Below are 72,089 nucleotides of genomic sequence, written 5' to 3' on the forward strand. Positions count from 1 at the left end.
ATATGGTGAATTCCTGCAACATATACACTTTCTCATTCCTTATGTAAATCTTTGGAATGTTTCTTCAACTGACAATTGCTCTTGATGAGAAAAAATAGATAAACTTCAATTAAAGTGAGAACATGACAAGATATTGGGGAGAAAGCCACTTAAGATGAGTGTATGCTGGGTTAGAAGCCTTATACTAAATATGCCCCAAAAAGAGGTCTTAAAATTTTGAAGTTGGTTTCCTAAAGCTATTAGTTTACATTTAGTATTTTGGAAATTACTAGAAGCAAAAATAGAAATAGAATTCTACCTGTTATAAAACCATGTTATATCTCTACTTAGAATGTTGCACTTCAAATAAGGCTACAGTGATCATGAAAAGGATTAAAAAAAAGAAAAAAGGAACCCAAACTAGACAGGAAATAAAGACAGATTTAAAAATAATAATTCTTACTTGTTCTAGAGAAAGAAAGTCTTTAAGAATAGGCTTTTAGGAAGATATAGTTGAGTACAAATATTGAATAAATTCTGAATACTAACATTAGGCTGCATCTTTTAAAGTAAAAAGAGGTGAATTTTTAGGATAATTGACTACTCCATAGAATTTGTAAATGTGGCTATCTATTGCCTTAAAGCGATGTTTTAAATCTCAACTGTGTGTTATTTTACGTGTCTTTAGTGCCCTGCCCAGGTGTCTGTTCTTCTGACTGTACCTCTACGGAGATGCACAGAGTTTGATCATCATAGGCCTAATAAACATCGTTGAATGACCAATACAAAATGAAATCAAATATAATTTCTTTATGTTAAAACAACAAAAAAAGATGATTACATTCTCATGATAAAGATTAAGTGAATATTATTTTTAAAAATAACAAATTCATTTATTGACATACATTGGCAAAATGAATAAGTCAACAAATAGTTATTAAACTATGTAAAATGTATAAAAATGTGGTGTGTTATGATAAAGTACTATTCATATGACTTAAAGGTAAATAGAAAGGGCCATGTATGTATGTTTATTATCGCTATTTTATTTTATTTTTTTTACAAATAGTTTATTGTCAAATTATTTTCCACATAACATTCAGTGCTCATCCCCAAAGTGTCCTCCTCCATGCCCATCCCCCCCTCCCCCCCACATCCATCAGTCCTCAGTTTTTGTCAACATTCAAGAGTCTCTCATGGTTTGCCTCTCTCCCTTTCCCCCACCAATTTCCCCCTTCTTCTCCCCCTTGTTCCTCCGTCAAGTTCCTCCTAATCCTCCTATACGTGCAAACATATGATATTTGTCCTTCTCTGTCTGACTTATTTCGCTCTATCGCTATTTTTTTTAAAGCAATCTCTACACCCATGGGGCTCAAACTTACGACCCCAAGATCAAGAGTCTCATGCTCCACTGACTGAGCTAGCCAGGCTCACTGAAAGGGCAATGTTTTTAATTTTGGCCAATTTAGGCTCCTGAAACTTGTTTCAAAGTTTGCTTCTATGTTTTATAGCTAAGGCCATCCCAGTTGATTCCAGGAGTGAGGCAATGTCGCCACCTACTGTGCAGAGCCTGGTCATGCTAATGATAAAGGGAAAATGAATAATTTTCCAGTTTCTAATAAATTATGAGGTAAATATTAAGCTAATTTTTGGTGTGATTACATTATATCACTTTTCAATTATATTGTCAGTAAACTGGATTACTTAAAATCAAAAATGTATTCTAGTTTTGTCAAGCTAGGCCTTTGCAGCTGTGTGCTTTTAAGGTAAACCTCCTCTCAGTGTTTTTGTTTTTGTTTTTTGACATACAATGTTACATTAGTTTCAGGTATTCAACTTCCTGATTTGACAGGTTTATACATTATGCTATGTTCATCACAAGTGTAGCTACCAACTGGCCTGTTACATCACCATTATATCATTGACTCTGTCCCTTTTATTTTCATAACTTCCACTATTATTTTATTACTATCAATTTCTCTCTTTATGTCTGTTAATATTTTCTTTATGTATTCAGGCGTTCCAGTGTTGGGCGCGTAGATACTTACAATTGTTATATTCTCTCACTGGATCAATTCCCTTATCTTTATGTAATGACTTTGTCTCTTGTTAGTTCTGTTTTAAAGTCTGTTTTGCCTGGTACACGTATTGCTATCCCAGGCTTCTTTTTTTTCCTTCCATGTGCCTGGTGAGTATTTTTCTACCCTTTTACTTTGAGTCTGTCTGTACCCTTAGGTCTGAGGTGAGTCTCTGTAGGCAGCATATAGATAGGTCTTGCTTTTTTATACAGACATAGAGTATTTAGGCATTCAGTAATTACTTATAGGTATGTACTTATTGCCATTTTAAATTTATTTTCTAGTTACTTGTGTAGTTCTTTGTTCCATTCTTGCTCTCTTTGTAACTAATGAGTTTCTATAGTGTTACGTTTGGCTTTCTTTCTCTTTATTTTTTGTATATCTATCAAAGGTTTTGGGTTTGTGATTACTGTGAAGTTGATATATAACATCTAAAGTAAATACCAGTATATATTGATTTGATGGTCATTTAAGTGCAAAAATGTGCCAAAAACAAACACATAGAAAAAGAGGGAAAAAACCCTTTCTTTTTCTTTACCCTCTTCCCTTCTCTTTTAACTCCCTTCTCTACATTTTACGTATATGTTGTCATATTTTACATCTTTTTATTAATAACTTCCTTATGTTTAGTTATGACTATTTCTTTTCCATTTAAAGAAGTCCCTTTAACATTTCTTGGAAAGCTGGTTTAATGGTGATGAACTCCTTTAACTTTTGTTTGTCTGGGAACCTCTTTACCTCACTTTCCAAATTGAATAAGCTTGCCTGGTTGAGTTTTCTTGGTTGTAGGTTGTTTTTCCTTTCAGCACTTTGAATATACCATGCCATGTCATTCTGGCTTGCCAAGTTTCTGCTGAAAAATTCGCTGACAGCCTTTTAAGCTTTTCCTTGTAGGTAACTTTTCCTTTCTCTCTTGCTGTCTTTAAGATTTTTTTCTTAATTTTTAATCTTTGACAGTTTAATTATTATATGCTGTGGTGTGGAAATCCTTGGGTTCATCTTATTCTCTGTGCTTCTTGGACTTGGGTATCAATTTCCTTCCCTAGGTTAGGGAAGTTTTCAGTTATTATTTCTTCAAACATGTTTTCTACACCTTTCTCTCTTCTTCTGTAACCTCTATAGTGTTCATTTTTCTTGATTTTTTTTTAAATGTTTTATTTATTTCTAGGAGAGAGAGAGAGAGACAGCGTGAGCAGGGGAGGGTCAGAGAGAGAGGGAGTCACAGACTGAAACAGGCTCCAGGCTCTGAGCTGGCAGTCAGCACAGAGCCCAATGCGGGGCTCGAACCCACGAACCGCGAGATCATGACCCGAGCGAAAGTCGGACGCTTAACCAACTACGCCACCCGGGCGCCCCTTCTTGATGTTGTTTAAGAGATCTCTTAATCTATCCTTATTTTTTTAAGTTATTTATATATTTATTTTGAGAGAGAGAGAGAGAGAGAGAGAATCCCAAGCGTGTTTCCTGCTGTCAGCATGGAGCCTGATGCAGGGCTCGAACCCACAAACCATAAGATCATGACCTGAGCCTAGACGAAGATTCGAAGGCTTAACCAACTGACACACCCAGATGACCCAATCTATCCTTTTTTAAAAAAAAATTTAAATTATCTTAAATTTAAAATTATTTTAATTATTTAACACTATTCAGCTTGTGTGCTTTCCATTGCCCTATCTTCCAGATTGTTGATGTGTTCTGCATCCTGTAATCTACTGTTGATTTCCTCTAGTGTGTTTCTTATTTCAGTTATTGTATTATCCAACTCTGATGGTTTTTTTTTTTTAATATCTTCTCTTTATTGAAGATCTTACTGAGCTCTTTCACTCTTTGCTCTAGCCTGGTGAGTAGCTTTATGATTATTACTTTAAACTGTTTATCAGGCATATTGTTTATATCTGTTTCATTTAATTCTCTTACCAGGTTTTCTCTTTTTTTTCCAAATTTTTTAATGTTTATTTTTGAGAGGGAGGGAGGGAGAGAGAGAGAGAGAGAGAGAGAGAGAGAGAAAGTGTGAGTTGGGGAGGGGCAGAGAGAGGGGGACACAGAATCTGAAGTAGGCTCCAGGCTTCAAGCTGTCAGTACAGAGCCCAACCCACTCAAACTCACCAACCCAGATCTTGACTGAGCTGAAGTCAGACACTCAAGCAACTGAGCCACCCTGGCACCGAGCTGAGGCTTTTTCTCGTTCTTTCTTTTGTACATTTTCTTCACTCTCCCCATTTTGCTTGACTTTCTCTGCTTATTTCTATCATCAAAATACCAATAGCATTTTTCACAGAACTAGATCAAGCTAGAATGTATTATGCTAAGCAAAATAAGTAAATTAGAGAAAGACAAATACCATATGATTTCACTCATATGTGGAATTTAAGAAACAAAACAGATGAACATATGGGAAGGAGGGTAAAAAGAGAAGAAAGGGAAACAAAACACAATCTTTATCTTAATAATAAAAAACAAACTATGGGTTAATGGAGGGATGTGGGTGGGACATGGGCTAGATGGGTGATAGGTACTAAGTAGGGCACTTGTGATGAGCACTGAGTGGTGTATGTAAGCGATGAATCACTGAATTCTATTCCCAAAATCAATATTGCACTGTATGTTAACTAACTAAAATTTAAACTTGAATGCTGGGAACAAACTCAGGTGGGGAAAGGGGAAGGGAGGGGTCATGGGCATGGAGGAGGGCACTTGTTGGGATGAGCACTGGGTGTTATATGGAAACCAACTTGACAATAAACTATTTAAGAAAAAAACTAAATTTTAAAAGAAGAGGAAAAAAGAAAAATAAATAAATAAAAATTAAAATAAAAGATTACACTAAAAAGAGGAAAAGGGATAGATAGTTGTAGGGGGCAGGCAAAATAGGTGAAAGGAATTAAGAGGTATAAATTCAAGTTACAAAATAGGTATGTCATGGGGATATAATATACAGCATGATGACTATAATCAGTAATACTGTACTGTAAATTTGAAAATTGCAAAAGCAGTTTTTTCATCACAAGAAAAAATATGTAACTTTGTATGCTGATAGATGTTAACTAGATTTATTGTGGTGATTATTTTGTAATCATTATGGAATCATTATGTTGTATACCTAAACCCAATATAAGGTATGTCAGTTATACTTAAATAAATAAACAAATAAATAAATGCTTTATAAAAGTCTCTCAGGAACCCAAAGACAACAGGGGAAACAAAAACAAGGGCATCAGAAGAAATTTAGTCTCTCACACCTACAGTTACAGCAAACACAGTAAACACAGCCTAACCCCTAACCAGATACACAGGCATCAGAACTAAACTCAGGGGTGCCTGGGTGGCCCAGTCGGTTAAGTGTCCAATTCTTGATTTAGGCTCAGGTCACCATCTCACAGTTTATGAGACTGAGCCCTGCATCAGGCTCTGCATAACAGTGTGGAGACTGCTTGGTATTTTCTCTCTCCTCTCTCTGCCTCTCCCTACCTCAAGATAAATAAATTTTTTTTTAAAAAAAGAACTAAACTCAGATATAGCAGGGATATTAGAATTATCATACCAGGATTTAAATTAACTATAGTAATATGCTAAAGGTGCTAATGGAGCAGGTACCAGGTTCTGAGGTGTCATGCAAGAACAAATGGGTAAATCAGATGGTAACTACACTTACCGTGGTGAGCATCTTGTAATGGAAATATAGTTGACCCTTGAACAACATGGGTTGAACTGCATGGGTCCACTTAGACGCAGATTTTTTTACATTACAGAAGTGTAAAGATATTTTCTTTTCCTTATGATTTTGTTAATAGCATTTTCTTTTCTCTAATTTTACTGTAAGACTACAATACGTAATATATATAAAATACCAAATATGTGTTATCAAGTATTCATGTTATTGGTAAGGCTTTAGTCGACAGAAGGCTATTAGTTAAGTTTTTAGGGAGTCAAATGTTATATGTGGATTTTTTACTCTGCAAAGGGCCAGTACCCCTAAGCCCCATGTTATTCAAAGGTCAACTGTAACTGTCAAATCACTGTGTTGTACACCTAAAACCAATATATTATATGTCAACTATAATTAAAAAAAACAGAACAGATGAGTAATGTAGCAAAGAAACAGTAACCCTAAAAAAGAATCAAAAGCAAACACTAATATCGAAAATACTGTAAAGAAAATAAAGAATTTTTTTAATGGGCTCATCAATCACCTGGACATGGCCGAAGACTCTGTGAGTTTAAGAAATGTCTAACATCCCTGCCATATCTGAGTCTGGTTCTGATGCTTGCTCTCTCTACTTTTTGTGTTGGTTTTGTCTTTTAGTATACCTTGTAATTATTGGCTAAAAGCCAGCATGATATGCTAAAGTAAAAGAAACTGAAGAAAATAGGTCTGTAGAGGGAGGGTTTTATATTTGTCTGCTTAGGTGTTAGGTTGTGCTCCACAAAAGACTTACTAAATCAGAAACCATGATGTAGGATCCAGTAATTTGTGTTTTTAACAACCCCTCCCACTGGTTCTGATGGATGCCAAATTTGAGAACTATCTCTGTACCATCACAATTACTAAAACAATGGTAAATTGGAGTTAAGTATAGGTGGAAGGGTATGCACTGGCTTTTATAATAGTTCTATCTAGCATTTGAGAAAGGTGAAGACAATTATAAGTACTGTAGAGTTGGTTGGCTATTATTAATTGCTATTAATGTGCTGCAGGAAATGACAAGCTCAGGTTAGCCAGCTATCTACTCAAGACATATTATAAAAGCTAGAAATAATCTGTGGCAGCCTTTAAAGAGACTTTAAGAACCTAGGTTCCTTTGAGAAATGGTTGAATCTAAAACTGAGACAGAGAAAATACAAGATGGGCCTGAAGCACTGTAGTACCAGAAAGTAAAAAAATGCTAAAAAAAAAAAAAAAAAAAGAATAGGGACATATCAAAGGGACTTAAGAGTCAATTAGAAGAGCCCCTAGTGACCAAGCCGGAACAATTTGAGCAAAAACAAACAAGACAACAACAATAATACCAAAACATATTATTAGATTACAACCCAAACAATAAAATACATGAATTCATACTGGACATAATTAAACAATTTAATAAATACGTACAAAGGAGAAAAGAGACAAATTTTCCTTAACAGGAGAATTCTAATAATATATTTAGATACTAACCTTTACAGAGTAAAGCTTAATTCCCTCTCTTCTCTTTAAGGATGGGCTAGACTCAGTAACCTGCTTCCTTTAAATTTAAGTTTAAAACTATTTTTAATAATTATTTATTTTGAGAGAGACAGAGCATGAGTGGGGAAGGCGCAGAGAGAGAGGGAGACACAGAATCTAAGCAGGCTCCAGGCTCTGAGCTATCAGCACAGAGCCCTACGTAGGGCTTGGATGTGGGATTTGAACTCATGAACCGCATGATCATGACATGAGCCGAAGTCAAATGCTTAACCGACTGAGCCACCCAGCACCCCATCAGTAACCTGCTTCCTAAAAATAGAGTACGGAAAGGGAAAAATATTAACTGTAAAGTGGAAGAACTTGGCAACTGGTGCATTTACCAAGTGCTGAACAGTTACCATCCCCAGAAATCATGTGGATCTCAGGTACCCCTTACAGTAATGTGATGAGGACACCTCATCTCAGAGGTATTCTTTTGAAAACCTGTAACACTCATTTAAGCATTAAAAAGATATGAGACAGACTTCAATTTGGGGTTACTCTACAGGATATCTGATCAGCACTCCTCAAGGCTATCAAGGTCATGAAAAACAAGACTAATTAATAAATTTCCACAAACCAGAGGAGCTTAGGGAGGCATGGCCACTAAATGAAATGTGGTACCCTGGTATGCAGAAAAGAGGTAACATTGTAGTCTTGAGATTGCTATCTTTAGAAAGTCCTGCTTGCAAGGTTGGCCCTTGACTAGTGTCTGGGAACTTGGATTTTTGGGAGAACTACCACAATTCCCTTATAAGAATGGCTCATGGTGCCTAAACTGTTTGTACAAACAATATAGTTTATACAGAACACCTGCTTTCCTTCTGAGAGTCTAGAAATTTGGGTGCATGTTAGCTAGAGGGTGCCAGTGTGACTAACCCTTAATAAAAATCCTAGGCATTGAGTCTGCAATGAGCTTCACCCCGTGTACCATTTCTCTTTGCTGATTTTGTTTTATATCCTTTCACTGTAATAAATCATAGTCATGAGGATGACTATATGTTGTCTTGCTTCCTGCAAGTCATTGAAATTGGGGTTGTCTTGGGGAACACTGACACATCTGGATTGCCTCCTGGGGGAAAAATAGGACATTAATGTAAACATTGGTAAAGTCCAAATAAAGTTTGGAGTTTGGTTAATGGTAAGGAGTCAATGTTGGTTTCTTAGTTTTGACAAACGTTATCACGGAACTGTAAGATCTTAACAATGGGAGAAACAGAGTGAGGAGTAAATGAGAACTGTCTATACTGTCTTTGTAACTTTTTTATAAAATTAATTTAAAATTATTCCAAAATTTAAAAAATTGTTAAAAAAAACACAAAATGCTTTGGAAATTCGTGAAAAAGAATATGCCATTCATCAGAGAGAGAGGGAGAGAGAGATTATTCAAACTGAAACACAGAAAAAAATGAGGAGTAGAGATGAGAGTGCTTTATTTACTGTAGCCAGAGGGACAGATGATAATTAAAAAAAAAAATCAAATTCAAGACCTGTGAGAGCAGCAGAATTTAGAAGAAGGTTGAATTCAGAACCTACTGCATATCTCCTAAATTAAAGCCAGGGCTCTGAAGGGCCCTAACATCCTAAGACCTAGGATGGAGATACCTGGGTGGATACTCTTGGGAATTTTTACCTGATAGATTTACCTCAATCCTCCCGACTAGGGACACTTGCCCTTGCTACAGAATAGTGACTTCCTTCTGAAGACCATGCAGAAGTCTCACCTTATGAAGATGCCTTCCAAGATGCTAGACTCCCTTTTCAAGATTTGCCACAACCGTCTCCAGTGTTTCTAGATCAATAACGAGGGTCAATTCTCATTATGGTCTTATTGAGGAAGCACTGTCCCTGTTTTGAAACAAAAAGGATTCTTCACCAAACATTTACTGGCAGAACTGGAAGAACACAAGTAGCTGGCGATGGGTCTTGGCATATGTTCAGAGAAAGCAGTCTGTGGTCAGAATATCATGGAATGGTTGAATGTAAACCCCAAATAACCAAGAAAACCCTAAAGAACTGAACTGAACCGAAATTGATAAGATTATTTTCTGTTATCAGGGAACCCCTGTTAGGGGGCTCACAAGATATTACATTATAGAAAAACGAGAAAGTTGCATTTCTTTCCACACCAGAATTTGTGAGCAGCCACTAGTATCTTTTAATTGTTCAATAACTTCATTAGGTAAAGTAGTAATGAAAGATCTTTGTATCCTCTTCTTTCTAAGAGTCTGGCTCTTAGAGACCATTAGGAAATTTGTTAATTAGAGGAACTCATGAAAAGGCTGAGTACACCCAGAGAAAGATAAATACCTATAGATTCTTGGGTATGCTTCCCATTAAAGATGAGGAGGACCATCTTTAAAATATTAATGCTCTCCATGGCTAATCCTCAGCCCCTTGCTCTTATCTCAATACGAGCTCCTCTACAGTGCCACTTCTAGCACTTCCATAGCCTCAACTGTTCTGCCAGGACCTGCTTCTTCAAACACATCATACACACTCATGTCAGATCCAGGAACTCTTTTTATATGTTACTCTGCTGCTCAAAATCTTTAAATGAGTATTTTGTGTCTTAAATGCTAAAATTAAAATATCTTAGCTTCTTTAAGGCTCTTCTGAATCTATTTAGTTTTCCGTTCCAACACTAAGTCTTAGTCCTAGACAAATCCATCTAGAGAGCCTCCAAACATATCTTTATCATCCTAAGTTCAGTTTTTGAAAACCAGCTCCCTTCACTTGCAAATGTTTGTTTGTGCACCTATCTTTATAGTTGCATATAAATATAAATATATATATATATAGCACCTATATATGCAACCACTGAAGTATTCCATGTGTAAGGGTTCTCTTTTCTATACATCCCCTTTATACTAAAGGTTGTAAAAATGGTTTTGACTCATTGTTAAAATGTGGAAGTAATTCTAAACGTCTTAAAATCATTTAAGTTCTAGTGGGGCCCACACTTAAACAAATGGCTAAAGTTTACTAGCAGCTGCCATCTTTAGATCTGAGCTGTTCAGTTGGATAGTCACAACTACATTCGGAAAGTAATGATTGACCACCCATTACTTGCCAGACACTGTTTTGGACGCTGGGAATAAAGCAGTGAACCAAACTGGCCATAGAGTTTATGGTCTAAAGAGGAGAGACGGTAAACACAATCATTAAGTAAATTGTTAGGAAGTGATAAATGCTACAGAAAGAAAGAAGGGGTACGAGGGATAGGAGTGTGTGGTTGGGAGGCATGCTTGCACTTCTACATTCATTTAAGTATCTCGCTGCCTCCTACGGAAATTTGAGTTAGTGACCCCTTTATTAGAACCGTAACATACGGTCTTGTATAAGCTATATACACTGGCCCTATAAAACTGTCTACAACTTGAAAACAGGGAGTGTGTGCCTCATTCGTCTTGGGATTCCCAGCGTCGACCAGCGTTTTCATGTGCTCAGAGAATACGATGGAAAGTTAAAAGTTAGGGAGTTCCGACAGAGCTCTAGTTCGACCAACGCTTTCCAGGAGTGCTGTTCCCACAGGGGTGGGGCTCGGAGGCTCCATCCGTTTCCATGGCAACGGGACTGTGACGTGAACGGAGCCACGGGCTCGCCCTCGAGGGACTAGGCTGCAGTTTAGGAACCAATTAAATAAGCGAGGACTAGAGCCTCTAAACGCAGAAAATCCTCTAAACACGGAAAATACGGCACCACGGCGACTCCGGGGGCGCAGCGGCTTCCGGGCCTCTAGGGTTACCCAGTTCTAGGCGCGACAACTTCCGGCCTCGAAGGTCCTCTGCTCCGTGGCCTGCCGGGGTCCTAGCGATGGAAAGGTGGCCGCGGCGGCCGCCTGACCCCATACGAAAAACTGGGACAACGGCTGTTGACTTTTTCTGGGAGGCAGAGGCGACAGGTGCGCCTAAAGAACCCCCGTCTCGGCGGGACCTCGTTCCGGGAGGAGAGTTAGGCCGGAGTGGAGTGCGAACCGGGAGCTAGCCTGTCAGGCGGGAGCCGGGCAGATGCGGTGGCGGAAGTGCGAGGACGCGATCGGAGCGGAGCCGTCTAGGAAGCGGCAGCCGCGGGTCACCCAGCTTGCGAGCAGCTGCCGAGCCTCGGCCAGACCTCAGCGTTTAGGCCTCGGGCGCCGGCAAGATGTCTCTGTTCAGTGGAAACCCCTTCGCGCAAGACGTGGGTAAGTGCTGGTTCGGCGCCCAGGCGGTTTGTTGTGCTTGAAAGTGGGCGGCGGCGACTCCGGGGACGGGAAAGCCAAGCAAAGGGAGAGAAGGGGGCGGCGCCGCTGGCTAGCCGCGGTTATTTTTCAGGGTGGGCTACTGTGGCGCGTCGCAGCCTTGGGGGGTGCCCCTTACCTACCTGAGGTTGGAGACCCTGAAAGAAGGTAATTTTTCTCGCTAGTGTCAAGAATAGGGAAGAGCCTGTGGCTCGCAGGAGACTGGACTAACAAATGATACAAACTTCCTGCTTCCTCTGTAGTTGGTTCATCACCGTTCTCCACCGCTCTACCTTTGGATTGGAGATGATATAGCGGTGGAAAGACCCTGCTGTCTGAGGCATCACAACACTAGAGACCTCGACTTGCCTTCATTCGATAGGAGAAACCCATTTCACGTCACTCACACAAGCGCGTCCAAGCTCTGATAGCACAGCTTCAGGATTTATTTACAATGCTGGGAAGTGTTACTCTCTATCCTTGGATGGCGCGAGTGCTACGAGATGTTCTGTCTTAGGATATGAAAAGGAAAACCCTAGGATGTCAAAACAGATCAGAACAACTACTGTTTTATTTGTTGGAGTTGTAAGAGTGCTGCTGCTGCCTTTAGTGATTGCGGAATGAGAAAAAAGATGGATAGGATTGGGCATTAGAAGAACAGTAAAATAAACTGGCTACGTGCACATTTCTGTAGCAGAACCCTAGATAGACCCTAGATAGAGTTTTCAGATTTAGTGGAATGGAAAAACCCATGGCTGAAAATTGCCAGCCACAGAGGATACTGCATATCATAGCAGTGAGCCCACCTTTTCAATTATAATTTTCTAAGGACGAGGAGACTTAATAGAAAATGCCCTATTTTGGTGTATTAGGTGATCCCAAAAACATGTTCAGAAGTCAAATAGGAAATATGTTAGAACCTCCTTCTGTTTCTAGAGACCTAAAATATTTATAATGATCTTTTGACCCTTACATAGTCTTCAAATATTTATTTCCATAATTTCTTTCACCTTTTTCTTGGTGGAGTAATGCCGGTGACTGGCATAAATCTAGGAGGCTTCAGGTCGAGAAGCGTCAGGTCTGCTTTTAGGAACACCTAGAGACATCTTCTGTTCTTCCAGGGAGACCTCTACTTTTTATTGCTGATGTGAAGACTTTTCATTTGTCAGAGTGAAATAAAACAGGTCACTATAGAGTAAGACAGATTATTTTCTGACTTAAAAACTGTGAAACTCTTTCATCCAGGGAAATCTTTTCCCGGGAGCCTCTTGTTTTCTGTTTGAATACTCGGGTGGAAGTGGGTGGAGCTGCTCTGCCTGTTTTGCTTTTCTAACCCTTCTCCTCAGTGACTCTTGATGTGCCTGTTGGCTTAGTGGATCACAGTTTAATGCCACGGTAGTAAAAGAGGCACTGCTGTTCAAACAGAAAACACTGCTGTGTATATATAGATCATTTCACGGGCAGTGCCACCAGCCAAAGCTTCAAGTACTTGTTAGTTTAAGTATGATTGAAGTCACTGCCCGAAAGTCAGGTTAAGAGTAAAAGCAAGTTTGATCAAGGCCCACCAGTAACTTCTGTTAGACAAGTAAATGGAATTAGTAGAAAAAGTGGAATGAAATACAAAGGAGTTTAAATTGCCCTTAAATCCGTATCACAGAAGAAAAGTTACATGTCGCATTTTTCAGAAGTTAGATCTCTTTTAAATTGGAAATAAGTAATAGAAGAAAGTTATTTAATTTAGAATGTCTACAGGAATATGGTCCTTTGCCTTTTCACGTACCCTTTTTGGTTCAGTCAGATTTTTTTTTTTTTTTTTGGTCATTCTTTTGTTCATATTTATTTTCTTGGTCATTCTTATGTTCACTTTTCATTCAGCACACATGCATGGAATGATTGCTGTGTGTCAGATATGTGTTAAGTTCTGGGGACACAGAAATTCCTGCCCTCAAGGAACCCTCAGTCTAACAGAGGATACATACATATATAAAAAGATAATTATAATATAGTGTGAGAAATATAGTACAGATGATGCTTTGCGTTCTTTTTTTCTTTAAAAGTCATCTTCCCTAAAGAGACACATGCTTTCTCTGTAAAGGTGTTGACATTATTCTCTCTCTCCCCCATTCCTTTCCTGACAGCAATTCTGCCTGAAGAATTTTATATGGTCATTTTATAATTAAGAGCTTTTAAAGATGAAACTACATTCCTTTTGTAGGTGCAGTTTCACTGGAGGTTGAGAATTCTTTCTGACGTTATTCATGTGGGGAAGAAATTCCTTCCTCAGACTTTGAGAAAAAGCTGTAGTTGGTCACAATGTCTACGAAGATATTCATAAGTTGATGATGATATATGGCTTGTCAGGTGGAAGCAGGCCAAAGGCTAGGAAGTAAGGATCTCTGGCCAGTTCCTATTTTTTCGTGGAGTCAGGTCCTACAAACCCTGAAGGGTATGTTAGCTGTCGTAGCATTCGAGCTCATTAAATGTTGTATTGGATTTTTTCAATTCTGCGTTTAATTTTTGTTCTGTGAAATTTTCTTTGAAGACGGGCTGAAGAAAAAAAAAACACCATCGCTGGTCACCCCTGAGGAGTGTTAGCGTTCTTGAGGTGGAACCTGGTTGAGGTAGCCATTGTGAAGGAATTCCAAAGGGAGAGTGAAGCATGGGAGACAGAGCCACAGCAGGAGGGTTGAGTGGTTAGTGTTAAAACGGAAGATGTCATTTCCTTGTATTTTGTACCAGTTTTCTCAGTTTCCCTACATTGCTTCCCAAGTCATGACATCTGTTCTACCCCTACCTCTGGTTTTTACTTGGACATCCTTTTTCTTGATACTCAAGCCAGGCAACTTTTTTATTTTATTTTATTTTATTTTGTTTTACTTTTGCCATTTTCAGCCTTTGTGTCATTTACTATTCACTGATAGCCTTTTTCTTTTTCAATAACCTTGGTATTGCCTTCCTTACAGATATAGTAACTTGTGTCCCACAAAGCTGAGCTCAAATTCTACCTCTAGAAAACTCTTCTGACACAGTGCATTGAAGTGTGAACTTTGGTTTTAAAAGTAGACTTTTTTTTTTTTTTTTTTTTACAAATAGTTTATTGTCAAATTAGTTTCCACATAACACTCAGTGCTCATCCCCAAAGTGCCCTCCTCCATGCCCATCCCCCCCTCCCCCCCACATCCCTCAGTCCTCAGTTTTTGTCAGCATTCAAGAGTCTCTCATGGTTTGCCTCTCTCCCTTTCCCCCACCATTTCCGCCCTTCTTCTCCCCCTTGGTCCTCTGTCAAGTTCCTAAAAGTAGACTTTTTAAAGTGAAATTTGAATGTATATATTGCTGTGTCTTTGGTTTGTGTTAGAAGAGCTTGACCATGAGGGAACTTGGATTTTTAGTCATGGAATCTTTTTCTCCAGTGAAGTTTCATGAGAAATGCTTTAGTTGGGGAGAGGGAGCGAGGCAAACCATGAGAGACTCTTGAATACTGAGAACAAACTGAGGGCTGATGGGGTGGGGAAGAGGGGAAGGGGGGTGATGGGCATGGAGGAGGGCTCTTGTTGGGATGAGCACTGGGTGTTATATGGAAACCAGCTTGACAGTAAACTATGAAAGAAAAATAAATAAAAAGGACATTTCTAAAAAAAAAAAAAAAAAAAAATGCTTATAGAGGCACCTGGCTGGCTCCGTGGTTGGAGCATCTGACTCTTCATCTGGGGGGTCCTGAGTTCAAGCCCTAGGTTGGGTGTAGCACTTACTTAAAAAAAAAAAAAAGAGAGAGAGACACACACCTGGTTGGTTCAATCTGTTAAGAGTCTGACTTCTGCTCAGGTCATGATCTTACCCTCTGTGAGTTCGAGCCCCGCGTTGGACTCTGTGCCAACAGCTTAGAGCCTACAGTCTGCTTCAGATTCTGTGTCTTTCTCTCTCCTCTGCTCACGCTCTGTCTCTCTCTCAAAAATAAACAAACATTAAAAAATTAAAAAGAAATGTTTACATAAAAAATGGATAGTATTCCTGTAATACAGTTTACTTAATATGTTCAAATTTATAACATTTACATACTTACTAAGGCAATTCTTGAACACAGTGAGGTTGCTGTAACCTTTGTAAAAAACTACAATTAAAATTTTTTTTGGTTCTGGATGAGAATGAGAGCTTTAACAACCAATTTCTTTCTATATTTTGCTTACAGCTTTAAGCCTTCAGATAGTTACAAATTTTACTTAATGTATTTTAACATAAAGTATAGGATATGATATAAAGTCCTTTTCCTATCAGCCAACTCTGTCTAGCTGAATCGTTTATACACTTTTTTTTTTTTTTTAAAGAAAATATTCAAGATAGAGTTGAATTTCTCTGGTATATTTAGCAGCTACCTGATCCAATTCTTTTTCCTCCCTTCTCAGAGTTAAACACTCCAAAAAGATACAACTCTGTTTTATAAAATACATAATACACACATATATATATACTGTATGTATTGTTTTGTTTATAAACTTTATAAAAATAGTGTCATTTTTGTTATTTACATCTCATGAATACACCTCAGCATTTTTGTGAATTATTTCTGTTGATATTTATCGCTCTACTTCCATTAATTTTAACAGTTGTATGGTATTTCACTGTACAAATATACCACATTTGTTCATTCTCCTATTAATGGACATGAAGTTTTTTCCATTTTTGTAATAGACAGCAGTGCAGTAAAGGTTCTTCCTCATGTTTTCTTGTTTACATGAGTGAGAGATTCTCTAGGGATTGTGTCTTGAAGGGGAATGCCTTTAAATGCCTTATTTAAAGCTTAGATAGTGCAAACTTGCAAAATATTAGTGTAGAACTGCGTTTCCAAGTGCTTGTGGGAGATTTTACTCCCACCAGCAGTCATAGTGAAGTTCATTCTTATTCCACATCATTAAGAACACTGGGTATTGTCATATTTTTAAAATTTATGCCCATTTCATGGGTGTGAAATAGGGCAGGCAGTGTTTTCATTTCATTCAACTTCATTGCTAGTAATTTGAGCATCTTTTCATCTATTTTGTGGTTATTCTGTTTTCTATAAATTATCTGCTTATTACTTTTACTTATTTTGTTGGATTATTTTTTCTTACTGAGTTTAGAGTTCTTGTACATTCTCTTCTAATCTTTTGTTGATTATGTCAGTTGCAGGTATATATCTCAATGTGTTGCTTTTTATTTTCTGATGTCTTTATTAAGAAAATCTAAGTTTTAATTTAGTGATATTGTCTTTGTTGATTTCATTTTTCTTGTTTTTTTAGTTTATTTTTATTTATTTAAAAAAATTCTAATGTTTATTTTTGAGAGAGACAGATTGCAAGCAAGGGAGGAGAGACAGAGAGAGAGAGCGAGACACAGAATCTAAAACAGACTCCAAACTGACATGATCTTTGTGTAGGACCTGAGGAGGAATTTGGTTGGATAATCAGTCTGTAGTAGACAATAATCAGTTGTCTAATCACTACTTTTTGAATTGCTTGTCCTTTCCCCATGATTTTGGATCACTCTCTCCTTCTTAGAGTACATTTCTTTTATGTAGCCTCTGTCTCTGCTTTCGGTCCTTCTACACTATTCTCTATCTTTTTGTACCAATACCACATTTAAATGTCAGTGGCCTGGGGCAAGTTCCTCTGTCTTAGCTGTTTTTGGCCTTTGTTCTTTCATATGGGTTTACCATCAGAGCGGTAAAATCCTAAAAGAAAACTTTTTTTATGCTCTTTTAGAATTTAAGAGAAAAGGTATTGTAATTTTTGTTTCACGTGAACTGATGATGTTGATAATTAAAAATAGATATTGTTATTCCATGTGTCTCTACACCGCCGCTTTGTTTGTTTGTTTAAATGAAAGAAACTTAAAGGCGTTTTGAGTGTTAAAAGAGTAGAGCTTGTGTATAGTGTGTAGTATAGAATATCAAAGTCTGGTTATTTGACAACTGATAATTCTAACCATCTGTCCCTTACATATCAAAATAAAACTTAAGAATATGTAATTTTTAAAAATCTCCTATTACTTTTTCCTTCCTTGGTTGCCTTGTATCCCCAGATTTAGCCATTTCCCTCCCCATTCCTTTTGGTTTTTCACTTTGTCTTTTACAAAGTTTTAAAAAATATTTTTACCTATAGTTTTCTTTCCTGTTTCAGGTATCTATCAATCAGCAACATTTGTCAAACTCCGGTCGTGAGAATATTTCTAGAAATCTGAGAACATTTTGGGATTATTCCTCTTTTTCCCTTATCCTTTCCTTTTTTTTTAGGGCTGAGTTTCACATTGGTTTATTGGCATCTTCAGTTTTCTTTGGGAGTAATACATTTTGTTCCCATCTTTTAGACTACCCTTAACATTATTTTTTTAATGGCCCTGTATTTGCTGGTGTATGAAGGATAGCACTTCTCCCATGACACCCAGTGGAACACTTGTATTTCTTTACTGTTGAGACTTGCTCGTGATAGCCGTCACTGTTCCATTCAAAGAGGGTTTTCCTTAGATTTCTCTGGTGTACAGAATGTTGAAAAATGAAGATCTCTTGAAGTACTTACAGTTCTGACTGATTGTCAGTGCATCCGCAGAAGTTGTATTTAATAGGTCTTTTCTAAAAGTATGAAGAGAAATGAAGTATTGAACATTTATATTATGTACAATACCCCTATTTAATAGAATTTTTCAATGATAGTAACGATACAGGATGAAAACACTCATTTGCCAGTGCAATTTTTATTGTATCTAAAAACTCTCAGACTCTTTGGTCAGTAAATATTCTTTTATGAAGTATTTATTAATTTTCACATGCAACATAAGAATTGAAGTGGCTCGGAATTTAGTTCATTTGAACAGCTACACTGTTATGTATAGCAGCTTTTTTTGCTTTCATGTGTCATGGGATGAATTATCTTAACATTCTTTTCTAAAAACTACTTAAGTCTAGCATATACACATTTGGTTTCCCTAGTAGTGTTATGCCCTTGAGGATTGAAGGGGAAGAACTTTTTTTTTTTTTTAACATTATTTCCTTATTAGGCTCTGCTGCTTTACTTGAGAGTGAATAAATATTTATTTGTATTTCGTTTATGGATTGAACCTAAGAAGGTCAGTGTGACACAGACCAGACACTGTTCTCTGAAAATCTCTTTATTTTTGAGGGAGCACAAGCTAGGGAAGGGTGGCGGGTGGGGGACAGAGGATCCAAAGCAGGCTCTAGTGCTGACAGCAGTGAGCCCGATGTGGGGCCCGAACTCACAAACTGCGAGATCATGATCTGAGCCAAAGTTAGACACTCAGCCAACTGAGCCAACCAGGCGCCCCACATCATCAGTGTTCTGGAGTATGCCACTTACTTATTTTACCTCATATGACTTCAGTTTCATGTCAGAAATTTGTTAGTACCCTTCTAAAGCAGTATACTTCTAAGAATTTTAGCCATTCTAGTGTTATCTCCCTCTAGTATTAATATGCATTTATCTGATGACTATTGATGTTGGACACCCTTGAATATATTTATTTGAGGGGCACCTGGCTGGCTCAGTTGATGAAGCAAAGGACTGCTGATCTTTGTCGTGAGTTCAAGCCCCATGGTGGGTGTAGAGCTTACTTATTAAAAAAAAAAAAAAAAAAGAATGAATAGCCTGTTTTTGAAGTATCTGTTTAAGTGTTTCATCCATTTTTCTTTTCACTTAATTTTCACAACTCCTCTTTTAAGTATGGCAGCCGTCTTAATCTCCATTTTACAAATAAGAACATGGATTCAGGTTTGAGTCTGAGCTGAGGTGAACCACCCAGAGACCTTAGGCTAGTAAGGTAGTTTCAGAGCTGGGTGTATAGAAGGCAGGTTTTCAGTGTTTAATGGGTGATATGTGTACTTCACAGGTGCATACAGAGGATGCATGATGGTTTCCTCAGTTTGCAGCGGTCATGTGATCCCCTGTCCAGTCTAACTACTTCTGATTCTCCTCTACCTATGACATTTTGGCTACTTTGGAGACTCATTTATCCTTTTTTCCAGCCATCTTACACATGAGGTTTCCTGATGGGTCAGTTACAATAGATATTATGCTTACTACACTTCTGTTTTCTTCCCGTGTGCCTAATGTGTGTTTGTAGAAATGAGCATGCCCATTTTGTGGAGTTGGGAGGTGGCATGGGTCTCACCTGACAGGTCAACGAGGGCGTCTTGGAAGTGATAGCTGGCCAGAAAGTGAACTTGCAGGAGTATAAGGTTGGTCTTAGACCTTTTGCCTTTTTAAAAAAAAATTTTTGGGGGGGGCGCCTGGGTGGCTTACTCGATTGAGTGTCCGACTTCAGCTCAGGTTATGATCTCGTGGTTCGTGGGTTCAAGCCTCACATCGGGCTCTGTGCTGACAGCAATTAAAAAAAATTTTTTTTAATGTTTGTTTATTTTGAGGGAGAGACAGAGTGTTAGCAGGGGAAGGGCAGAGAGAGAGGGAGACACAGGATCCGAAACAGGCTTCAGACCTTGAACTTTCAGCACAGAGCCCAATGCTGGGCTGGAACCCACGAGCATGAGGTCATGACCTGAGCCAAAGTTGGACGCTTAACCGACTAAACCACTAAGGCATGTCATGATTTATTTATAAACTAGAAAGATTGGCTCTACTACATTTTCAATAATTATTTAGTTCATAACGAATTGGTTCAAAGAAAGTACATGTTTATATCTTTAGTAAAAGCTGTCAGCTGTGGTTTCCTGCTAGAAACCCCAAATGAATTCTATTCACTTACTTTCCATTTTCTAGTTTATTTCACTATTGAAAATTTTTTTTTCCACTTTTCTCCTATTCTCCTACTACAGTTTTAAGGTATGAACATAATTAGTCTTTTTCTTATTAATACATAAAAAACAAATTTTGTCTACGATCTAAACACTGCTGTAGTTATGTCCCAAGATACTGATATGTCATATCCTATTTATAATAAATTTTTATGTTGCTTTGTTAGTCTTATTTATATGTCCTGATTGTTAATATCCATGTGGTTGGGTATTATATTTGGTCTAATAAAAAAGCATTGTATTTAGAGAATATATGGTGTATATTGTCCTAGATGATTTCTAGGTTTTGATAGTTCATGCACATTTAAAAAAAATTTTTTTTTAATGTTTTATTTATTTCTGAGAGAGAGAGAGCGCGCAAGCGTGAGCAGGGAAGGGTCAGAGAGAGAGGGAAATACAGAATCTGAAACAGGCTCCAGGCTCTGAGCTGGCAGTCAGCACAGAGCCCGATGCGGGGCTTGAACCCACGAACCATGAGATCATGACCTGAGCTGAAGTTGGACGCTTACTGACTGAGCCACCCAGGCGCCCCAGTTCATGCACATTTGAGGAAAGTTTTAAACTTGGCCTTGTTTAATGTACAGGTAGCCCTTACTTTACATAGTTCCAATATGCATGAATCTGGTTATCATGTTTTAGTTAAGTAACATCGAACACCAAGAATAAGCCTTGTAATACTCTGAGCATAGATCCAGCCAAGGCTATGTAGATTTTAACTGTATGACTATGAATTAATAATGGGTGGTGTTTTAAATTCCTAATTTATAGTGATTTGTTACATAGCAAGTTTTAAAAAATTAATATATTGAGATTGTTCAGTTAAATTTGTTTTTATTCTTTAAATTTGATAACTGCGGGGCGCCTGGTGGCTCAGTTGGTTAAGTGTCTGACTTCAGCTCAGGTCATGATCTCACAGTTCTTTGGTTCGAGCCCCGTGTCGGGCTCTGTGCTGACAGCCAGCTCAGAGCCTGGAGCCTGTTTCAGATTCTGTGTCTCCCTCTCTTTCTGACCTTCCCCTGCTCACACTGTGTCTCTCTCTCTTTCTCAGAAATAATTTTTTAAAAAAAAATTTAAAAATTAGAATAATAAGTTTGATAACTGCTATTGATTTTTCTTCACATTCACTGTTTCTGTGGTTTCTATTCTGCTTTTAAGCCCACCTGGTGAATTTTTTGGTTGATATACTTTTTAGTTCTAGAAATTCCAGTTTTATAGTTTTCTTTTCCCTGCTAAACATGCACCATCTTTTGCTTTAAGTTCTTGGTAATACCTGCTTTAAAATGCCTTTTTATTTCTTTTGCTATTTCTGCTATTGATTATGGGATACTTTTTTGTATACTGGTAAGTTTTTATATTATGCTGTTCACTGCGATTATCTTTGTAAGGAGGCTTGAGTTTTGTTCTGTCAGGTAATTATGTTATTAGAGGATCTTTTTGGTTTTCTTTGTGTGACAGGTCTATTTTGATATTGAATTAAATTGTAGGGGGCCTTACTCTCTTTTGGTGTTTCAGTTGAATGCCTGAAATGTTCTCTGTACTCTAGTTGGGTGGAGTATTAGTCTGCTTGGGGTTACCATAACAAATTACCTTGGTCTAGGTGAATTAAACAACAAATTTATTTTCACACAGTTTTGGAAACTGGAAAGTCCAAGAGCAAGGTCCCAGGAGGTTTGGTGTCTGGTGTCTCTACCCTTGGCTTGCAGTTGGCTACCTTTTCATTGTGTGCTTGCATGCCCTCTTCTTTGTGCATGTATGGAGAGAGATATATAGTGAGCTCTGTGTTGCCTCTTCTTCTTATGATACTAATCCTATTGGATCAGGATTCCATCCTTATGACCTCATTCATCTAACCTTTAGAGGCTTATTCTCCAAATAGAGCTACACTGTGGGTTGGGACTTCAGTATCTGAATTTTGTGGGAATATAAACAATAACTGCAGAGACTCCCTGCACTGCACAACCTTTCAGCCCCATGGTAGGTTATCTCTGCTAGACTTCATAGAGACTCAAGTAGTCTAGCCCTTCTTCAAGGCCCCATGGTAAATCCCTGTGCTCAGAAATTTGGTCACTTTCCCACAGCTGCTCTACTTGGGGTAGTTCTCTTATATGTTGGGACAGGAAAGTGTTCCCAGGCAAAAACTGGGAATATCATGGCGCTTACTTCACATTTCCCTTCCCTAAAAGATCTCAGACCTGCACTGCCTGTTATTCATTTCCTGAGCACAATTGCATTATATATCGTGGCCTGTTCTGTCCTTGTTTTTGGTAGAATAGCAAATCTGATAGCAGCTACTCTGCTATGGTTGGAAGCAGACTAGTCATGAGTTTTTATTTGCAAACATAGTAAGAGGAGCTTTATAAATCTCTCTTGAGCATTTTTCTTTTATATAGTTAGATTTTAAAAATTACTGGTAGAGCCTATTTCATTAAAAGTTTTCTGGGTAGATTTGAATAATTTTTAAAGTTTTATACTGAACACAATGCACTGTGTAGAGGGGGCACCTTTTTTGTTCTTATTAAGTATTGATGGGTGGAATATGATATTGTTAGAATCTTTCTGAAATATTTCAGTATATTTGAGGCTGTCTATATACAGTAATCAAAACCTGGTGATGAAACATCATGAATTACACCCACCAAATCCTGGAAAGTTAGCATTTAGGCCCCAGGAGGGCATTTTAAACTCTCTCCCCCTCTATGCATTTGACACATGATAAAGTGAAGTATGGCCCCAATACTGGGCACAGTGACAGTGCTATACAAGAATGGTTCCTTAATTATAATATTTAAAATTTTTTCCAGGAGTTTAAAATGCTCCTAAGTACATAATTTAACTGTTATTTAGTTCACTTGAAAAATGAAATCCTTTCTGGCAGGCCATTATAAAGTCTTCAGATTTCATACTTTTTAAAAAGAGTAATTGTGAGCCCTGTATTTGTAGACCATAAACTATGCTGGATAGAGTATTTAAATCAGGATTTTTCCATTTTCTATAAAAACTAAATCAAATAAAAAACACTGTTTAGATATATCTGAAATTGTTGGAATGGTTTTTGGTAGGTATTAAATAGATTTCACATTTAGTTGTGTATCACAGGACTGAAATTGAAACAGTAATCATTAAAAGTTGAGTTTTATCAGTAATGCGTAGGTTATTAGATGGTCTAAAATCAGACTCAACTCTTTGTATGTATATGTGTACTGACAAAGTTTGGTAAATGATACTGATTGCTCAGATCAAAGAGGAAATGATAGATTCTTAGATGTTGGAGCTACTGACAGATAATTAGTAAAGATATTTTTCTATCCCTGCTTCATTCCATGTGTCAAATGAAAGTCCAGAGAGACTAGGGGAGCCTGGGTGGTTTAGTCGATTAAGCATCCAACTTCGGTTCAGGTCATGATCTCACCATTTGTGGGTTCGAGCCCTGCGTCGGGCTCTGTACTGGCAGTTAACTCAGAGCCTGGAGCCTGCTTCGGATTGTGTCTCCCCCTCTCTCTGACCCTCCCCTGCTTCTGCTCATGCTTTCTCTCTTCCTCTCTCTCTCTCTCCCTCCCTCCCTCTCTCTCTCTCTCTCCCTCTCTTTCCCTCTCTTTCTCTCTGTCAGAAGTAAATAAACAATTAAAAATTTTTTTAAAGTCCAGAGAGACTAAATATTTACTTATTAAAGAGAATAAATATATAGAAGAGAATATAGCTGAATGTTGAATCTTCAGGTAGTTTTAAATACTGTATCAAATGATAAAATGAAAAGGAGTAACAGATTTGTAGAGCAAAAGCAAAACCCTCTCATAAGCAAAGAGAAAAGATGAGCATGAAACTGGCAAGTCATATATAATAAATGTGATTTGCTTTTCAGACTCTGTTGATATCACCAATGTATCATAGCCCAGGAAGCCCTTTGCCTCCCTCTTGAGACATTCCCTTCCCTACTTACCTTGTCTCTTAGATGAGATCCCAAAAAGGTATTGTCATTCCTTTTTATTAAACAGGCAGAGAACTGGAACTTCATAAGCCCACTGTGCTATTGCCTTTTATTGCCACATCATGTTGCTAATGCAGTTTGATCCTGGATAGCCCCTTTGGATGTTTGCTTAGTAAACTTGCTGGTCCAGAGCTCTTGCTAGTCCTCAACTTTGTGCAGACTTTAGAGGGACCACATTGGGCATCACTGTGCCCAACGTAATAGGATATGGAGGAGCAACCAGCATCATTCAACTTATTTATCAAACCGGAGTTTACTGAGTACCTATTATGTGCTCCAGATACTATTCCATGCACTAGAAATAATAGTGAACAAAGCAAAAATCCCTGTCATCATGGAGCTTACGTTCATTCTGGGGGTTGAGGAAAGGAAGAGAGGTGGGGTGGAGACATATGAAAGACAAAGTATTTATGCTGAAGGGCCTCTGTTTGAAGTCCTGACCTCTTTTAATTATTTTATATTTCTTCTTTGTGGGGCATCAATATGAATAAAACCAGTGAGTATAAGAGAAGCTGAGTACATGATGGATTTAAAATCACAGTGTGTTGGGGTGCCTGGGGGGCTCAGTTGGTTGAGCATCCAACTCTTGATTTTGGCTCAGGTCATGATCTCCTGTTTTGTGAGATTGAGCCCTGCATTGGGCTTTGTGCTTGGGTTTCTTTCTCTTCCCCTCTCTCTTCCCCTCCCCCACTCACGAGCCCATGTGCATAGGCTCATTCTTTCAAAATGAAACATAAACTTAAGGGGCATCTGGGTGGCTCAGTAGGTTAAGCGTCCGACTTTGGCTAAGGTCATGATCTCACGGTTTGTGGGCTCGAGCCCCGCATCGGGCTCTGTGCTGACAGCTAGCTCAGAGCCTGGAGCCTGTTGCATATTCTGTGTCTCCCTCTCTCTGACCCTCTCCTGCTCACGCTATCTCTCTCTCAGAAAAAAAAAAGAAACATAAACTTAAAAAAATAGTAAAGAACAATGCAAGACAGAGAAAACATTTTTTAAAAAATCAGTGTGTTGTTTGTATAGATATTTTGTGGCCTCTCTGTATATCATGGTACATCTTGCAGTTATTAAAAAATATTAGTATAGGTATATTCATTTGTTTACATTCGTTTACATAAATGAAAATGCAAGTTAGCAAATAATATATTTAATATGATCACAAGTAGTAGTGAGAAATACTTTTTTTCTATCTCTGAGGTTTCCTTTCTTAGAAGAGAATTCCATTAGTTTTCACCCTGAGTCTGCTCTGGCTCCTTTAGTCACTTCAGCCTTGATGTAATGACTTATCTGATTGGTAAATATGAGAGTAGTTGGCCCAGTGGATGTGCTTCATGATGTGTCTGAGCTAGCTAGTCTTTCCATACTCATTGAGTGATTTCTCATCTCCTTCTCTATGGAATCAGTTGTGCAGAGGCTTATCCCTGCAGGGAGAAGTCTACACCTATTTAGTGCTAAGACATGCTCACCTCTGAGGTTCACAGTTAGCAAGCCCATTTGTCTAATAAACTGACAGCTTCTATTAGTAATAACAATGGTATTTTATTCTTGTTTCTCAACTTGTTCATAACTTTGGCAGGGAAGGAGGTATATCAGCTTTTGGGTGCTTTCTTTGGAGGCACCTCATACATATGATTCTGTTTTATTTAGTTTTACATCTATTTTTATTTTTCCATATTCATGTAGAAAAAAGTCTGGAAGGGCACCTGGGTGGCTCAGTTGGTTAAGTGTCCGACTTCCGCTCAGGTCATGATCTCATGGTTTGTGGGTTCGAGTCCTGCGTTGGGCTCTGTGCTGACAGCTAGCTCAGAGCCTGGAGCCTGCTTCAGATTCTGTATCTCCCTCTCTCTCTGACCCTCCCCTGCTCACGCTGCCTCTCTCTCTCAGAAATAAAATAAAAAACATAAAAATTTTTTTTTAAAAAGAAAAAAGGCTGGAAAGATAAGCCTCATAGTTTCAAAAGAGGTTGGTAGAAGTTTTTCTCTTGTCTGTACTTTTGAATCCACTGAATTTATTAGATATGGGAAAGAAAAAAAAAGTAAGAAAATGTTTAAAAATTTAAAAATGTCTGCAATAAAATAGGATAAAATGAAATGAAGAAAGTAAAATAAACTACAAAAAGTTTAAAAAGTTAAAATAGTAAAAAAAAGAAAAATAATTTAAAAAAACCCTGGAAAATAAAAATCAAATTTTCACTTTCTGTACCCAAGAATAAGAAAAGAAAAAAGAAAAACAAAAAGTGAATAGATGAACCAGTGAACAGAATGAAATCTGAATGAAATTATATCCAGTTTCCCCTGAAGTCTGTGAAGCACTAAGCACCTTATAGTCTGTATGCTAAGCAGGCAGAGACACTTCTGGTGATCCTCTAGGGCTGAGCTTGGTTGGCACAGTTGGACGGGGCTTGGTGTTACGGCTCTATTCTCCACTAGATGGCACTGCTTAGCTTACTCTGGTGGATTGGTGTGGTACACGTGCAGGAATATGTGCATGCTCAGGAGAGGTGACAATGGCAATACCCAGCTTCTCAGTCTCTGGCACCGAAACAATTGCGTCAGCAATTGGAACCAGCAGTCAAGCACCCCTCCTTTGTCTTCAGCTTCTGTTCACTCCCTGCTTCTACACTGTCTCCGTCCAAGCCATCAGCCTGGCAGGCAGCACCTCCCTCCTGAATTAGATCTCATATGGGGCTGTGTTTCCAAACCCCTCACTTCTGAGAGCCTTGCTACCTGGACAGCTCCAACTCTCTGGGGAGGGTCTTGCCAAGCAATGGTTGGGTTCTGGCTTGCCCTCCGGGAATGTCTGTGGGGTCACACTGTTGCAGATGCTCAGAGATTGTGGCCAGGTGCCTGCTTGTCCCAGAAAAAGTTTATGCGATCTCCCAGCAACAGAGGTTCAGAGATTATGGCCAAACAACACACAGCAGGCACCAGGTTTCACCATGCCCTGGTGTCTTTGTTCCAATACCAGCAAGCGTGGCTGTTTTCCAGGGTCCGCTGGGACCTTTGCCAATGAGGAAGCCATATGGCCTCTACCAAATGCCCTCCTAGCAGAGGAACCGCTTCTCCCTGTGTGGCCCCTGGACCCCTCAGAGCTCGCTGTCTGCTCCTGAGAATTTGTCCTTCCCACCAGAGCACCAACAGGTATTGAACTATGTAATTACTGACTCTGCTCCGTCCTAATGGTATTGAAACCTTCTTTCTCCCTTTCTTGTTCAGTCTCTTGTGGATGTTTCCATTGTTTCTCTTTCTTTCCACTTACTTTGGGGGGGAGTGCTTTTCCTGCACTTACCCCTCTTTCTCTGTCCTCTCTCTGCAAAAACAGCTCCTTACCCTCTGTGGGTTTTCTCTCCCCCATTTCACCTCTCAGCATTCTATATCTGCCAAGTTCTGTGGTTCAAGTTATGAGGATTGTTTTGTTAATCCTCAGATCAGTTTTCTAAGTGTGCACAATGGTTTGGTACTAATCTTGCTGCATTTCAGGGATGAGAGAAGTGGAGAACTTCCATGTTGCTCCACCATCTTGGCCCCCTGAATTTATTAGATATGAAAGTAAGAATAGTTAAGAAGCATCTGGGTGTTTCCCGCAGCAACTTCTTACTTGACACATCCCCAAAAGCAAGGGAATCAAGAGCAAAAATAAACTATTGGGACCTCATCAAGATTGAAAGCTTCTGCACAGGAAAGGAAACAACCCTAATAGGCAACCAACGGAATGGGAAAAGATAGTTGCAAATGACATATCAGATAAAGGGTTAATATCCAGAATCTATAAGGAACTCACCAAACTCCACACCCAAAAAACAAACAACCCAGTGATGAAATGGGCAGAATATATGAACAGACACTTCTCCAAAGAGGACATCCAGATGGCCAACAGACACATGAAACGATGCTCAGCATCCCTCCTCATCAGGGAACTACAAATCAAAACCACACTGAGATACCACCTCACGCCAGTCAGAGTGGCTAAAATGAGCAAATCAGAGGACTCTAGATGCTGGCGAGGATGTGGAGAAACGGGCACCCTCCTACACTGTTGGTGGGAATGTAAACTGGTACAGCCCCTCTGGAAAACAGTATGGAGGTTCCTCAGGAAACTAACAGTAGAACTCCCCTATGACCCAGCAATAGCACTGCTAGGAATTTACCCCAGGGATACAGAAATGCTGATGCATAGGAGCACATGTACCCCAATGTTCATAGCAGCACTCTCAACAATAGCTAAAACTTGGAAAGAGCCCAAGTGTCCATCAACGGACGAATGGATCAAGAAGATGTGGTTTGTCTCTACGATGGAATACTACATGGCAATGAGAAAGAATGACATCTGGCCATGTGTAGCAACATGGATGGGCCTTGAGGGTGTTATGCTGCACGAAATAAGTCAGGCAGAGAAGGACAAATATCATATGTTTGCACGTATAGGAGGATTAGGAGGAACTTAACTGAGGAACGAGGGGGAGAAGAAGGGGGGAAATGGTGGGGGAAAGGGAGAGAGGCAAACCATGAGAGACCCTTGAATGCTGACAAAAACTGAGGACTGATGGATGTGTGGGGGAGGGAGGGATGGGCATGGAGGAGGGCACTTGTGGGGATGCACACTGGGTGTTATATGGAAACTAATTTGACAATATTTGTAAAAAAATAAATTAAAAAAAAAGATATATGCAAAAAAAAAAAAAAAGCATCTGGGTGTTTCAGTTGGTTGAGCATCCAACTCTTGATTTCAGCTCTGATCATGATCCCCAGGGCAGGGGATTGAACACTGCATTGGGCTCCGTGCTGAGCGTAGAACCTCCTTAAGGTTCATATTCTCTCTCTTTCTCTCTCTCTCTCCCCCTCTCTCTCCCTCTGTCCCCCTCTCTCCCTTTCTCCCTCTCTCTCCCCCTCTCTCCCCCCCCCCCCCGTGTTTGAACTCTCTGTCTAAAAACGAAAAGTAAAGAAGTGGTTAAATGTTTTAAATCTCTAAAATATACAGCCTGGTCTGACTTCCCATGTAGAAGAATTAGTCATCTTTGTGCAAGTGCAAAAGCTGGACCTGGATGTCTACATTCATAGCTTAGTGTTTGAGTCTAGAACTTACACTAGGCAAAAATCTGTTATTTTTCTTAAATCTCTAACTTGTCATTTTATTAAACTGTCACAATAATTGCTTTCCATCCATTAATAGTGTGCAGCAATTTGCATGGTTTTTAAAAGTGAATTCTAGCATTTAACTGAGGTTAACTAGATTATGTATTTTTCTCTCCTACTTATAACGTATAGCTGTTTGCTAAGCCTGTTTATTTTTTGGCTTTTATTATTCCTTTTAAAAAAGGAACAGTTCTAGAATTCTACCATCCTTCCTGCTTATCACTGTGATAAGCCTATATGAATATAATGCTCAGGTTTGGACATATTTGAAATTATGTATTAAAAAGGGAAAAGGTTAAAAAATATTGCTAATGTGGTAATTTTTATATCCTTATCCCTCTATATTAGCAGAAAAGAAGTATCATGATTTTGAATTTTATACAAGTTAATCAAAAAAAATGCAACATAATTCAGTCATTATATTCTCATCATGCTTTTTAACAATTCACTGTTTAATTTTTATTTTGATTATGAAATACTTCAGACCACAAAAACATGCTGAGAATAAAAATAATCTCTAGATACTTCATGTACAACATAATAAACAAAACTTTATAAATACAAGTAGGCCCCTGTGTACCCAATTTTGATCCCTTATCCTAACTCTAGTTTGCTATTTATCATTCTTAGGCATATGCTATTAATATTTTTACTACTTATATATGTATCACTACAGACTATAGTGTATTTTTTAATGTTTTACAATTTTATATGAAACATTCATATATTGCTGGTGAGAATGTAAAATGGAACAGCTGCTTTAGAAAACTGTTTGCCATTTCCTAAAAAAAATTATATATAGAATTCTTTACCATACAACTCAGTACTCTTCTTAGGTACATATCAGAGAGAGGTATAAACCACACAAAACTTGCACAGATATGTTCATAGTAGCATTGCACTATTCATATTAGCCAAAAAGATAACAAAACCGAACAACAACCAAATATTCAACTGATGAATGGATAAATGAAATGAGATAGATCTACAAATGGAATATTTTTCAGCCATAAAAATAACTGAAGTACAGATCCATACTTCAACATAGATGAACTTGAAAACGTTCTAAGTAAAAGAAGCTAGTCACAAAAGATTATGTATGATGCTATTTATATGAGAAATGCAGATTAGGCAAATTTATAGAGACATGACACAGACTAGTGGTTAATTAGGGTGGGGAATATGGGGGGAGATTGGGCTGTGACTGCCAATAGATATGGATTTCTTTCTAGGGTGATGAAATGTTCTGGAATTAGATAATGGTGATAGTTGCACAACTCCGTGAATATACTGAAAAAATCAAATGGTACATGTTAAATGGATGAGTTGTATTGTGATATAAATTATATCTCAGTAAAGCTGTATAGAAAGTTTATGTGAATGTCATATATTCTGCCATTAGCTTTTTAAACTCAGTATAAACCAAATTATTATATTTTGGGATTTATACCTTTTTTGAACACTTAGTTATATGTAACTCATTTTCATATTCCATTGTATGAATTTACTGCTATTAATCATTTTCCTTTTTTGCTCTTTAAAAATAGTGCTTTTGTGGGGCACCTGGGTGGCTCAGTCAGTTAAGTTTCTGATTTCGGCTCAAGTCACGATCTCATGAACCGTGAGATGAGCCCTGTGTTGGGGGCTCTACGCTGTGAGCGCTGAACCTGCTTGGGATTCTCTCCCTCTCTCTCTCACCCTCCCCCCGTGCACTCTCTTTTTTCCTCTCTCAAAGATAAACTTTAAAAAAATCCTATCAAATTCTAATTTGAAAGAAAACCTTAAAAATATATATTATCATATAAGGAAATATGGATTACTGTATACTGTTAGCAAAAACATTGTTTTTTTTTTTTTTAATGTTTGTTTATTTTTGAGAGAGCATGAGAAAGGGGGCAAAGCAGGCTCTGTGTTAACAGCACACATCTCCCCAACCATGAGATCATGACCTGAGCCAAAATCAAGAATCGACGTTTAACTGACTGAGCCACCCAGGTGCCCCCTAGAATTTGATAGGATTATTGATGATTTGTAACCTATTCAGTATTATTTCACTGTTTAGAAGATGTTTTATTGGTGTACCTTAGAACATTTAATTCATATAGTTATACAATTTAAAGTTGAAAATACTTTATCTTTTTGAAGTTTTTCTGTAGTTCTTTTTTATATTTGGCAAAAGAATAACTGTGCCTTTCTGGTAATTTTATTGTTAAGTGAGACATGTCTTAATTTTTGTGTATGCTGCTATATTATAGAAAAAGCCACAAATGAGTACAATACTACAGAAGATTGGAGTCTTATTATGGACATATGTGACAAAGTTGGAAGCACTCCTAATGGGTAAGATACCTGGTGAATGTCTAGGAGCTTAATAACTTGTGTGTCTTTGCCTGATACAACTTTGATTGGAAGATGGGATTTTACGATTTACTTTTGGGGGACAAAAGTAAAGAGATCCTGGTGGCCAGATTTATGAGACTAACCTTATTATGAAAGAACAAGTGGAGAAGAGTTCAACCGAAAACCTGAGACATATTAAAATACATAATTAGAGCCTTTACACCGTAGGAACACATGTCAACAATGAATAGTTGTTCAGGGAATTCCCCCTGTGACTTAGACATGTATGGGAGCCTTTTAATAAGGAACTAGATAAATATAATATGGTAGGTAATATATTGAAAAAGCTCTTTGATAATGAATAGATAATTATATCATGATGAAAAAATGAATATAAAAATGGGTCCTTTAGGGGAGAATGCAACAGTCAGCTGAACTGATTTATACTTGAGAAGTTTAGGAGACTGATGAAAGTATTTGTTTTAACATTACGACTTTTCAAAGTACCTTCATAATACATGTTTATACTTAAAACTTTGAAAACTATATTTTGGTAAGTTTTTTAGATAAGATTGCTGTCTGGACACTAAATATGTCTTGAAGAAATAAGATAATTTATATGACATAGTTCTTTTGTGTTGCTCTTTTGGAAATGATTTGCCTCTTGATTGGGAAGTATACAACCTTTACAATAAGCTCTGTTTTTGTTTTTTGAGAACTGCAGTTCTATGGACAGACGATTGCATAGAGTCATTTTACAGATTTCCCTTTTTGAAGTGAAGTTTGCTGGATTTTGCTTATTTTCTTATTTTACTTATTTTAATGTTATTTTGAGAGCGAGAGAGAGTATGCACGCACGTGTATGCAAGCAAGCAGAGGAGGACAGTGGTAAATCACTGGAAGGCAGTGGTAAATATTAAGGCACAGGAAGGTGGCCATTGGAAAATATTTGGAGGGGGGCAAAGTTTTTATTTAAATTCCAGTTATTTAACATACAGTGTAATATTAGTTTATGGTGTACAGTTTAGAAAATATGTCTTTAATGTTTGAGAGACAGAGCATGTGCACAAATGGGAGAGGGCAGAGAGAGAGGAGTGAGAATCCCAAGCAGGCTCGGGGAAGCTGTTAGCATGGGCCCGACGTGGGGCTTGATCTCACAAACCGTGAGATCATGACCTGAGCTGGAATCAAAGAAGTCAGACACTTAACTGACTGAGCCACGCAGGTGCCCCTGCAGGATTTTATTTTTAAATTTAAAGTTATTTGGTAGGAGAAGGCCTTATATTTTTAATGTTTAAGTTGAAATTCTGAATAAATACTTAATCTTCTTCATTTTTTCTTAGAGCAAAAGATTGCCTAAAAGCCATAATGAAAAGGGTAAATCATAAGGTTCCTCATGTTGCTCTGCAGGCATTAACTGTAAGTAAAAGTCATGCTATTTATTATTTGACCCAAATTTTAAATGTGTATTTATTTCAGTAAGTTAAATAAGATAATATCTCAACATTTGTATATTGATTTTTATTTTAATTAATAGCTTCTTGGGGCTTGTGTGGCAAACTGTGGAAAGATATTTCATTTAGAAGTATGTTCCCGTGATTTTGCAACAGAAGTACGTGCTGTGATAAAAAATAAGGTAAATTTTAAAAAGAGAAGAAATTTAAGTCATTAAAAAGTGCATATACTGTATGTCATTTTAACTCTCTATTGCATTAATAAAGTTGTGTTATAAATGAAATCATTTTTAGATAAGTTTGAATTGAAATAGACTTCCTGTACTAAAACTTGATGTTTTCATTTGTAGCACCAAAACATGTTTTCCTTCCCAAAACATATATACTAGCGATAACAACTATTCTTTATTGAGAGTTAGTAAGCAATCACTGCTGTAAGAATTTTACACATACTATCTTATTTGATGCTTCTAGTAACTTTTAGAAGTTAGATTCTCTTGTCATTCCTATTCTATCAATGCAGAAGCTGAGGCTTAGAGAGAAGTTGAGTAACTTGTGCCAGGTCATGTGGCTAGTAAGTGGCACAGCTGAGGTTCATATCCAGGTTTCTGTAACTTCAGAGTCCAAACGATTACTGTCCTGTCCAGAGTCACATTAGAGATGACAAACAAAGAGGGCCTTTACTTTAGAACAGGGTGGGGGGTGTCTTCACAATAGGGTTGTTGTTACTGATTTCCTTGGGATAGAAACTCTGAATCCCTGTTCCCTTGCTGTTAGTGGCAGAAATTCCAGAATTTTAGTTTGGTTGATATAAAAAGCTTAATGTAATATTGAGCATATTAAGAAAACAGAAGAAATAACCTCTAAATATAAAAAATCTGTAGTTACAGTAAGAGTTAGAAATTGGTGTTTAAATGCGTCATTTTACAAGAAGTAACTATCTTAAAGCAAAAATGGGCATTTATCAAGTACTCATATAGACTAGAGATTGCTGGCCTTTTGTTGATGTTTATATAATTAAAGAGAATTTTGGTGGTAATTCTCTTTGTTAAATACCTCCAAGTTCTTTAACCATTTACTTAACCATAGTTTTCTTTCTTTCTTTGCATTGCCCTTAAAAGGCTCATCCTAAAGTGTGTGAAAAGCTGAAATCTTTAATGGTGGAGTGGTCAGAAGAATTTCAGAAGGATCCTCAGTTTAGTCTAATATCTGCAACTATTAAATCTATGAAAGAAGAAGGAATTACTTTTCCTCCAGCAAGTTCTCAGGTAAGAGTTCACTTAGACCCATGGTTGACCTTATACTGTTTTGAAGGTATGTATCTTATATAGAAGCTGGACAAGGTCTGTGTTAATCATCACTTCCTACCTCCACTCTCCAGGTGCCTATCTGAGATAGTGCCTTATATTAGTAGAGGTTCTGATTGTTGAGTGAATTTTTTTAGGTTTATTTATTTATTTTGAGAGAGAGAACAAGCAGGGGAGGGGCAGAGAGAAATAGGAGAGAGAGAATCCCAAGCAGGCTCCAGACTGTCAGTGCAGAGCCCAATGTGGGCTCGAACTCACAAACTGTGAGATCATGACCTGAGCTAAACCCAAGAGCCGACCCTTAACAGACTGAGCCATCCAGGCGCCCCTTTTGAGTGAATTTTTTATACTTACCAGAACTTTGAAAAGTGAATCAGCCATAAATAATCTGTTTAATGCTATTCTAAGTCTAGAGTCATGCAAAAGGCATAGATGTATGAGGGAACCCTTATGTTAAGAAATGTATAGTAAGGGCGCCTGGGTGGCTCAGTCGGTTAAGCGTCTGACTTCGGCTCAGGTCATAATCTCACAGTTCATGGGTTTGAGCCCTGCATCAGGCTCTGTGCTGACAGCTAGCTCAGAGCCTGGAGCCTGCTTCTGATTCTGTGTCTCCCTCTCTCTGACCCTCCCCTGGTCATACTGTCTCTCTCTCTCTCTTTCAGAAACAAATAAAACATTAAACAATTAAAAAAAAATGTATAGTAAAGTTGAAGGATAGTTATAGACATGTGAAAAATAACTAAATTATAAGTGACACATATGGATGAGGGATGGGCAACAAAGGCAAGATGCCAGGAGAGAGAGGTAACTACAGACTGGGATGTAAAGACGTAGAATTTTTAGATTGGAATGCATTTTAATATGTAGACAGGAGAGGGGAGATCCTATTGGGGAAGGAATGGTATGAACAAGTTTATGGAATTGAGAAAGCTCAAGACCTATTTGTTGAAGAGTGAATATGCCTGGAATAAGTGGTTTACATACAATGAATGGAATTGTAAGACTAGAAATTTATATGAGGAGATGCAAAGATAGCTTTAGTAGGACAGGGGTGAAGGTAGGGATAATGAGCCATGGAGTGGGCTATTTAAGTGTGGGAGAAAAACACTATCTTAAGTTTTGCTTCAGTGCCTCTTGCCTTCCAGTTAATATTAGGATATGGACTAGGGAAAGAAACTAAGAGAAGTACTGCATATCTTATTTTAATTTAGACTGTAGACTAAACAGTGAAAACGAATCTTTATAGCTGAGCAGAACTGAGGTTCAAGGGAGAATTTGGGGCAAACACCTTATAAGTAGTAAAAGCAAACATTTTTCTGCTCTGTCCTTTCTGCGTGTCACTAAAAACCTGTGTTTAAAGAAATGGTTGATAGTTCAGAATCCTGGACATCTCTATCTTCCATGATTTTAGTGTTGATTTTTATTCATTTTTTATTTATTTTTAATTTTTGAGAGAGGCAGAGCGTGAGCAGGGGAGGGGCAGAGAGAGAAGGAGATACAGAATCCAAAGCAGGCTCCAGGCCCTGAGCCGTTAGCACAGAGCCCAATGCAGAGCTCGAACCCATGAACGTGAGATCATGACCTGAGCTGAAGTTGGAAGCTCAACTGACTGAGCCACTGAGGCACCCCTGTCTTCCATGCCTTTAAATTTAAGCATGACCTTCCTAAGTCCTCTGCTATTCCTGAGGAGCCACCATGATTCAAATACAAAGATACTAAAAGAGAGCTTAACCTGTATTCCTAGAACTGTACCTGTTGTCTGCATCTGCCTTCTTCTCTTCAGTAATTATCATGACTTCTTGCTGCTGCTGCTCCTGGACCTCAGTGTCCCTCACTGAATAAGATACCTTGGACAGTTGAGGTCAGGAAAGTACAATCAGGAAAGATTTGTATTTAAGTATTTTCTGTATGCCATGTTCTGTGTCACATACTAAGATTTATGCAAAATGTAAGCCAGTTTGTGCCTTGTGAGTTTATAATGTTTCCTTGAAAACCATGGTATTTTATTTTAGAACTCGAAAATTGCCACTTTAAATTTTTACAAAGAACTTCACTTTTAAAAGAAACTCTTGTCAGCTTTTTAAAAATTAACATGTGCGAGTAATTATAGAGCTTGTGTTTTCTTTGAAACATTAGTTGTGTTCATTTTACTCATACATTTACAGACTATCTCAGCTGCTGCCAAGAATGGTGGTACATCATCGAACAAAAACAAAGAAGATGAAGACATAGCTAAAGGTAAATGCTCAAGCATGTATAATTTGATGTTGCTTAAAGCATCCTTGCCAGAACAATTTATTTAAACAGAAGTTATAATCAAAGTGGGTATGCTTTTTCTATTTTACCTAATATCTACTAGGGTCTGAAAAGTAAGGAAAACAATTGACATGATAAAAGAGTGATTTAATTCATAATCCTTGTCAATAATATGTATTTAATGTTCTACCTTTGGAAAGATTTCATTTCACCTTTTCCTTAATGCCAAAGTTATGAGTCAAGCACAGAAATATGTTCACGGCTTGTCCTATATGGAAAGCTACCCATATTATAATGTCACAATCTGTTTGCTTTAAAAATAATAGCTGCTGTATATGACAGACTGTGATAATAAGGAATGAGCAAAAAACTTTATTTTAAAAAATGTCATGATTCTCTGCCCTGTCCTCCTACACCCCAAGAAAGTTAACTGTTTAGCATTTAATGGGACAAATAAAATATTCACTTGGTTTATTCTTATTAAGTATTACATTATCTAGTATTTCTTTTTTGCTTGAAAAATTCAGAAGTAATTCTGGCTATCTTGTTTTTTGCATTTTAATTTTTCAAATTAGCTATTGAGTTATCATTACAAGAACAGAAGCAGCAGCATGCAGAAACAAAACCCTTATATCCATCTGCAGAAATTCAGTTAAATAATAAAGTTGCAAGGAAAGTGAGAGCTTTATATGATTTTGAAGCCGTTGAGGACAATGAACTCACCTTTAAACATGGTGAAATTATTCTCGTTTTGGATGACAGGTAAGTTTTTGTTTATTTCTGGAATATTTTGAAGTTATTAAGTATAATATTCTTAATTTGGAATCTGGATATTAAGGTCTTTGACTTTAGTGTATTTAAATCATAATAAAGCCTTTTCATACTTTAATTTTTTTTCTAAAATAAAAGTTAATTAGGAATGCCTGGATAGCTTGGTCAGGTTAAGTGTCTGACTCTTGATCTCGGCTCAGGTCATGATCTTATGGTCCATGAGATCAAGCCCAGCATCAGGCTCTGTGCTGACAGCATGGAGCCTTCTTGGGATTCTTTCTCCCTGTCTGCTCATGTTCTTCCCCCCTCTCTCTCTCAAAGTAAATTAATTAATTAATTAGAAAATAAAAATAAAAGTTATTTAGACTAGGTAATGTGAGTTTCTTATTGTTTTGTTAAATTTGGTAATTTTCTTTATATCTTGGATAAAAGATGTATTAAATAATGTTACTTATCACAGTTGTGAAGCATAAAGATTTAGTCCTCTGAATCCATTTGCACTGGGAGTTGTATACATCAAAATAACTGGCAAAAAAACTTAGGAAGAAATATAGCTATATTATCTTTGATGAAACCAACCAAAAGCATGCTCAGCTCTTCCCTAATTCTTAATCTGCTACTGTACCTTCCGTCACAATTTCTGTCATTTAAAGTTTAAAATCTAGACTAAAGGATTTGAAATTTCTACACAGGTATTTATATGGAATACAGACTGTGAATGCCATAAAAGAGGCAATAGTCCAGAAGAGACCAGATTTGTACGGGGTACAAGCATCTGGAAAAGTAGGCTTAACCTGGGAGTTCATTTTAGGTGAACTTTGGTTTTGATGGAATAAGAAAAATTTTGCAAGAAATTGAGAATAGAAAAAGGAAGGTCTGTTAAATAATCTTTATTTTAAGGCTTTTTTTAAAATCATGGAGAATGGAACACATGACTCAGGAACACATGACTCCTGAGTGAGAGTAAAAAAGTATTGGGGCGCGTGGGTGGCTTAGTTGGTTGGGCATCTGACTTTGGCTCAGATCATGATCTCGTAGTTAGTGAATTCAAGCCCTGTGTTGGGCTCTGTGCTGACAGATCAGAGCCTGGAGCCTGCTGCAGATTTTTTTGTCTCCCTCTTTCACTGCCCCTCCCCTGCTCGTGCTCTGTCTCTCTTTCTTTCAAAAATAAATAAATAGGGGTGCCTGGGTGGCTCAGTTGGTTAAGTGTCCAACTTGGGTGCAGGTCATGACCTCATGGTTCAGGAGTTCAAGCCCCGCTTTGGGCTTTGTGCTGACAGCTCAGGGTCTGGAGCCTGCTTTGGATTCTGTGTCTGCCTCTCTCTCTGCCTCTCCCCTGCTCGCTCTCTGTGTCTCTCTCTCTAAAAAAAAATATAAATAAACTTTAAAAAAAAGAAGAACAAGAATAAGTAGTGTGGGCTCTGAACACTGACAGTCTGAAATGTCAGGCTTCTTAGCGTAGTTTTAGTTAGAATATATACAAAACAACTTAGGTTTATACTTCAGATACTGTTATACAATTAGAAAATTAAAGATATCAATAAACAAATGGAAAGAAAACTACAAACTACAAAATGTGTAGTTTTTGCTCTAAGATTCAAGTTTGGAGTATTTTATTTCGTAAGAAAATATTCTAAAATAAATTGCTACTTATAGGGTACTGTGTAATGGCACAGATACTTTTTCACTTATCTTCAGCAGGCTTCTACTACCCTATACTGTGATAACTCAGTTCTCTGAGTTACTTTTTCTTTTGTAATTGCTGTGAATACTTCATCCATACTGTATCCCTTGACATCATTTGGTGTTCCCATGGCATTAGACTCTTAACGTGGCGTCTATGCTATACATTCAGGCTTGCCGTGAGTGAAGGGTTATGTTGCCGTGCTGCATATGTCTTTTCACACATGTTTTATTAGGCACAAATTCATTTATCAACTTAGACTCCTATAAAACTATTTTCAGTGGAGACTTAACACTGTAAAAAAGAACTTTTTTATTAAAAATTTCTAAGGAATTAATGTGAAGATGATGGAATATGTAGGTTGATTGCAGTCATTTGATTGGGTACCCTAGTCTTAAGATTGCCATAGACCTGCTCATTAACACCTATAGGTTAAATATCATTCTGGATGCTGGATCATCTTTGCAAAGGTTTTTGAGTGCAAATGCAAACTTGGGTTTTAAAGTTAAATGCCAATCTTCAGTTAAAATTAAAATTTTCACATATAGAACTTGAAGTTGCTTGAAGATACATCATTCTTGGACTTTAGCTTTAGAAACACTGAGCTAATAGAAAAGGCACACATTTCTTACTAATAGAGTATACTAAAACTTTTTACTTTCTACATTTTTAGATTTATGTCACCACTCCTTGTTCTTTATGTACTATTTCAAATAATCAGGTGGAATTCTTGCATTTTCAAAAATGCCATATTGTGATTAGACCCTGAGTGGCATTGCACATTTGGTTCTGTCTTCCTGGAAACCCCTGTGAAAAGAGGCAGACACATTTAGAAAAGAAAAGGAACTTTACTTGCAAGGACGATTTGCGAGGGAGTCCAGGCTTTAGAAGGATTGAGACCTAAAATAAGCCAAGATAACTTTGTTTTTTGTTAGTGTGCAAAGTTTTCTGTTTCTCTGTATTTTTATTTTCTTTCTTATTCATAGTGGCAATAGGGAATGTCATTTATATTTCCATAGCCCTAATTTCCTTTTCTTCCTGGCAGTGCCTGCTTAATTAATCTTCAAAACCTATGTAGATTTTACATCTTCTGAGAAGCCTTTAAATCTTCTCTGTGATTAGTTTCCAGTAGTTAGGAATAGTTTCTCTGTGCTGCTATACCTCCCTGAACGTAATAGCATTTCTCGTACTATACTGTAGTCACTTCTCTGCATATGTCTCTTCTGCTACATGAGTTGATTTGGGGAGGAAGGGAGAAGGAGAAAACAAATCCCATAAGGTAAAGCAAGGTAATGTGTTCTTAGTTGGAATGAGAGGGTTAAAATATCCTGCACTAGATTTTCATTCTTGAGGGCAGAAACCCTATCTCTGTTAGCTTCGTAACTCCAGTGCTTAGTCTGAGGTCACTTGTCCTCTCTTTAGTAGTCTTGTATAAGTGTTAACTGAATAAACAATTCATTGACAGTGAAGTTTCTGCTTTATCATTTTTCACTCAGCTGTGATTTATTCTTTTAGTATAATCTAAATATAAATGCTGCATTTACTTATCAGTTTACGTAAAATTACAGTGCTGAATTACCTTAATTTAGAAATTTAAAAACGAACAGTATTTTGTGTCATTAACATTCCAAAGAATCACCTCATTGACAGTGGAGAGAATATAGAGCTGGATTAGAGCTCGGAAGGAGTCATCATGCTTTAACATGGCATTTGGTTGTTTTGTCTACTTTTACGTTTCATCAAGGCTAGGGAAGGCTACACATAGAATTGCTGATAGGGTCAAATAAAATCTGTGTGTCCATTTCACAGGTTTGGGGTTTCTGGTTTTATATAAAAATTGCTCTGAGTTCAGCTGTCCTTTTTTTTTGTTTGTTTTAAATGGAAGGTTTAATTTAAAAAACTATGTGTGTAATTTCTCGGGGTGCCTGGGGGGCTCAGTAGGTTGAGCGTCCGACTTTGGCTCAGGTCATGATCTCGCGGTTTGTGGGTTCGAGTCCCACATTGGCCTCTTTGCTGACAGCTAGCTCAGAGCCTGGAGCTTGCTTCAGTTTCTGTATCTCCCTGTCTCTCTGACCCTCCCCTGCCTATGCTGTTTTTCTCTCTTTCTCTCTCTCTCTCTCTCAGAAATAAATAAAAACATTAAGAAAAAAAAGAGAATTTTTCATTCTAAATAGACGTCAGCAGACATGATATATTAGAACTGTCAGTACATCAGTTATTTCCTGGTTTTAAAAATTTGAGTGATATATAGCTTGCATCTTTAGGGTACCTTTTTGTGAAAGTTTATTTATTTATTTTGAGAGAGAGAGGGCACAAGCAGGGGAGGGCCAGAGAGGGAGAAAAAGAGAATCTTAAGCAGACTCCTGTCAGTGTGGAGCCTGATGTGGGGCTTGAACCCACAAATTGCAAGATCATGATCTGAACCAAGATGAAGAGCTGGTTGGAAGCTCAACCGATTGAGCCACCCAGGAGACCCCTTTGTGGTACTTTTTAAATGAAATGATGTTTCAGAATCCTAGAACTTAATTCATCCTGAAGTTTCATTTTTAACAATATGTGCTCAGTAAGTCAAATTTTTGGAAACGAGTAGACCAGATTATCATTTCTAGATTCTATGATTGTCCATATAGAAAGTCCAAGAGAATCAGTAGACACACTATTAAAATTAAGAGTTTGTCAGGGTTGTTGGATACAAGCTCGACATACAGAAATCACTGGGTGCTTAATCACAGCTATTTATAAAATAGAAGAAAAATGCCATTCTCAGTAATAATAAAAATTATAAGTGATCTAGGACTAAATAAACCTAATAAAGATATGTAAGGACTTTATGGAGAAAGTTATAAAATTCTTTGAAAGATATAGGAAATATAAATATATAACGTATTTATATAAATATGTGTTTATTTTGTTTTATTTTATTTTTTATTTTTGAGTGAGAGACAGCACGTGAGTGGAGGAGAGGCAGAAAGAGAAGGAGACAGAATCTGAAGCAGGCTCCAGGCTCTGAGCTGTCAGCACAAAGCCTGATGTGGGGCTCAAAACTCATGACCCATGAGATCATTGACCTGAGCCGAAGTCGGATGCTTAACTGACGGAGCCACTCTGGCACCCCTATTTATATAAATATAAATGGAGAGAGATACTATGTTCATGGTGAAGAAAACTTTAATGTTGTAAACATGCCATTTTTCCCATATTAATGCATAAATTCAGGCATTTCTAATTTAAAAAAATTTTTAATATTTATTTTAGAGAGAGACAGACAGAGTGTGCGTGGAGACAGGGGAGGGGCACAGAGAGAGGGAGACATAGAATCTAAAGCAGGCTGCAGGCTCTGAGCTGTCAGCACAGAGCCCAACATGGGACTCAAACTCACAAACCATGAGCTTATAACCTGAGACGTGGTTGGCGCTTAACCAGCTGAGCCACCCAGGAGCCCCAGTGCATTTTTAATTAAAATCCCAACAGGACTTTTTTTTTTTCCCCAGGAGAACTTGAAAACGTTTTAATTTTAACATTAATGTGGAAATATCAAAGTATGCAAGACAGTACTTTCTCTGCCAAGTATCAAGGCATATTAACAAGCTGTAGTAAATAAATATATAGGCTGTTCAACAGAATGGAATCCAGATCCATCTGCTCATGAACAGATAGCAGCCTGCTTAAGATAGGATATCATAAATCAGTAGAAAAAGTGATGTACTGTTCAATAAATTTTGCTGGGATGAATAGCTCTTTATACAGTACAAATAAAACTTTGATTTAGCTTCACATAGTACATACAGTTTCATTCCAAACGATTAAAGACTTACACACGGGGGAGAGATAAAAAGAAAACCTAAAACTATTAAGTATATATATAGGAAAATAGATTTAGTAGTTTAAGGAAAGTGAAAGATTTCTTTTAAGAAAACTATAAACCATAAAAGATTGCTAAATTTGATTACAGGAACAAAAAACACCATGAGATAAAAGAAACCATAAATGTATGTTAAAAGACAAGTGACAGTTTGAGAGAAGGCCATTTGCATAATTCAGACAAACCGTTGCTATCCAGAATAGATAAAGAACTCCTACAGATCCATGAAAGGAGATAAATGGCCCAGTGGGAAAAGAAAAATGGACAGAAAACATGAATGAGCAGCTTACAGAAGAGGCAGTCTGAATGGTCAGCAAAACATGCAGATGCTCAGGAAGTGCAGATGAGCCCAGCCATAAGATTCTCTCCTGTCTGATAGCAAGTGTTGCTTGGACGGTTAACACGGGTGCGGGGAAAAGACATCCTTACCTGCTGCTCAGGAAGGGAGGATGGTGCACAGCCACAACCACTTTCGAGAATATTTGGCAATATTTGGTAAAATCGAAAATGTTTATATCCTTTGGCCGAGCAAGTCCATGTGTGTGAATAAGCCTAAAGAATTGTTGCTTTTATGCCCTAGAATCTAGAATGATCATTACCCTAATGAAACTGGAAATATTTAAGTGTCCATCAGTATGGGGATCAAGAAATCAAATATGCTGTATTTGTGGAATGGGTCTTTAAAAGGGATAAACAAGATGTGAAAATAATGTGAATTGTAAAATTCTATAGTGGTTAATATATCTATAGACTTTGCTATAGGTGTCTGTAAACAGATAAAAAATACACTTGCAGGAAGGCCATACACCAGCTTTATGGTAGTGGTTTGACAGGTTAGATATAGGATTGGGACTTGGGGTTGTTGATAAAGAGGATTCAGTGTTGCCTATAATTTTTATTATTTTTTTTAAAGCCCAGAATCAGATACGACCACTTGCTAATCGGTTCTGAATTTTAATATAGGAATATGGATGTTTGCATTATTTGTGCTTTTCTATATCTTTTATTAAATTTAAGAATGGTTTTTAAATACAGTTGGTGAATTAGTATTTTCAAAATAAGCTAAATTTAATTTTTATTTTAATTTTTCTTGACATTAATGTGCTAAAATGTAGAGGAATAAATGACATTTTTGTACTGTATTTTCAGTGATGCCAATTGGTGGAAAGGAGAAAATCACAGAGGAGTAGGACTCTTCCCATCTAATTTTGTAACAACTAATTTAAACATAGAGTCTGAGGCAGGTAAGTTAAATTTTTGGGAAGAGTAAATCTATTAAAGTTTTTTACCCTTGAATTTTATGGTTCAGATGGTTCAGGTTTTTGTTTGTTTGTTTTTTGTTTTAAGTAATTTTTACACCGAACATGGAGCTTGAACTGATAACCCTGAGATCAGGAGTCATATGGTCTACCAGCTAAGCTAGGCAGGTGCCCTGGTTCAATTTTTTTTTTAAATGTTTGTTTATTTTTGAAGGAGAGAGAGAACATGAGCGAGGGAGGAGCAAAAAGAGAGGGAGACAGAATCCAAAGCAGGCTCCAGACTCCAAGCGGTCAGCACAGAGCCCGATGTGGGCTTGAACCCACGAACTGGGAGATCATGACCTGAGCCGAAGTCGAATGCTCAACCAACTGAGCCACACAGGCGCCCCCCCGCCCTGGTTCAATTTTGAATATAAAGTAGATTGGCATTTAACTCTTGTTTTAAATTATTTATAGACAGTACAGATTAACTTCTTAGCAAATTAAGGGGTTAATTTATCTCAGGTCCATTCTAAGAATTATTTTCTTATTTTATTTTAAACCCTTTGAGAATTAATGTGTATAGTTACATAGAATGCATAAAACAATCTGTGATGGCCATGTAAATATTTAAATCAGCCTAATTATGGTTTAAGAGACTGTGTGTGTCAATTCAGTATAAAGAGTATTGGTTTTATTCATCACTGAACCATAGTACTGAAGGGAGTAGGTGGCAGGGTGGGGGCTGGTTAACAAGTGCCAAGTGTGATTACAAGGGTTAGGAGTACTCTTAAATTTTAGACTTTTCCTCACCTTGATTTGATCAGGGAAGTTGGGAACTTGAAGCAATAATAAAGCAGTATAATTAAGACTGTAGGTTCCTGCTTCAGATCTTCTACTGTTAACCATGCAGAGAAAGCGTCCATTTGTTATGTAGGCAGGAAGTGAGGGGAACTGAATGTAAAGAACAGATAATTGTATTACGAATATTGTTCATGATCAGAAATAAAACAGCTCAGTGGTGTTTGATTATTCATTTATTTATTTAAAATTAAAAAAAAAATTTATGTTTATTCATTTTTGAGACAGAGAGAGAAGGGCAGAGAGAGAGGGAGACACAGAATCTGAAGCAGGCTCCAGACTCTAAGCTGTCCGCACAGAGCCCGACACAGGGCTCAAACTCAGGGACTTCAAGCTCATGACCTGAGCTGAAGTCAAAAACTTAATCGACTGAGTCACCCAGGTGCCCCCTATTTATTTTACAGTGTTTTTTTTTTTTTTAATGTTTGTTTATTTTTGAGAGAGAGAAGAGAGAGAGAGAGAACCAGTAGAGGAGAGGCATAGAGAAGGAGACCCAGTCCAAAGCAGGCTTCAGACTCTGAGCTGTCAGCACAGAGCCGGACATGAGGCTCGAACTCACAAACCATGAGATCATGACCTGAGCTGAAGTTGGAAGCTCAGCCAGCTGAGCCACCCAGGCTCCCCTTGAGTACTCATTTATTAGGTATTGTGCAAAGTCCTTGGCTTGCACTATTTCATTTAATCCTCACAAGGCTGTGAGCTCGGCACTTTTGTTACTCCATTTTATAGATAAAGAAACGGAGACTGATGGTTTATGAGGTTTATGACCATGATTCAGCCATGGTCAGCCACCCTGCTCTTACCTATACTTAAACTGACTCACTTGCAGGACATGTTGGTGCTAGTCTGTATTATCAGTTTTAGAGAAAACATTTAAATTGTGAAAGCTCTATTAATTGTGTGCATAATATCATTTCTGTATGGGATGATGGCATTCAGTTAGAGTTGAGAGATGTCAAGACTCATTTAAAGGGGCACGTGGGTGGCTTAGTCGGTTAAGCGTCCGACTTTTGCTTGGGTCATGACCTCACAGTTCGTGGGTTTGAGCCCCACGTCGGGCTCTGTGCTGACTGCCGGCTCGGAGCCTGGAGCCTGTTTCAGAGTCTGTCTCTCTCTGACCCTCCCCTGCTCACACTGTCCTCTCTCTCCTAGAAATAAATAAAACATTAAAAAAAAAATTAAAAAAAAAAAACTCATTTAAAGACTGATTTATACTGTTTATTCCTCTAGTCTCAGTAAGTACTTAGGAAAATTGGAGGCACTGTTTTTAGTAACTTGGCAAGACCATTCTCCGGGGATCCTACATAGAAATTTCCCCTTGGCAGGGGCCAGAGAGATTGAGCTGTGGTTTGAAAAGTAAAAAATACTCTGGCTTTTCAGTACATCCTCATGTTATGTTGAGCTCTGCTCCTTAGGACCTGTTTAAAAGTTAGCCACATATTTGACTAACTGTTGGAACTGAAAAATCTTTTGGTTATAGAGATTTTTCTCTTTTCTGAGGGGTATACATTTTATTGGAAACCTTAAATATTCTTCAGAGAGAACACAGTGTCTTCAATGCCTTCTGTGGCCTACAGAGCAAACTGAGATTTTTGATTGGGGCAAGGTAGATTTTTATCATAATTTTATTTTTTATCAAAATTTACTTTATTAAATATAGTACATTATAGCAACATTCTAGTGAACATTTAAATAGTTTTCTGGGTGTGTGTATTTATGAATTATCTTCTAATCTCTTTATGAAAGGTATTTTTTCCCCCCTTGCTTTAAAACTATTGTCAAAGTTAGGTGGAAATTGGGTATTTCTTTCTCATTGTGAAGATGAAATAGAGTGTTTTTTTGTTCATATGGGAAATACATTTTTATAGCAAAGAAAGAGTATTGAAGGAGCTCATATATTTAACTCTAACCCTAGTGTTAAAAACATTCAGTTTTTCAGAAAATGCCTATAATGACAGTTCCCGTTAATATTGCTCACTTGTTCCACTAGAAGGTAAGTTCCATTAGGACAGAGATTTTGGTCTATTTTATTCACTCATATATATTCAAAGCCTAGAACAGTGGCTGGCACATAGTAAGGGCTAATAAATGTGGTGTGAATGGATGAATATATGAAAAAAATGTATGTTACTTATGAAATGTGATGACTAAAGAGTTTCCTTTTCTTTTTCTTATGGATAATCACAGGCTACTTACATATCAGTGACTAAAATACCAAAGTAAATGCTGAGGAACTTAAAGTTTACTTTGTTTCCATAGCAGCTGTGGACAAATTGAATGTAATTGATGATGAGGAGGAGGAAATTAAGAAATCAGAGCCTGAGCCTGTTTATATAGATGAGGTAGAGTTCTTCTTTTGTTCAATAGTTAACCTATCAATACTTTTAAAATCTATTATCCTTGAAAATACTTGGAAAGAGTAATTTTTATGTTCAGTAAAATGAAAGCTTCTGAATTTTTAAAGTGTCCATTTACTTTTTCAGGATAAGATGGATCGAGCCCTGCAGGTCCTCCAGAGTATAGATCCAACAGATTCAAAACCAGACTCCCAAGACCTCTTGGATTTGGAAGGTACTTAATGAGTGTTAGGGATTACTTAGTTGTCATTTAATATTTTAGATATTTATAATGACTTAAATATCTTCTGCCTTGTGTTTGCATCTGTAAATTAGAATTCTCTGGTGGACATATAATTTGGAAGATGTTACAAACCTGCCTATCCTGTTCAAGAAGGAAGTCTGTTTTTCTGTAAGCCCACCAGGGAATACTGGTTGAAGAGATCCCCAGTCCAAAAAAGGACAGAATTAAGAATAAGAACATATTAAATTAATTGAGTCAAAATGTTAGAAATTCTTATTTCTTTTTTAATTCTCTTGTATCATGATTTTAAAGGGCAAAATTATACATGGTCTGTGTTAACTTGGTAATGCAGTCATTTGATGCACGATGTGTCTTTTTAATCCCCAGAAATTTGAAACAATTAAAACAAGTGTTTTTATGCCTTTTTTTAAATCCTAAGGGAGAAAAATCTCTGATAAATGGATAAATCTTCTTAAATCTTTTTGTAGAATAAAGTCTAGTTATGAATACAGGATGCCACACTATGCGTTGTATCCTGTACATTTGGATTGGAAATTACGTTTGGAAATGCGCAAAATGTTTAATCTTGAAATGACTTAAATACATGAAAAAGTTCATATCTAATCTGTATGTAATTATATATTTTATACATTGTGATTCAAATTCATTTACGTAGCTAATAATAGTTTTCCATATTTTGAGATAACTCCATATTTCATAGTCCGTAATCTTAGCACTTCAGATAACGTGGTGGGATTTCTCTTTGATTTTGACTTTGCCTTTGGTCAAATGATATTAATATTGGTGCTGAATAGTATTAAAACTAGGTCTTTTATAGTCTTTTCTGTAGCATAAATTTCATGTTCTTTGTATTAAGCATGGTGTTATATATTGGTGTGCTTCATTGTTAAACTCTTTTGAAATAGACTTAAACTGGTTTAAGTTTCAAGATTCAAAAGTATTTTTGTATTTACAGATATCTGCCAACAGATGGGTCCAATGATAGATGAAAAACTTGAAGAGATTGATAGGTGAGATTCTTTGTTAAGGGAAAAACAAGTATAATTTTCTTTTGACTACTTGTTTTCTGGTAAAACTTTAGACTAAAGGAGTTTTGTGGAGCTGTTCAATCTGTTGAAATTGTTTCTCAGTTTGCAAAACTCTTAAAAATGAATAGCAAGGTGGTACTTTTTATTTTGGTAGCATTTTCCCGCATGGTGATGTAGTATATGTAGAATTGGACACTCTTCTTAGGGTGCCAGCTTTCATTTTCTTACTTGGGCTGGAATTGAGGGATAATGAGGAGTGAGGAATAAAAGCTGAGTAGAGCACACATTGAGAACTGGAATCTTAGGCACGCATTGTTTATTACGTGATGAGAAGTAGTATTTGTAAATCTTTCAAATGAAATTTCCCTTGTGTTTGTGAAGCTAAATCCAGTCTATATACCTCTCCTCATTTTTCTTCCTTGTATTTCTGTTATCCCTTTAATTTCCTTATTTCATGTAGTCTTACTCCTCCTTAGAAATAGCAGCCCTGAAGGATAGACTATTAGCATTTGGAGGTTTTTGTTTATTTTTATAAGGATAATGCTTTAGTGTTCCATCATCATCCCTTTCTAGAATCTGTTTATTGAACTATAGTATAAAACATGCACAAAAAGAACAGAAACTACTTCTTATCTGCATTTACCACAGAAGGGTGGTGGTAGCAAGATTTTTTCGAGTCACTAAAGATTATAATCTTTTTCCATGAGACTTTTTTTTAACAAATTCTTTATATTTTCTACAGAAATGAAAAATAACCCCCCCATCAAAAATTAATGAAACGATGGTGGTAGTTTCATCATATTTTATTCTTATTTTGGAAAAAGCATTAAATATCTACTTAGACATCTCCTATTTTGATTTCAATGCAAGGGTGTTAATGGTCAGTGAATAATAAAACTGAAAAGGATTAAAACGAAAAATGTCAAGGGCGCCTGGGTGGCTCAGTCAGTTAAGCGTCTGCCTCTTGATTTTGACTCAGGTTGTGATCTCATGGTTTCATGGGTTTGAATCACACGGGGCTGCATGCTGACAGCTGGGCCTGCTTGCTTGGGATTCTCTTTCCTTGCCCCTCCCTTACTTGCATACACTGTCTCAAAAATAAATAAACTTAAAAAAAAGAAAAAAAAAATGTCAGTATTACTTTAGGTGTGGCTGGGAGTACAATTATTACAAACCTTTCTGGACTTTAAAAATAGTCCATAATCTTTAACCCAGTAAATTCAGGCCCATACTAAATATATAGGGACATATGCAAAAGATTTAACTCTTAGAGAATTCTTCACAGTGAAGTTAGATTTATAAAAATAAAGTTGGCAGTAACTAAAATGTCTTTCAGTGTGAGATTGATTTAAAAAAAATCACATCGATACATTCTACAATAAAAAGCATTGTCATTGATAAGTATCTGTTGACATGGAAAGATATTAAGGTACGTAATGAAGAAACAGAGGATATGACAGTATATACAATCTTATTTTTTATTGATAAAAGGAATATTTTTAAAGGAAAAGATCTAGGTAGCACAATTAAAAATCAAAGTGACCATTTCTAATAGTTAATTTTTTGAGTCATAGCTTACCTGTTAGCCAGTTCTCTCTTCAGTTTTAGTTTCTGAGTAGGCCAGATGGCATTGTCCTTTCCATGACTACTGACTACAGATGCAGCTCGTGTTCTAGAAAATGCTTGCTGTTCTTCAACAAAGTTTTTTGACCATTTATCCTTGCTGGCATTCAGAGATGAATAAAATAATATTTTCCCCTTGACTGGATCATCATCAGTTTGTTTTTCCTAATAAGAAAAACAGTTTACTGTCCAAAAAAGAAATTTTGCCTATCTGTAATTGTTTAGAATGAGATTTTATAGCATTTATCACACTAAGAAGTTACATTGGGCAAATATGTAAATTGACTCCAAAAAAGTTTAGATAGATTTATTGAAGAGATCCATAGTCTGAACTTAACAGTGTTCCAGACTATTCTAACCTTATTTCCTACTGCCCTCCGAAAATCATTTTCTACCACAGTGATCACATTGCCCTTTTCATTCTTCCATTGTGTAACCTTCTCACTACTTTTGCCGGCCTTAATTCGCACTGTCCCACTGACCTGACTTAGTCTTCTGTTGTTACTTGGGCCTTTCCATCCTTCCTTGGGTGCCTGTTTAAGTTCCAGCTTCTCCATAAAGCCTTTTCAGTCTACCACCACCCAAGTTAGGCTCCCCCTCCTCTAAACTCTTGTTTCCTATAATTTTATATAGTTTTGCAGTTAAATGCCATCTTATATTGTTTGATATTTTCCATGGGCTTCATCTTGTCTAATAGATTGCAGTTTCTTTGAAGGAGGGATCCACACCTTCTGCTCCATTTTCTTTGTGCTAGTATAGTGTTTGGGCACAGTTCAGTAAAAATTTAATTGCTTTGGGGTTATGTCTTGAATCTTTAAAGGTGATTTCTTTGTGCTCCTGGTGTTGCATCAGTATACTGGGTTATGTGGACCAAATACCCATGGTTAATTCTTAGTCACATACTTGTTAGCATGGACACTAGTTTCTCATCCTTTCTGTATGGTTTACAAATGGTATTTCTGAAAATAGAGTTTGACCTGCTCTATATAGTCACAAATGCAAGACAGGAAACCGCATCTTTTTGTTTGTATCAGACGTAACAGATTATAATAGAGGAAAGGTGATAAGGTGATAGGACTCAGTCCAGGTCATTTATTTGGTAGCCCTGGGTCTAGTGGTCTGCCTCCGCTTTTTGTCTTTTGAGCCTCTCTGTGTATATATAAGAAGAGCTACATTTAATAAATAGGCTTGTGGGGGCCACATGAAGTGGCCATTTAACTTGTATAAACTTGTCTGTTGCGATGGGAGTTCTTTATTACTCTCCAGGGGAACAGACAAAGTTGTACCAAGTCAGAAGGATTTGACTGGAGTTCCTTGGGCAGATTTGAAAATGCTCTTAATTGGATTTGTTATTTACACAATAAGTATCTGGTTTCATTCCCCTTCTCAAAAGAAACCAACAAACAAGAGTAGTAGAGATTCGTTTATATATTTATTGTTTTCATTTGCAGTTTCAAGGATAATTATTAGGATTTTTTCGTTTGATCCATTAATGAATATAAGCAAATGAAAATTTGTAATTTTGTTTGTGTGTTTTTATTTCAGATATATTGTGCTTCAGAGCAGGCTCTGGACCTTGCCCGAGTACTTTATTTTACTTAGATTTTTAATTAAGGCTTGGGCTCTTCCAAAATTGAGAAATTATTTTTCTTTGTAATTGAGATTTCAAGAGAAACCTATAACATGTGAAACAGAATTGTCCTAGCACCAAACTTACAAATTGACTGCATTTTTATGAGGCGTAGAAGGGATTTTCCCTAATAGCATCAAGTCATATTAGCCTAGTTATTATGAGAATTCAGTAATTCCTCCTCCCATTTTTCATGCTGAATATTCTTTCATTGTATATAAAGAACCTTTTAAAATATAAATGGAAGATGTGCTAAATTTAAAAAGTAGTTTATGTTCTTAAATACATGCTTGAAGGCATTGAAGAAAATGTAGGTGCTTTTCTTCTGCATCAGGAAGCATTCAGAATTGTCTGAATTGAATGTAAAAGTCTTGGAAGCCCTGGAACTATATAACAGGTTGGTGAATGAAGCACCAGTATATCCAGTCTACTCAAAGCTCCATCCTCCAGGACATTACCCACCTTCATCACCTGGGATGCCAATGCAGGTGAGAGTAGTTTTGAGAACATTTTTCAAAATTAGGGGAAGAAAAGTTTTAAATTAAAAAAGATGTTTTAAAACATGGTATTAAAATTTCTGGGGGCCCCTGGGTGGCTCAGTCAGTTAAGCGTCCGACTTCGGCTCAAGTCATGATCTCACGGTTCGTGGGTTTGAGCCCCGCGTCGGGCTCTGTGCTGACAGCTAGCTCAGAGCCTGGAGCCTGTTTCAGATTCTGTATCTCCCTCTCTCTCTGACCTTCCCCAGCTCACGCTGTCTCGCTCTTTCTCTCTCCCTCAGGAAAAAAAAAAAAAAAGATACATAAAATCTCATGGGTGCCTGGGTGGCTCAGCCGGTTAAGCATCTGATTCTTGGTTTCGGCTCAGGTCATGACCTGTTTGTGAGTTTGAGCCCCATATGAGGCTATGTGCTGACAGCAAGGGGCCTGTTTGGGGTTCTGTCTCCCTCTCTCTCTGCCCCTCCTCCACCCACTCTCTCTCTCNGTTTGAGCCCCGCGTCGGGCTCTGTGCTGACAGCTAGCTCAGAGCCTGGAGCCTGTTTCAGATTCTGTATCTCCCTCTCTCTCTGACCCTCCCCTCCTCATGCTGTCTCTGTCTCTCAGAAATAAATAAAACATTAAAAATAATAACAAATAAATAAATAAAATTTCTGTGGTCCGTGAATAAAATCATAAAACTCATCTTTGATAGTAAAAAATATATATGGGCTAAACAATTTGTGTTTGCCAGGAGAAATTAGATACGATATTTTGCAAATAATTTTAGTTCATTTTTAACATGAATAAAGAGACCGTTAAATATATGATGGGAGATATGGTTCTCCATTTGCTTCTGTAAATATAAAGCATAAATCTTTATTTAAGTAAAAAGTCTAAGTCCTTTGATTTAGGACAATGCCTGACCTCTCAAAAGTCCTCTCCATGAGATACTGATGCAGTTCCTGTTGCTCAACAAGCAAGATTTAACATTTCTTTTAAAATTTGTCAGGATTTCTTTGACTTACATGATTAGTAAAGACTTATTAGTTAATGAACTTCTTTTATCCTCAGATCATGCTATTTTTTCTTTGTTGCATGACATATTGTTAAAAATTCATGCGTGACAAGGATATGATGCAGGCCTATAGGTGCAGGTTCCATAAGCCATTCACGAACAGCTTCTTTTTCTAGGACTTTACACCTGGTTTCTGCTTCTGCTGAAGTGAATACTTAAATTTATCATTATCAAGCATTCTGAAGTCTTTTTCAAATTTTACCCACTTAGCAACTGAATTCAGAATGAATTTGGGTGAACAAAATTCATGTTAATTTATGAGAACTGATATGTAAAGGAGTGTGTGAAGGAGACACCAAGGAGAAAAGATAGAATGTGGGTGCATAATCTAGATGACTTGACATGACATAATTAAGTAAAAAGGAATAGTTACTATGGTAACTGTCACATCAGACAAGATGCATTTATCAAATATGCCATGTCCCGAACTTTTGAAAATGGTGAAAGAATCATTCTATGTGAGGGTAGAGAGGACTTCTGGGTGCAGAAGACAGCTGGAGTTTATGTAGTATTGCTTGTTTTCAACGAGTTATTTGCTGCTCCTGTGAGAACTTTTTTGTGGAACAAAAAAGAAGTGTCTCTACCATTGTATGATGGAACTGTGCTATATTTGCTTCTTTGTGTGTCTATAAAGAGTTATTTGTCGTTCCTATATCAGGTTTTTGTGTTTAGTTGCATACTATTTACGGTCTGTGTTTTGCACAACTCAGTGTTTTAAAAAGTTACCTTTGTGTCTCTCTGATTTTTCACATAACTTCTTAATATACTATTTATGTATAACAGCATTTAAAATACTCAGAGTTCGTATTCTAACTAGAAAAAAACTCCATACTAAAAGAGTTGGAGTAACACACCATTAGTTGATTCTGTGAAGGCCCCTCAGGAGCCCTACACTGCAGCAGAGGTCCATTCCCAGTCCCAGCGTATTGTCAGTGGTTGTTATGCTTTGGCAAAGGAAGCAATATGATTGCAACTACATTAAAGTTGATTTGGCACTTCTAGCATGCTAAATTTTCATGTCAGTGGTCTTTACAAGTAGCTTTGTCTACCCATAGTTCAAATTGCTTCCTGAAATCCCCACAACTGTGTAAGTGAATTAAAAACTTGTATGTAGATAAAAAAGAAAAAAAAACCCAGATAGCTTTGTTTAAAACTGAAGTGATGATAATCACTGTCTAATATTTATTAAGTATATGCATTGTTTTGAATGCTGTATTTGGTAGGCAGGTCGTTATAGGAGATACTACCTTGAAAATTAGGTAGGGCACATAAAATATCCAAAGAGACTTAGACAATTATGCTGTTTCCTGAGGATACAACTTCTCCTTTACCTAAAAATTAAAAATCTTCTTTACTTTTGTCCCGTTTGTTGTAAAGGCAGAGAATAAAGGAGAGATTACTAGAGAGCATCTGCTCCCTGCCCTGATACCATTTATTATTCTTCTCCCAAGTTTCATTCTTAGGAAGGAGTTGAATAAATCATCCTGGGAAGAGGGTGAAGTTCATCATTTGGATGGTGACTTGAAGTGATGATGGGCTGCCCCTTCAAGGGAGTGTATAGTTTCCTGTGGCTCTGCAGCAAGGCAGGTTACCGAGGAATAGGCAACCTGGGTGGATTCCAGCCTGCTGCTTAAAAATATGCCACCTCCTTTCCTTTCAACCTCCTGCAAAATAAAAGAACAATAAAATAATTCATAAATTTCCATGGATTTGGCACTGTAATTTGGAAGCTCTCCACCTTTTGTACTAAGGTAGATATTTGGTAGAACCAGATTGCTCCCTGAAGAACGATAACAGTGTATTTTATTTAAGTTTTTTTAAAGTGTTAAAAATGTTAGGCAGATGTTTGAGAAATCAGTCAACTTTTTCTCTTTGGTTAATAGACATACCCAGTTCAGTCACATGGTGGAAACTATATGGGTCAAAGCCTTCACCAAGTCACTGTTGCCCAAAGCTACAGCCTAGGACCAGATCAGATTGGTCCACTGAGATCTCTGCCTCCAAATGTAAATTCGTCAGTGACAACACAGCCTGCACAGACTCCGTATTTAAGGTAAGTGTTGGGGAGCTGTGTTATTTTGTGGTTATATACATTAAATTTTGGCAAACTTTCATAATGAGAATGAATTGACCTTTTTATAATAATAATAATTGAGATGAAGTTTTAGAACTTCCCATTCGTAATCCCATGAAGTTAGAATGGTGCTGCTCTTAGCTTTGATACCCCTACTAAAATGGTACCCCAGACATGGCTTATAGTCTGGTTCCCTGGGACAAAATAAAGGTAACTGTCCCTAACAGGGATCAAGCCCATGATATGCTCAGCACTGTGCTGTAATCAGCCTCGTAAAGTAGTCCCAGGCATATTTATATCTGCGTGCAGTCCTGAATATCAGCAGACTTTACTCTGACTCCCAGGTGTGTGTGAGCTGTGGAATTTGTGGCCTGATTTTTTATACTAACACTTCTGTTCTGAAAATCATGTTTAAAAATTCCCTTCTATTAACTTTGCTTAGCGATATAAAATGTTCATCTAATACAGTCATGGGTAGATAATCTCTGAGGTCTCTTCCCACCCAAATTCCATGAGTATACATTTTAGATATTTACAGAAAATTAAGTAAACCTGTTCACACTGGTTTTTAGATCAGTTAAAATGTAAAATTTTGTTCTGTGTGACACTAGAAATTAGGGAGAAAAAAATGGGAGCAGTATAGACATTAATCCTGTCAGCAGTGCTTTTGAGTAATTTGAAATTATGTATCATATAGCTTTTTAAAAAGTATGCTAGGGAAACTATAGGAACAAGCAGAAGTCCTGCAATTGGGTGTGATTTCTCAACTTATTTTTTTGTTTGTTTTGGTGTCATGTTAATAAGTAAACTATAGGTCAAGACTACCTTGAGGGTAGACTCAGGGTCCTGTGTGGATTACACTGTTCTCCTGGCCCTTCTGATTTTTTCTGTAGAGGTTCAGATTAAATTAAGAGGGCAGCTTTGAAAGTATCCTTCAAAGGAAAGTGTGAAGAGTGTGTGATGAAAAGAGGTGGTCTCCCTGCTGGGTTGAGACCATGCTGGATTGGGGGAAGGGAGAATATGGCTGAAAGTGTTCTTGAGCCAGGGTTCTGTTCTCATTATAGCTGACCAAGGAGACCACTGTGAGAAACAGTCTGCATCTCCTCAAGAGATTGTTTGCAGTGAAAGATTTTGGAGAAGACAAAATGAAATAGGCCATATAATCTTATATTTTGTTTCTTTATTGAGTAGTTTCTCCTTACCAGATTTAAAAATTACATTAACAGTGTTGGATGGTTGGAATAATTAAATTATAATCGGAACAGCTGAGCTATATAAACTTAAAAAGGTGGAAAAAGAATTTTTCTTGTCTCGTGGTGATTGATCTCTGACCATGACCTCGATAATGCAATGTAAATCTGGTTTTCTTTTAAAAATTTTGTCTGTAGCACTGGACAAGACACTGTTTCCAACCCTGCTTACATGAACCAGAACTCTAACCTTCAATCAGCTACTGGTACAGCTGCTTATCCACAGCAGATGGGGATGTCTGCGGATATGCCATCTTACCAGAACGCTACTTCCAATTTGCCGCAACTGGCGGGCTTTCCGGTGGCGGTTCCAGCTCATTCAGTTGCACAGCAGCAAACAAATTACCATCAGCAGCCTCTTCTTTAGAACAAACCACGCATTTTCTCAAAAGCCTTCGTATGTGTATTACTTGACCCTGGTGATTCTAATCTGAAAGTATTTAAAAAATAGTTTTTCTCAACTCAGAAAAACCATGAGTAAATAAAGCACAAAAACTTACCTTTCTCTGCTAGGTCATGAAAGGATTCTGTCAGTCCAGTTTGTTTGAAGTCAACTTTGGATCAGAGGCAGCTTCAGGTAGCTTCCAGTTCATCTTGTCTTACCTTCAAATCTCTCCACACAGATCTGGACACCCAATCGGTAGCCTTATGACACTAAACAGCAGGAGATACAGTTTTACTTTCAAGAAACCATTTATCCTTAAAATGTCATGATAATTGGAAGAGCCCTCACACCTTTGAATATTTTTTTGTCTGCATATTTTTTTCAGTGTCCCCCACCGACCATTATTTTAAAAGGCGAACTTCTTTTTGGGTGAGGATTTAGCTTGCCAACACATTTCCCTTGGCTCCTTAAATCACGGTTGTGTTCGCTGTCCTGTCAGTTATGCTCTCTGGCACGTTGAGTAATAATTAGCATATAATTGTCGACGACGGAAGCAAGAGCAGTTTGGAAGGAACAAAAATGTTTTCTGTTGTTAACAGTGAAGACCATGTAAATGCAGATGTATGAGAAAGCATTTAGCCGATTCCCAGCCCTGCCAGCAGTGAGCTAGGAATGCCCCACAGAACATTTCCATTCCCTGGAGACAAACATTTCTTTTCTAACAAGACTCCCTTGTATTTAGAATTGCCACTAATGACCTTTTAAAGGTTAGTGACTTTGGCCATCTTCTAATGAAGATAAAGTCCACTTGTTTTCCTTCCTGAAGGGTGGTGTGTGCAGAGATGCTGCATTTTCTTTTTACGGATCACATGTGAATTTGAGCAATGAGACATTCCTAGTAATTTGATGTGATATCCGAAGCATGGATAATAAGTGTGTTCTTATTGCTACGTTGTTTCTTTAAAGAGGTGATTCAATGATTCAAATAACAACCATTGCTATGCCAGGCTGTTGAAAAATTTGGCCATTCCTTTCAGAGATAATTCTGAGCCTGTGGGATAATAGCAGGCAATAGATTGATAGGGAAGCTATCCAGACAGTTTTTCTGAAGCCTACATTTTATAAATTAGTTTATAGTGCTCATAGATTCCACATACTGTAGGAGTTAGGTAGTAGTAAACCAGTAGGGATTGTTTTCTCCTAAAAATTCATACACTACTGCATCATCTACCAGTTTTGAGACAACAGAATAGAAGACGGTGAATACATATGCTTACAAATACATGGTACTTAGACTCGGAAAACAAAGGACATTAAGTGGTTACTTGCCTGGAAGTAAGATTTCTAAATTGCTTTTCAAAGAAAGCCCTTAATCTTTCTGCTAAGAATCCATTTGAAGACAGTGTGCTGGAAATTTTTATCATTTATCTATTTACAGAAATTTAATTATAAGTATGTTCTTTCTTCAAAGAAACTGTGTCCTAAAATAAAAATCTGCATACTACTTGGTCTACATTTAAAGGACAAAACAAGCGGTATTTGAAAGCCTAATTTATGTCATTGTCTCATTTCAGATATAAGTAACTGAAAAGAAAGTTTTAACCTTGAGTGTGTCATGTTCTTTTTTTCATCCAGTATTTTTCTTCCATGTGAATTCATTTATACACTTATAAAAAATTCTAAAATGGCACCTTATTTTTTTGGAAATGAAACTTCTATTTAAAGAAAAAACATAAAAAGCATTTATAAAGCTGCTCTTGATAATACTTCATGTTTGCATATATATCAAAAATCTTAACAGTTTTTCCTCCCAAACAGTATTTAATAGTTATTTTAATGTTTCTGTAAATATTTCATGTATAATTGTGTTCTGAATTGTAAAAGCTTAATTCTGCATAAGTCTTTGAACTAGTAGAAATATGGCACACCCACTAAATTGGGATCAGCCAATTAAGTTCACCAAATGTAGTTTTGGAATAATGCTAACAGGCGACATGTATATAAATAGTGTATATTGGCATTTATCTGTGAAATTTTATACATCAAGAAGTTTTTTCTCCCTCTTAAATTAAAAACAATTTTATTTTGGCCATACTGTAATGAATTTTGTGTTGCAGGTTGTTGATAGTATAAAAATTTTACTAAATCTGTGTACTAAGATATTTTTAGTGTACACAAAATAGGAAATAACAGGGTTTTTCTTTTTCTTTCTTTTCCATGATCTTATGGGTTATATTTATTTTAAGACCTCTTTATAATTAAATGTTTTCTGCCAAAGGAATTGTCTAATATCAGATTTCTACACTGGGTTCATACTTGCTGTTTTATAAAAAAATTAAAATAACTTCTGCATTTTCATATGAAATCTTGGTACATTAGAAAAAATTTCTGAAAATTTATAATAAAATCACTTTTCATCAATGTAGAAAGAATTTCCCTTGGGTGTTAAAATACATGAAGCAGTGGGATTATGTTCTTATAGTTTGGAAAATGTACAGTCTACCAACAATGTCTTGTAATTTGGTAATTTACAAGATTACCTGAATATTAAATAATTATAATATTTATCAATTAGGATTTGAAATTATTTGCATATACGTTGTCATCTGATGCTATTTCAAGTAGTTGATACCTGACTGTATAACAAATTTCATTACATTTTGAAGATGATTATAAAGTTTCACCTTCCAAAATTTTTAAAATTATAATTTGAATATTAAAAATATTATGGCTTAGGTCTTTTAAAAAGTTTTCCTTAGTAAAAATCTTAAGCGTCTAGTCTCTTGACTTCTAGGAGAGGATTTATTGAACTGTTGTGATGAGAAAGCTCAAGTTATTTTTGTAAGTAATAAGTTATAAATAATATGGCGCCAATCTATCATGCTATGTTTCTGTGAAAATAATTTTTATTACCTTACAACAGTTTTAGTCAATAAATGAAGGGAGGACTCATTTCTAGGGATTTAAGTTTTTTGTTGTTAGTACAGTTTAGTTTCTTTTGGAGATTATAGATTTTTTTTTTTACGTTTCCCCCAGAAGAATTTTTCTAATTTTACCAAACTGAATTTGAATTAGAGTTTTCTAAAAACCTTACTGTGTCAAAAAGAGAAATTATGTAGCTTATATAGTGTCGTGGGAGGAATCGTGTCCCCCCAAAATTCATGTTTGTCTAGAATGTCAGAATGTGACCTTATTTGGAAAAAGAGTTTGCAGATGTAGGAAGTTAAGGATTTTGAGGTGAGGTCATCCTCGATTTAAGGCATCCTTGTAAGAGGAGACACCCAGACACGCAAGGAGACACCCAGACACACAAGGCCTGTGAAGATGGAGGTACAGATTGGTGTGATTCCCCCCTCGGGTCAGGGATGGCCTGGGGCCACCAAAAGCTGGAGGAAACACCAAACCTTCTCCTCTAGAGTCTTCAGAGGGGACACAGCCCTGCTGACCCCTTCATTTCTGATTTCTAGCCTCTGAACCCGAGAGAGAAGACATTTATGTTGTTTAAAATCACTAAATTTGGTGGCGCCTGGGTGGCTCGGTTGAGTGTCTGGCTTCGGCTCAGGTCATGATCTCACAGTTCGTGGGTTCGAGCCCTGCATCAGGCTCTGTGCTGACAGCTAGCTCAGAGCCTGGAGCCTGTTTCAGATTCTCGATCTCCTTCTCTCTCTGACCCTCCCCTGCTCACACTACCCCCCCCCCTCTCTCTCAGAAATAAATAAAAACATTTAAAACCCCCCACTAACTTTGTTATAGCAGCCCTAGGAAACTAAGAAACACAGATAAAAGTATACAGCAAAATCTGAGTACCAACCATTTCAAACATTTATAAGATTGGTTAAGATTGTCACGAGTTCAGAGACAAATGTCTGTAGTCCAGTAGTAGCACTTTTATCATCTTTTCTATATTCTAATGAAGTTGCATGGATAAGTGAAACTGATCCCTGACAATTTGATAACCCCATTTTACTGTTTTATTTAACATCACATCTCAATAATTTCTTATGCCAGAGATGTTAACAAGATTATGATTTATGACTATCCATGATTCTGTCCATCTTGAGTAGTGGGTATTGAATGAAAGGAGAAATGTTCAAAGCAAGCAGACAGAAGACAAAACTGGTAGACGGGTATTTCCCATAAAGGCTACTAAAGAATGGACTTTGGTTTTCTTATTGTACACCATTTCTTATCCTAATGAGGAAAATAAAGGCTTTCCAATACTTTTACAGCAAGTCAGTGACCTCTGCTGATTACCTTTTCGTCTAGGGCACCAGCTACCTTTTTAAAAATACTGAGGTGAACTCAAAACTAGCCTTTTTAAAGTGAACAATTCAGTATCATTTAGTGTATTTACAATGTTGTGCAATCACTACCTCTAGTTCCCAAATGAGACCTTTTGTGTCTGCTTTCACTTGCTATATGTTTTCAGGGTTCATCTCCACATATACCACTATATAAGGTTCATATATCATAGTTCATCCATAGATCTGTTGATGGATACTTGAGTTGTTTTCATCTCTTGGTTATTGTGAATAGTACTGCTGTGAACACGTGTGCATATGTATTTGAGTACTAGTTTTCGGTTCTTTTGGATATATACCTAAGTGGAATTGGTGGGGCACATGGTAATTTTATGTTTAATTTCTTGAGGAATTGTCACTATTCCACAGCTGAACCATTCATTTTATATTCCCACCAGTAATGCAGGAGAGTTCCAATTTCTCTATGTCCTCACCAGCACTTATTTTTAATTTAAAAAAATCATAGCCATCTCAGTAGATGTGAAGTGGTACCTCATTGTGATTTTTATCTCCATTTCCTTAATGACTCATGATGTTGAGCATCATTCATGCTTTTTGGCCACTGTATTTCTTTGGAGAAAGGTATGTAAATCCTTTGCTTATTTTTTAACTGGGTTGTCTTTTTGTTGTGTTGTGTTGTAAGAGTTCTTTATATATTGTGGATACTAGACCTGTACTAGATACATTATTTCAAGTCTTTTCTCCCATTCCATAGGTCGTCATTTTACTTTCTTGATGATGTTCTTTGATTAACAAAGTTTTTAATTTTGATGACATCCAATTGACATCCGGTTTATTTTTTTCTTTTGTTCCTCCTGCAAAGTCCATTGCAAACCCAAGTCATGAAGATTTTCTCCTGTTCTAATATCTTTATGGTTTTAGCTCTTACAATTATACCATTGATTCATTTTTAGTTAATTTTTGTACATGATGTGAGGTAGGAAATCCAGCTTCCTTCTTTTGCAGATAGATATCCAGTTGGCCCAACACCATGGGACTTCTTTCACCGACTGCTTTTGGACACTGCTATAATGTACCCTATGGCAATCATTTCTAGGACCCACGTCCTATAATTGCAGTGCATCAACTCCATAGCTCTATAGTTTGTAGTCCTGAAAGGTAACAGCCTTGTTCTTATCACATGTGTCACATACCTAAAGAGGAGTCAGTGCTATCTAGTTAGGAGATAGTTCTGCATGGTGAACAGATATGATAGGTATCAGTGTATGTAGAGGTGATTTTCAGTTGTTAAAGATTTTTTTTCCCTCCTAGTAACTTCAGCCAAGTGTGAGAAAAGTGCACTATATATATATATTTTTTTAATTTTGATGTTTATTTTTGAGAGCACGAGCAGGAGAGGAGCAGGGAGAGAGATGAGGACACAGAATGAAGCAGGCTCCGGGCTCCGACCTGTCAACACAGAGCCCCATGCAGGACTCAAACCCATGAACCATGAGATCATGACCTGAGCCCAGGTCAGACGCTTAACTGACTGAGCCACCCAGGTGCCCCAAAAGTGCATTGTCTAAACAGGGGGCATCTGGATGGTTCAGTCGTTTGAGCGGCTGAGTCTTGTTTTTGGCATGGGTCGTGATCCCAGGGTCATGGGATGGAGCCCCATGTCTCCATGGGGGAGAGAGCTTGGGATCCTCTCTCTCCTTCTCTGCCCTTCCCCTGCTAGCACTCAGAATAAATAAATAAACATCAAATAAATAAAATAAACATTAAAAAAGAAAAAATGGGACTTAGAACCCCAGCCCAAAATAACCCTTATCATATTTCTTTCCTGGAAAACCTTCCCCTTGGGATTTTCCCCGACATGTTACAGATCAGAACTGTCCCAACAGGCTATTACTAGCAGCAAGTGAGTCGGGTAAGATGAGTATTTTGCTTTCTAGCCTCTATATAGAGAGAGGGAGGGGACAAGATGACTGGGAATGAATATAGAGTGGGCCATCCTATAATCTGCCACAGTGATAGACATGTCCATGTGTGTTTATAACCTGGTGTTACTATTTTTGTGCCTGGTAAATAAATTCAGAGTTAGGTTGGTTTATTATTCCAGGGTCAAATAAGGTCTTGTTAAGATTCTCTAATATGACTATTCCTTAGATTTTTGTCAATAAAAGCTAGATTTAATATATTTGCATCTGACTAAGTGGTTAAAACTAGGACTGTTTGTTTTCTAACCTCAGGAGAGATAGAAAAGGTCCTGGAAATGTAGATAGGGATAAAAGCTCCAAACTGCTTCTGTCTCTTCTGTTTTGAAACATGAAAAAATTAAAGTTGTATTACCATTCATTAATGCATTTGATATCATTATTATATGCTGAGGGCGCTAAGACTTGAATTTCCAAGCCCGACTTGTATTTGTGGTGTTGCCATGCACTAACTAGTTGTATGATGTCAGACATTGCACTTTGACTTGATTGAAAACCATTTTCAGGGGCACCTGGATGGCTCAGTCAGTTAAGCATTCGACTCTTGATTTAGGCTCAGGTTATGACCTCATGGTTCAGGAGTTTGAGCCCACATGTGGGGCTTGGTGCTGAGAGTGTGGAACCTGCTTTGGATCCCCTCTCTCTCTCTCTCTCCATCTATCTACCTCTCCCCCACTTGTGTACTGTCTCTCTCTCACACAAAAATAAACTTAAAAAAAAAAAAACCCGCTTTCTGGGGCGCCTGGGTGGCTTAGTCGGTTAAGCGTCCGACTTTCGCTTGGGTCATGATCTCGCGGTTCGTGGGTTCGAGCCCCGCGTCGGGCTCTGTGCTGACTGCCAGCTCAGAGCCTGGAGCCTCTTTCAGAGTCTGTGACTCCCTCTCTCTCTGACCCTCCCCCTGCTCATGCTGTCTCTCTCTCTCTCTCTCCTAGAAAAAAAAAAAATTATAAATTCAAGCCTTTCTACCTATCTGCCTAATTTTATTATATTGTAATCATTGCTTTAATCCTATTTTAATCCTCAGATACTTAGTTGGAAGTTGTTGTCTTTTATTGTCTTAGCCTGCAACTTTTCTCAAAATCTATGCGTATGTTTAAACTATAATATTTATATAATTTCCTAANCTCTGTGTCTCCCTCTCTCTCTGACCCTCCCCTGTTCACGCTGTCTCTCTCTCTCCTAGAAATAAATAAAACATTTAAAAAAAAAAAAAACCCGCTTTCATATACATTGTCACTGAATTCTCCTAATGCTTGTTAGGTAAAGAGGTAAGAGAAGAGGGTAAGGTCACACAGCTAGTAAGTGGCAAAGCTGGGATTATAAATCAGGGTCTATCTGATGCTCAAGCACGTGTTTTTCTCCACTATACTGGTCTGAAATAATTTGCTTATTACGGTTGTCAGGTAATGACTTCCTTTCACATACATCACGGAGATTGATGAGGCCTCAAAGGGCTCACATGGTTACAAAATGCCTTCAGATGTGAGAATGCTCATGTGAAGAAGAGTTTAATAGCGGCTGGATCTAGTTAACATGTGCACTGTCGTGCAATTAGTTCTGTCATACAGGTGGGTTGATCAGACCAGAGCTTCATGTAAACAGACTGGCTCTTCATGAGAACCTCTGAGGAAGCAGGAGGGGCTAAACATCCGGGAAAGCAGGAGCTTATGGAAGCGTATAGAATTTTTTGTTTCCTGAACAGAAAAAGCAAAATCCAAAGGATTTTTAAGGAAAACAAGGAGGTGACAACTATTTGAAGCTGATTTGAACTAGGAGAGTAGTTCTGAGTTAAAGCCTAAAAATCCAGAGCCCCCACACAGCCTGATTTCTCCAAGAATCAGAGTTGCTGAGAGAAATCCTCAGCCTGAGCTCAGGTTTATTACATTCTGCTTAAGGCCAAACTCTTTAGACTCACATAATTAGGTAGGGTCTTCATGGCCTCACCCTTAGCGCCTTCTAACCTCTTCCACTTTCTCATATACACACCAGATCCCAACCCCCAAATTCCTTAGGTGCCAATTTCGCTTTTTCATACCTGTGTTTGGCTGTTTCTCTGCCTGAAATGCTTTTATCCATCTAATAAATGGTCTTTTCAAGTGTCAGCCTTTGCAAAATTGCACTGATTTTGGCCCCCAGACTATGCTGCCCTGTAGTGGCATCTTATAGTGGTTGCCACATTGCACTGAAATGATCCATCTGTCTCTGTCAGATACTACCATTTGGCTCGTTCAACGTGCATTCCCCACCATCTTATTTATATTCCTCTATACCGAAACCAGTAAACAAGATGCTTTCCAGAACAGCGGGCTCACCTCTCCACTCTTAGCCCAGGGATTGTAAAAGAGGCAGAAGCACATTGAAAGAAGCACGATTTCTCACTCGTGGCGGGACACTGTACATCACAGATCCCTGCTGTGGGCTGGAGGGGGACTGAGTGGTTGTGAAAAGCATTCAGTAAGGGAGTAGCCTGGAAGGGTGAAAGGTCACAGATACTTGGGACAGGTGACATTACAAGAGACAATGCAAGAAGATGTGGAGATGAAGGAAAAAGCAAATTCTTTGTAATAGTCCCAGCAACACTGGATATGTTAATCTCCATGTCCCACATTTAACATTTATACTGGTTGTGAACCACCAGTAGAGACTTGCTCAAGGTCTCTTCCCACTTTAAAACTCTGTAAGCCTATGTTCTTTCCTGTGGATAGAAAAGTAGAAAAACCAGAATTTGAATATTATTTGGAATTTAATTTGCATCATTCTGCACCTTCATGTGAACTTTTATACATTTTTTAAAATGTTTATTTCTGAGAGAGAGACAGACAGACAGAGTGTGAGCGGGGGAGGGGCAGAGACATAGGGAGACAGAGAATCTGAAGCAGGCTCCAGGCTCTGAGCTGTCAGCACAGAGCCCAATGTGGGACTTGAAGCCCTGAACTGGGAGATCATGACCTGAGATCATGACTTCGTCGGACACTTAACCGACTGAGCCATCTAGGCACCCCTCATGTGAACTTTTAAAATAATTCCTCCTTTAAACGTTATAGAAGGAATTAGCATAATTTACAAAACAAGCCACCAAAAAAGGCAGAATGAAAATGATGAAGGATAGAAGTGATCAGATTTCATAACTGTCAAGTAAGTTATCCTTCATGCAAAGTGCTGTTGTTTGTTGTTTTTTACTTCTCCTCCTTTCCTGTAAGACAATTGTACATATCTGCTGATGCCCTTGACTCCTGGAGTGGTATGTCCCCCTTTGGTGATTTGGGTATTGGTTTGGTCTTTGATTTGGTATTTAGTCTTCTTTTGGCTGTGACATTGTATCAGACTTTCCTTGTGTTTGTCAACTGACTTTGACAGTTTTTCCTTGTTTTGTCAACTGACTTTGACAGTTTTGAGGAGTACCAGTCATATATTTTGTAGACTGTCTCTCAATTGGGATTTGTATGGTATTTTCCTCATAATGACTGTAGGGTTATGGGGTTGGCAGAAGAAGGCCACAAATGTAAAGTATCCTTAACTTCATGTTCTATCAAGGGTACATATTATCAGTCTGACACATCACTGTTGATGTTCATCCTAATCATGTGATGAGGGGGTGTTTGTCAAGTTTCTGCAATTCTTCTTTTCCATGTTTTGTTGGAAGGAGGTCATTAATGCACAGCCCAAATTTGAGAAGGGGGAGTTATGTTTTCCCTCCTTATGGGTAGATTATCTACATAAGTTACTTGGAATTCTTCCACATGGGAGCTTTGTCTCTTCTCTTCCATTTACTTATTTATTCAGTCATTTATCTTTATTTATTTTTACCACTCATGGACACTTATTTTATACTTTGAGATGTTTCCAATACTACTTTATTTTATTGCTCAAATTGTTTCAACTTCAGTCATTGGGAGTGCTTTCAGTTTGTTCCAGTGTCCCTTTGACGTACCCGCAATCATTGTGCTTTTTGTTCTGTTTTGCTTTGAAAGCATTCTTTACTTTCTGGCACTATAAGACACTCTGAGCTCGTCTTGTATATTTCCTGTCCTCGTCTTGTATATTTCCTGTCCCCGTCTTAGGATCAGCCATTTCTTCAAGGTGCCCTGGTTGCTTTTGATAAAGAATGAATGGTATTAGAAACCAAGACCTGGGTACTACATGTGTTTGTTGCTACTGACATGTTATTTCTCGGCCCTCAGCTGAGAGCAAGAAAATATGTGTGTAGACTAACCTGCGTATATGTACACAAATTTATAAATATTTCTCCATATGGTTATCTATATCTAAATTAAGCAACACTTAGGTTCATACTAATGTTTCTAATTCGAATCCATTACCACATGGATCATCCTAGCCTTCTCCCCTTGCTTATCTATAACTGTCCACCCCTACAGTAGAAAACGTGGTTCCCATCATCTGCCTTTGATTTGCTTACTTGTTCAATTTCAGTATATATGCATAGTGATTTCAAAATTGTTAACCCATACCCCAGGAAGCAACTTTATCAGCAGCAGTAGAATGCTTATGCACAGTTCCTTTGGCCTTTAGTCTTACAGACTCCACTCATTTCCAAAGATATTTAGACCACCACCCTTCCCATCCCCCACTTCCCCGCCAGCCTCCTTCAGTGATGTTTCATATATATGTCATACAGTTATATTCTTTTGTTACATTCTGCATTCCATTATGGAATCTCTCAACTTCCTAAATGAATTTTGAAAAATTTGCACCCATTAAGGCTTACTTTGTGCTGTAAAGTTCTACAGGTTTTGATAGACCACCATTATAGTATCGTACAGAATAATTTCACCACCCTAAAAAAAAAACCTGCTATGTTTCAAATATTCAACCCTCCCCCTCCCAAACCTCTGACCTGTTTACTGTTTTTATAGCTTTGACTCTTCTAGAATCTCAAAAAAAAAATGTAATCATAAAATATGTAGCTTCAGACTGGTTTCTTTCACTTAGCACTATACATTTAAGATTTATCCATGACTTTCTTTGGCTTCCTAGTTCATTCCTTTTGATCACTGAGTAGTGTTCCATTGTATGATTATACCATGGTTTATCCATTCACCTATTTAAGGACATCTTGTTTGCTTAAAGTTTTGGGCAATTAAAAATAAAACTGTTACAAACATTTGTGGGCTGGTTTTCATGTGGTGTAAGTTTTCAAATCAACCATGTAAATACCTAGGACCAGAATTGCTGGATTGTATGGAAAGTCTATGTTTAGCTTATTAAGAACCTGACGAAGTTTAAGAAACTGACAAACTGTCTGCCAAAGTGGTTGTACCATTTAGCATTCCCATCACCAATGAATAGGAATTCCTGTTGTTCCTAATGCTAACAACTGGTATTGTCAGGCTTTTTTTAAATTTAGCCATTCTGATAGGAGTGTAATGGTATTGTATTGTTTTCATTTGTATTTCCCTAACGATAAATGGTGTTGAGCATGTTTTCCCATGCTTATTTGCTGTCTATAGCTTTTCTCTGGTAGAGTATCTGTTCAAATCTTTTCTCCATTTTTAACTGGGTTGTTTGTTGTCTTATTGCTGAGTTTTGAGAGTTATTTTTATATTTTTGTTTACAAGTTCTTTTTAAAAAACTTGTAAAAATGTTTTTACTTATTTTTGAGAGAGAGAAAGAGATAGAGCATGAACTGGGGAGAAGCAGATAGAGAGACACAGAATTTGAAGCAGGCTTCAGGTTATGAGCTGTCAGCAGGGCAGGACTCAAACTCATGAACCACAAGATCATGACCTGAGCTGAAGCTGGAGACTCAACAATTGAGCCACCCAGGCACCCCAACAAGTTCTTTTTTTTTTTTTTTAAAGATTTTATTTTTTTAAGTAATCTCTCCACCCAATGTGGGGCTTGAACTCATGAACCCAAGATCAAGCTCCACGTGCTCCACTGACTGAGCCAGCCAGATGCCCCTTTGTTTGCAAGTTTCTTTATCAGATTTGTGTCTTACAAATATTTTTTCTCCCAGCCTATGACTTGTCTTTTCATTCTCTGAACAAGATCTTTAACAGAGCAATAATCTTTAATTTTAATGAAATCCAGCATACCAATTTTAACTTTCTTGGATCATGCTTGCATATAATTTCTTTTTTTTTTTACATTTATTTATTTTTGAGAGAAAGAGAGAGACAAAGTGTAAGCAAGGGAGGGGCAGAGAGAAGGAGACACAGAATCCGAAGCAGTCTCCAGGCCAACGTGGGGCCTGGACCCACAAACTGTGAGATCATAACCTAAGCTGAAGTCGAACGCTCAACCGACTGAGCTACCCAGGCACTCCTAATCATGCTTGCATCTAAAACCTCATCTCCAAATCCAAAGTCCTGTGGGTTTTGCATTTTACACATAGATCTATAATCCATTTTGAGTTTTTTATTTTTATTTTTATTTGTTTTAACTTTAAAAAAAACTTTATTATTTTTAACTCCGTTTAGTGTGGAGCCCAACTTGGGGCTCAATTCCATGACCCTGTGATCATGACGTGGGCCAAAATCCAGAGTCAGATGCTCAACCAACTGAGCCACATAGGTGCCCTGAGTTAATTTTATAGAAGGTCTGAAGATTTTTAAAAATAACAGCTTCCCTCCCACACCCAGTATAATTTAATTTTTCCGGAAAACTGGAAACTTGCTTTGTAGTTTTAAACAATATCCAAGCATTTTTAAGTACATAGCATAAAAACTCTTCTTATTAAGCTTTTTTTCTTGGTGAAATGTTCATATTGTATGGAAGTATATCAATTAAAATGTGCCCTCTCCCCACGTATATACACACATACAAACACACACATATATTAGTTTACACAAATGTGATCCTTGGTTCCAAAACTTTTTTTCACTTAGATGTCTAAGTCTGCACATATACTCTCACCTCTCTTTAACAGCTATAGTTTTATTTATTTGCTTATTTTAAAAAATAAGTGGTAGAGCTGGGAAATCAACTCTGTTCCCTTTATTTATTCTTTAATTTTTAAAAATTCCAGAAACGGGTGCCTGGGTGGCTTAGTCAGTCAAGCATTGACTCTTTTTTTTTTTTTTTTTAATGTTTATTTATTTCTGAGAAAGAGATAGAGGGCAAATAGGGGAGGGGCGGAGACAGAGGGAGACACAGAATCCGAAGCAGGCTCCAGGCTCTGAGCTGTCAGCACAGAGCCCGACACAGGGCTGAAACTCACAAACTGTGAGATCATGACCTGGGCTGAAGTTGGACACTCAACTAACTGAACCACCCAGGCACCCCTTTCTTTTCTTTTTTCCTTTTTTTTTTTCGTTTCTTTTCACATTTATTTATTTTTGAGAGACAGAGAATGAGCAGAGGAAAGGCAGAGAGAGAGGGAGACAAAGGATCTGAAGCAGATTCCAGGCTCTGAGCTGACAGCACAGAGCCCGACGTGGGGGTCAAACTCACAAACCGTGAGAACATGACCTAAGCTGAAGTCAGTTGCTTAGCAGACTGAGCCACCCAGGTGCCACAAGCATTGACTCTTGATTTTGGCTCAGGTTGGTCTCATGCTCATGAGATCTAGTCCCTCATCAGTCTCTGCACTGTGTGTGGAGCCTGCTTAAGATTCTTTCCCTCTTCCTCTGCTTCTCGCCAGCTTGTGCTCTCTCTTTTTCAAAAAAAAAAAAGAAAGGAAGAAAAAAAGAAAGGAAATTCCAGTATAGTTAACACACAGCATTAAATTAGTTTCAGGTGTACAATATAGTGATTCAACAATTTTATACATTACCCAGTGCTCATCATGATAAGTGTACTATTAATCCCCTTCACCTATTTAAACCAACCCCCACCCAGTTCTTCTCTTTTAACTATCAGTTTGTTCTCCGTAGTTAAGACTCTGTTTTAAGGTTTCTTTCATTTTTTTCTTTGTTTCATTTTTTGTTCATTTATTGAGAGAGAGGGAGAGAGAAAGAGAGAGAGAACACATACACGTGAGTGAACTGGGGAGGGACAGAGAGAGGGAGAAAGAATCCTAAGCAGGCCCTGAGCCATCAGCAAGGAGCCATATGTGGGGCTTGAACTCACAAACCCCAAGAGCATGACTGAGCTGAAGCCAAGAATCCGATGCTTAACTGACTGAGCCACCTAGGCCCTCCCATTTGTTTTGTTTCTTAAACTCCACATACGGATGAAATCATTTGGTATTTGTCTTTCTCTGACTTATTTTGCTTAACATCATACTCTCTAGATCCATCCATGTTGCTGTCAATAGGAAGATTTCATTCTTTTTTATCTGAATAATATCCATTGTATATATACTACGTTCTTTATCCATTCATCTATCGATGGACACTTGGGTTCCTTCTGTAATTTGCCTATTGTAAATAATACTGCAATAAACATAAGGGTGCGCATATCCTTTCAAATTAGTGTTTTCATATTCTTTGTGTAAATATCCAGTAGGATGATTCAATTACTTGTTCATAGAGTAGTTCTATTTTTTTAAAAAATGTTTGTTTATTTATTTTTGAGAGAGAGGTGGGGGAAGGGAGAGAGAATCCAAAGCAGGTTCAGTGCTAGCAGCTTGATCTCACAAATCA

At 37.5% G+C, this 72,089-nt stretch overlaps 1 protein-coding gene across 3 annotated transcripts; it reads left to right on the top strand.

The window, feature by feature from the left end:
- Positions 1 to 11,309: 11,309 nt before the first annotated feature.
- STAM2 (signal transducing adaptor molecule 2) lies at positions 11,310 to 59,873 on the top strand. Of its 3 annotated transcripts, XM_039219410.1 has the most exons (15): positions 11,310 to 11,443; positions 11,743 to 11,997; positions 31,643 to 31,727; positions 33,071 to 33,146; positions 33,265 to 33,363; positions 34,303 to 34,449; positions 36,654 to 36,726; positions 37,320 to 37,506; positions 44,211 to 44,305; positions 47,420 to 47,502; positions 47,644 to 47,731; positions 48,717 to 48,771; positions 52,377 to 52,530; positions 55,477 to 55,646; positions 57,056 to 59,873. In XM_039219410.1, exons 3-15 carry the CDS (start codon positions 31,690 to 31,692, stop codon positions 57,282 to 57,284), a joined length of 1,494 nt encoding a protein of 497 aa, XP_039075341.1. In that variant the 5' UTR covers positions 11,310 to 11,443; positions 11,743 to 11,997; positions 31,643 to 31,689; the 3' UTR covers positions 57,285 to 59,873. The 3 variants fall into 3 exon arrangements, with proteins under 3 accessions (XP_039075341.1, XP_039075339.1, XP_039075340.1); XM_039219408.1 differs by lacking the exon at positions 11,743 to 11,997; XM_039219409.1 differs by lacking the exon at positions 11,743 to 11,997 and having other exon boundaries at positions 47,423 to 47,502.
- The last annotated feature ends 12,216 nt before the right edge of the window (positions 59,874 to 72,089 follow it).

The sequence above is a fragment of the Hyaena hyaena genome, unplaced genomic scaffold, assembly GCF_003009895.1.
Source record: "Hyaena hyaena isolate Hyena2069 unplaced genomic scaffold, ASM300989v1 scaffold_817, whole genome shotgun sequence".
Taxonomy (NCBI): domain Eukaryota; kingdom Metazoa; phylum Chordata; class Mammalia; order Carnivora; family Hyaenidae; genus Hyaena; species Hyaena hyaena.

Coding starts and splice junctions, on each gene's coding strand:
- STAM2 (XM_039219408.1), top strand. CDS start 11,404: ATGTCTCTGTTCAGTGGAAACCCCTTCGCGCAAGACGTGG. Junction 37,507..44,210: donor ATTCTCGTTTTGGATGACAG/GTAAGTTTTTGT, acceptor CTGTATTTTCAG/TGATGCCAATTGGTGGAAAG. Junction 47,732..48,716: donor AGACCTCTTGGATTTGGAAG/GTACTTAATGAG, acceptor TTGTATTTACAG/ATATCTGCCAACAGATGGGT.